Source organism: Oncorhynchus gorbuscha, linkage group LG24 (assembly GCF_021184085.1).
Source record: "Oncorhynchus gorbuscha isolate QuinsamMale2020 ecotype Even-year linkage group LG24, OgorEven_v1.0, whole genome shotgun sequence".
In the NCBI taxonomy this organism is placed as follows: Eukaryota; Metazoa; Chordata; class Actinopteri; order Salmoniformes; family Salmonidae; genus Oncorhynchus; species Oncorhynchus gorbuscha.
Window position 1 is genome coordinate 12101509 of NC_060196.1, and position 71639 is coordinate 12173147.

General features: G+C 44.1%; 3 protein-coding genes and 1 long non-coding RNA gene across 5 annotated transcripts; 3 read left to right on the top strand and 1 right to left on the bottom strand.

Moving 5' to 3' along the window:
• The first annotated feature begins 2770 nt into the window (after positions 1-2770).
• On the top strand, positions 2771-7549 carry LOC124012116. The gene is made up of 4 exons (XR_006834664.1): positions 2771-2959; positions 3124-3239; positions 5504-5650; positions 6714-7549. It is a non-coding gene; the product is annotated as an uncharacterized LOC124012116 (long non-coding RNA).
• Positions 7550-10921: 3372 nt separating this feature from the next.
• Positions 10922-26814, top strand: LOC124012073 (tudor domain-containing protein 7A-like). The gene is given in 21 exon segments (XM_046325453.1): positions 10922-10940; positions 11706-11914; positions 12248-12395; positions 12655-12892; positions 13114-13166; positions 13454-13695; positions 13901-14443; positions 14446-14664; positions 14792-14928; positions 15194-15383; positions 17126-17237; positions 17593-17798; positions 19577-19711; positions 19845-19928; positions 20116-20250; positions 20415-20519; positions 22112-22528; positions 24810-24931; positions 25180-25340; positions 25589-25710; positions 25969-26814. Coding segments are annotated over 20 exon segments (3669 nt in total). The 5' UTR covers positions 10922-10940; positions 11706-11713; the 3' UTR covers positions 26068-26814.
• A 4484-nt stretch (positions 26815-31298) lies between these two features.
• On the top strand, positions 31299-44315 carry LOC124012999 (tropomodulin-1-like). 2 transcript variants are annotated; one of them, XM_046327103.1, is made up of 10 exons: positions 31299-31481; positions 33096-33252; positions 35493-35609; positions 37383-37472; positions 37894-38024; positions 38472-38579; positions 38853-38996; positions 40720-40864; positions 42469-42593; positions 43044-44315. In XM_046327103.1, the coding sequence occupies exons 1-10, from the start codon at positions 31356-31358 to the stop codon at positions 43044-43046; spliced, it is 1146 nt and encodes a 381-aa protein (XP_046183059.1). In that variant the 5' UTR covers positions 31299-31355; the 3' UTR covers positions 43047-44315. The 2 variants fall into 2 exon arrangements, with proteins under 2 accessions (XP_046183059.1, XP_046183060.1); XM_046327104.1 differs by lacking the exon at positions 42469-42593.
• Positions 44316-45634: 1319 nt separating this feature from the next.
• On the bottom strand, positions 45635-56607 carry LOC124013383 (complexin-1-like). Its single transcript, XM_046327691.1, has 4 exons — positions 56421-56607; positions 55419-55537; positions 50924-51102; positions 45635-46864 (listed from the first exon to the last, which is right to left on the bottom strand). The coding sequence occupies exons 2-4, from the start codon at positions 55447-55449 to the stop codon at positions 46670-46672; spliced, it is 405 nt and encodes a 134-aa protein (XP_046183647.1). The 5' UTR covers positions 55450-55537; positions 56421-56607; the 3' UTR covers positions 45635-46669.
• Positions 56608-71639: the final 15032 nt, after the last annotated feature.

Consider the following 71639-nt stretch of genomic DNA (forward strand, 5'->3'; position numbering starts at 1 on the left):
GAGTAAAACTGTGCTTAACAAGTCACATAATACGTTGCATGGTCTCACTGTGTGCAACAATAGTGTTTAACATGATTTTTAAATTACTTACATTATCTTTAAACCCACACACAATTATCTATAAAGTCCCTCTGTCGAGCAGTGTATGAGGGAGGTTTTCCAATGCTTCACAAAGAAGGGTAAAAATATATATATATATATATATATATATATATATATAAATAGTACCAGTCAAAAGCTAGGACACACCTACTCATTCAAGGGTTTTTCTTTATTTTTACTATTTTCTACATTATTGAATTGAAGACATCAAAACTATGAAATAACACATATGGAATCATGTAGTAACCCCAAAAATTGTGAAACTAATCAAAATATATTTTATATTCTTCAAAGTAGCCACTTTGCCTTGATGACAGCTTTTTACACTCTTGGCATTCTCTCAACCAGCTTCACCTGGAATGCTTTTATGAGTCTTGATGGGTTCCCACATTTGCTGAGCACTTGTTGGCTGCTTTTCCTTCACTCTGCGGTCCAACTCATCCCAAACCATCTCTTTTTTTGTGTGTGTGAATTTTACCACTTTTTCTCCCCAATTTCGTGGTATCCAATTGTTGTAGTAGCTACAAGCTACTCTTGTCTCATCGCTACAACTCCCGTACGGGCTCGGGAGAGACGAAGGTTGAAAGTCATGCGTCCTCCGATACACAACCCAACCAAGTCTCACTGCTTCTTAACACAGCGCGCATCCAACCCGGAAGCAAGCCTTTCAATGTGTCGGAGGAAACACCGTGCACCTGGCAACCTTGGTTAGCGCGCACTGCGCCCGGCCCGCCACAGGAGTCGCTGGTGCGCGATGAGACAAGGACATCCCTACCAACCAAGCCCTCCCTAATCCAGAAGACGCTAGGCTAATTGTGCGTCGCCCCACGGACCGGCCGGTTACGACAGAGCCTGGGCGCAAACCCAGGGACTCTGATGGCACAGCTGACGCTGCAGTACAGCGCCCTTAATCACTGCGCCACCCGGGAAGCCTCATCCCAAATCATCTCAATTGGGTTGACGTTGAGTGACTGTGGAGGTCAGGTCATTTGATGCAGCACTACATCCCTATCCTTCTTGGTCAAATAGCCCTTACACAGCCTGGAGGTGTGTTGGGTCATTGTCCGGTTGAAAAACAAATGATAGACCCACTAAGCACAAACCAGATGGGATGGCATATCACTGCAGAATTATGTGCTAGCCATGCTGGTTAAGTGTGCCTTTAATTCCAAATAAATCACTGACAGTGTCACCAGCAAAGCACCATCACACCTCGTCCTACATGCTTCACGGTGGGAACCACACACGCGGAGATCATCCGTTCACCTACTCTGCATCTCACAAAGACATGGCGGTTGGAACCAAAAATCTAAAATTTGGACTCATCAGACCAAAGGACAGATTTCCACCAGTCATGTTTCTTGGCCCAATCAAGTCTCTTCTTATTCTTATCTTTGCAGCAATTTGACCATGAAGTCCTGATTAACGCAGTCTCATCTGAACAGTTGGAACACTTGATGTTAACAATTGATGTCTGTTACTCTGTGAAGCATTTATTTGAGCTGCAATTAATGCTAATGAGCGTATCCTCTGCAGCAGATTTAACTATTCAACTTACTTTCCTGTGGTGGTCCTCATGAGAGACAGCGCTTGCTGTTTTTTTGCAACTGCACTTGAAGAAACTTTAAAAGATCTTGACATTTTCAGCATTAACTGACCTTCATGTTTTAATGTAATGATGGACTGTCGTTTATTTTTGCTTATTTGATCTGGTCTTGGTATTTTACCTAATGGGGCTATATTCTGTATAACACCCCTACCTTGTCACAACACAACTGATTGTTCAAACATAAACCTTTAACAGGGCATACCTGTTACCTAACCCACTGTTCCTAGGCCGTCATTGAAAATAAGAATTTGTTCTTAACTGACTTGCCTAGTTAAATAAAGGTAAAATAAGTCAATAAAATGAAGCTGGTTGAGAGAATGCCAAGAGTGTGCAAAGCTGTCATCAAAGTAAAGGGTGGCTACTTTGACGAATCTCAAATCTGAAATATATTGTGATTTGTTTAACACTTTTTTGGTTACTACATGATTCCATATGTGTTATTTCATAGTTTTGACATCTTCACTATTATTCGACAATGTAGAACATAGTAAAAATAAAGAAAACCCATTGAATGAGTAGGTGTGTCCAAACTTTTGACTTGTACTGTATATTTTCTAAAAGCAGATATTGATTATCTCTTTGAGCAGGGTGAAGTTATGAATTACTCTTTGGATGGTGTATTAATACGCCCAGTCACTACAAAGATACAGGCATCCTTCCTAACTCAGTTGCCTGAGAGACTCCTCTGGTGACTTTGTAACAGTTACAAAGTTTAATGGCTGTGATAGGAGAAAACTGACGATGGATCAACAACATTGGACTTATTCCACAACGCTAACCTAAATGATGGAGTTTTTCGAATGCACTCAACCGTCAAAGCACTGCTTCCTCAAAAGAAAAAATAAAACATCTTACTGTTCCGCAAAGCACTGTTGAAAAATATCCCATACAATAATTAATTTTACAGTGAGGACAAGTGACGAGCTTGGTAATGATAAACTCACAGGAAAATAAACTATCCTTTGGAGGGAGAAAAACCTCAAGGGAATCGATCCCATTGGTTATATGTTACTGCGCTCTCTGTTGACAGTGCCATTGCACGGTAACATGTCAGTCAATAAGGGAGCACAAGGTGCCACTTGTATAGTTTGGCGTTTGGGGTCAAAGGTACGTCACATGACTGCAACTAGGAAACGGAGCTTTGAGAGCTATCAGTAGATATTTCTTAAACGCGATAACAGAAAGTACTATCTTTTATGTTACTCCCTTGCTCGTTGAAAGTGGTCCCGACACGATAAGAAGCGACATGTGAGTGCATTTCAAATTTTGGCTAACCACTGTGTCAGTTATAAAGGGATGCTAGATAATTGTAAATCTGTACATCTTACTGACTCGTTCATGGAAGAAATGTATTATTCAGTTTGAAAGTCAACTTTCCTTTTTTAATTGTTTATTTATTTGTTGTCTTGAAGGGGCTCTCCTAACCAGACCTGTGACAGTGGTGTACCCATGGACCTCTTCCTACACTATTCTCTCGTTCCGTCGGTAAGGGGTCTCTGTGTCCCCCATACAGTACGTTAACATCCAGGTAACACTGTACTTGACACCTAGCGTCATAACACGTTATGATACAGTCATAACCATGTCACAATATGTCATGACAGCTGACATAACTTGTCATAACCTGTCATAATATGATCATCACACTGTCACGACCCATATATTTACCCCTGTTGTGACATATTGCGTTATTTTGTGGCTGATTGTGAACACCTACATAAGAGCGTCAAAACCCACCTTTATTCAAATGTGTTTTTTCCCTGCAAAGAAGTTTCCTTTCGTTTGAAAGTTTGCTTCTTATCCTTTGTTGTGGTATTGAATTCCTTTAAAGTTGTGTTTTCACACTTCACGACACTGTTAAGAAGCATTACGACCATCCTGTGTCACTTTACTTGGACTAAGAAAATACACTTTATGACACTGTCAAGAAGCATTATGACCAGTATGATCAGAATCGTGTAAGCCAGATAGGTACATGGCCTTGTGCCAGTCATCAGTCAAAAAAAGAGGGTGTCTTGTCCTGCTCCTGAAATCTGCTCCTGCATTCATCCCAGTCAACAGAGCATTGGGGTAGGTGCATGTCTGACATCAATGTGTGCACAGCTACAATGATAATTCAATATGGTCCATTTCAGAAAATGTTATATTACATAGAAATACTGTTTGACAAGTAGGCTATGGTGTAATGGAATGTTTTGCCTTGGGTGGTAGGTGTTGTCGGTTTTAACACTCTTATGTAGGTGTGATAACCAGCCATAAAATAACCCAATATATGTCACATCAGGTCTACATATATGTGTCATAAAAGTGTTATGACCATATTATGACAGGTTATGACACATTAGATCAGCTGTTATGACATTATAACATGGTTATGACTGTATCATAATGTGTCATGTAAAGTGTTACCAACGTCCACTGGTGCCAGTAACACAGCATTCTTAGAAAAAAGGGTTTGGCTGTCCCCGTAGGAGAACCCTTTTTGGTTCCACGTAGAACCCTTTTGGGTCCCACGTAGAATTCTCTGTGGAAAGGGGCCTACATGGAACCCTTAAAGGGGTCATCCTGGAATCAAAAAGAGTTATTCAAAGGGTTCTCCTATGGGGACAGCTGAATAGCCCTTTTAGGTTGTAGATAGCTCCTTTAGGTTCTAGATAGTGTAGTACATCAACATACAGTAAGATATAGTATGTTTGACTGTGTTTTTGCAATAGACATGCTTATGTAATAAGACAATGCTATTTTTCTGAAAAATTATAATTTATTCAACAGTGCCTTCAGAAAGTATTCACACCCCTTGACTTTTTCCATATGTTGCTGTGTTACAGCCTGAATTTAAAATTGATTATATTGAGATTTTGTATCACTGGCCTACTGTACACACAATACCCCATAATGTCAAAGTGGAATGATGTTTGTATCATTTTTTACAAATTCATTACAAATTAAAGTGTTCAACCCTTTTGTTATGGCAAGCCTAAATAAGTTTAGGGGTAACAATGTGCTTAACAAGTCACATAATAAGTTGGATTGGCTCTGTGTGCAATAATAGTGTTTAACATGATTTTTGAATGACTACCTCATCTCTGTACCCCAAACATACAATTATCTGTAAGGTCCTTCAATCGAGCAGTGAATTTCAAACACAGATTATTTTTTCCAATGCCTTACAAAGAAGGGCACCTATTGGTAGAAAAAAATGCAGACATTGAATATCTTTTGAGCATGGGGAAGTTATTAATTACACTGTGGATGGTGTATCAATAAACCCAGTCACTACAAAGATACAGGTGTCCTTCTTAACTCAGTTGTCGGAAAGGAATGAAACCGCTCAGGGATTTCACCATGAGGCCAATGGTGACTTTAAAATAGTCACAGAGTTTAATGGCTGTGATAGGAGAAAACTGAGGATGGATAAACGTTGTACTTTGTCCACGATACTAACCTAAATGACAGAGAGAGAAGAAGAAAGCCTGATCATAACAAAAACACACAAAGACCACAAAGCAAATATAAGTTAGATTTAAATGATATATTTCCTGGTTTCCCAGAAATTTGGCTTATGATTCCGGGAATCCTTAAACCAGGATTTCGGGAAAACCAGGGAATTTATTGAAAGTTCCCGGAATTTTGCAACCCCAGACTTTGCTCTCTTTTGTGTATTCTACATAGTTCGTCATCGTCATATTTTATTTATACAGAAGGTGGCAGCATTTCACTGGATTTGAATGACAAAGATTGTGTGGCAAGTACACGTCCTATAGAATGTAACTCTTTGACTGTCTATTTCAGGTTACAGCACTTGGATCAGGATGATTTTCACATACCACTACCACAACAACCCTGTCATGTTGTGTTTCTGCCATCTTCTCCTGGAGAGACAACAGAGGACCACAGAGGCAGAATCGTACTCCACGTTCAACAACACACCTTCGCCAGGTCAGTTAACATCAAGATGTCATGAACACAGCTGCAGATCAAAAGAATGGGATTGTTGAAAGATCATTTAGTGTAGGTTGAAGTGTCTCATCATGTGAGTGTGTATTAGACTAAATAGTCCTTGAGAGATCAGAAGGTTTTGAGAGCACAAATCATACTAACCTCCAGTGGTGTAAAGTACCTAAGTAAAAATACTTTAAAGTACTACTTAAGTAGTTTTTTGGGGTGTGTGTACTTTACTATTTATATTTGAGCAATTATATTTACTTTTGATACTTAAGTATATTTAAAACCAAAAAATTTTAGACTTTTACTGGGTGACTTTCTCTTTTACTCAAGTAATTTTCTACTACGGTATCTTTACATTTACTCAAGTATTACAATGATGTACTTTTCCCACCACTACAAACCTCAGTAGCCCATCACAGACTGTTGATCAAAACAGACAAATGAGCACATCCTGAACGCCTCACAACTCATACAAGTGACATTTTAGACCTGAAATATGAATGCTAGGACACGTAATAATTATTTGTAGATCATGTCAGTCTCTCACTAAAACCATTGGGTTGTAGATTCAGCCTGTGGAAGTTCTCTCTAATACCACTGTGTTGTAGATTCAGCCTGTGGAAGTTCTCTCTATTACCACTGTGTTGTAGATTCAGCCTGTGGAAGTTCTCTCTATTACCACTGTGTTGTAGATTCAGCCTGTGGAAGTTCTCTCTATTACCACTGTGTTGTAGATTCAGCCTGTGGAAGTTCTCTCTATTACCACTGTGTTGTAGATTTCTCTATTACCACTGTGTTGTAGATTCAGCCTGTGGAAGTTCTCTCTATTACCACTGTGTTGTAGATTCAGCCTGTGGAAGTTCTCTCTAATACCACTGTGTTGCAGATTCAGCCTGTGGAAGTTCTCTCTATTACCACTGTGTTGTAGATTCAGCCTGTGGAGGTTCTCTCTAATACCACTGTGTTGCAGATTCAGCCTGTGGAAGTTCTCTCTAATACCACTGTGTTGTAGATTCAGCCTGTGGAAGTTCTCTCTAATACCACTGTGTTGTAGATTCAGCCTGTGGAAGTCGGGCCAGGCGGCGATGGATGCTCCTCTACACCCTGATGAAGAACCCACGACTGATCCTCCTGAGGAAGAACAGGACCTCCTCCAGTCCCACTCACCAGGACACTGTTGTCCAAGCCTGGCTGCTGGCCTCTCAAACCGAACAGATGGGACAGGCACCAGAGACGACAGCCACAGCCGTTACATCAGATCAGACGACGGCCAATGGGCAGGCATTAACTGACTGATTCTGCTCATGGCTTATACATGCGCAGCCTGAAATAGTGTAGTACAATAATGTGACATAACATTTAGTAGGCCTACACACATTTCGAGGACCCCTTTTTGGCTCATGGGTGCTACATTTGATACTACAGGCCAAGCTCTTACAATGCATTGTATTGTATGTGATGAATCATGGGAAATGGGGATAACAACTGAAATGTGTCTTCTGCATTTAACCCAACCCCAGAGAGGTGCCGGGGGCTGGCTTAATTGACATCTACATCTTTGGCACCCAGGGAACAGTGGGTTAACTGCCTTGCTTAGGGGCAGAACAACAGATTCTTACCTTGTCAGCTCGGGGATTCTATCCAGCAAACTTTCGGTTACTGGGCCAATGTTCTAACCATTAGGCTAATATGATTAATGCATTACAAATTTGGAAATATCTACATAATTACTCCTACTGGGAAAAATGCTAGGACAAATTGAACATAGTTATGCTTTGTACCTCATAACGGTCCATTTGTTTTTACTCGGCCACGTAGCCACAGGAAGTAGAGGTGCTGAGGGTGTTGCAGCACTCTCTGAAAAATCGGAATAAAAAATATACAATACCAGTCAAAAGTTTGGACACACCTACTCATTCAATGGTTTTTCGTAATGTTTTACTATTTTCTACATTGTAGAATAATAGTGAAGACATCAAAACTATGAAATAACACATGGAATCATGTAGTAATCAAAAAAGTCTTAATTAAACAAATCAAAATATATTTATATTTGAGATTCTTCAAATTAGCCACCCTTAGCCTTGATGACAGCTTTGCACACTCTTGGCATTCGCTCAACCAGCTTCATGTGTGACAATACAGAGGCGGATGCAAGATGCAAGCAACGATGGTTTAATGAATACAATTTACAGCAGCAACAGGACAGACAGACTGTACTCAGATGGAATCCGACCCAGGGACTAGGGCGCATCTTCCGGTGATAGCGTGCTGAGAAATCCAGGGGAGTGTGTCCGGAAGTGTAGGAAGGAGCACAGCAGATAATCCACACAAGGGCGGCGAGAGATGAGCACGGAGACACGACACAACCTCAGGGAAGTAACGACACAACCTCAGGGAAGTAACGACACAACCTCAGGGAAGTAACGACACAACCTCAGGGAAGTAACGACACAACCTCAGGGAAGTAACGACACAACCTCAGGGAAGTAACGACACAACCTCAGGGAAGTAACGACACAACCTCAGGGAAGTAACAACGATCTGACAACAAGAAACACTGGTTACAGAACATATAAAGGGAAGATAAGTGGTTCCAGCTGGCACAGACAATCAGGCCGAGATTGGGAACCACGCCCACACAAACACGGGGGAGAGAGAGAGAGAGAGAGAGAGAGAGAGAGAGAGAGAGAGAGAGAGAGAGAAAGAGGGAGGCAGTGGATTCATGAACCGTGACATCATGAGGTAGTCACCTGGAATGCGTTACAATTAACAGGTGTGCTGTGTTAAAAGTTAATTTGTGGAATTTCATTCCTTAATGCGTTTGAGCCAATCAGTTGTGTTGTGGCAAGGTAGGGTTGGTACACAGAAGATAACCCTATTTGGTAAAAGTCCAAATCCATATTATGGCAAGAACAGCTCAAATATGCAAAGAGAAATGACAGTTCATCATTACTTCAGGACATGACGGTCAGTCAATGTGGAACATTTCAAGAACAAGTTTCATCAAGTGCAGTCGCAAAAACCATCAAGCACTATGATGAAACTGGCTCTCATGAGGACCTCTACAGAAATGGAAGGCCTAGAATTACTTCTGCTGCAGAGGATAAGTTAATTGGAGTTACTAGCCTCAGAAATTGCAGCCAAAATAAATGCTTGACAGAGATCAAGTAACAGACACATCTCAACATCAACTGTTCAGAGGAGACAGCCCGAATCCGGCCTTCATGGTCAAATTGCTGCAAAGAAACCACTTCTAAAGGACATCAATAATAAGAAGAGACTTGATTAGACCGATGGAAATCTGTCCTTTGGTCTGATGAGTCCAGATTTGAGATTTTTGTTTCCAAAAGCTGTGTCCTTGTGAGATGCAGAGTAGGTGAACGGATGATCGATGCATGTGTGGTTTCCACAGTGAAGCATGGAGGAGGAGGTGTGATGGTGCTTTGCTGGTGACACTGTCTGTGATTTATTTAGAATTCAAGGCACACCTACCAGCATGGCTACCACAGTATTCTGCAGCAATACGCCATCCCATCTGGTTTGCGCATAGTGGGACTATCATTTGGTTTTCAGCAGGACAATGACCCAAAACACCTCCAGGCTGTGTAAGGGGTATTTGACCAAGGAGGAGAGTGATGGAGTGCTGCATCAGATGACCTGGCCTCCACAATCACCCGACCTCAACCCAATTGAAATGGTTTGGGATGAGTTAGACCGCAGAGTGAAGGAGTAGCAGCCAACAAGTGCTCAGCATATGTGGGAACTCCTACAAGACTGTTGGAAAAGCATTCCAGGTGAAGCTGTTTGAGAGAATGCTACGAGTGTGCAAAGCTGTCATCAAGGCAAAGGGTGGCTTCCTTGAAGAATTTAAAATATAAAATCTATTTTTATTTGTTTAACATTTTTTTAGTTTGTAAATTATTCCATATGTGTTACTTCATAGTTTTGATGTCTTAACTATTATTCTACAATGCAGAACATAGTAAAAATAAAGAAAACCCCTTGAATGAGGAGGTGTATCCAAACTTTTCACTGGTACTGCATACACGTTTTAAAGGTATTTTTTAAAATTATGTTTTCTTCTCACAAAGTAGTGCACTGGGCCTTTACTAGTATTATCAGACTAATATAGATGTCTGTAGCTCAAGCAACAACAAAAAAATGTTTCAGCACCTCTGCTTTGGCAAAAAAGCTAGTTGTATAATTATGAACAGTATCTTGCAGGATTCAATAGTCATTCTAATGGGATACAGAAAGAACAAAACCTCACATTTAAGGTGCAAAGTTATGGGCAAGGACACAAAACATCCACATCAAACGAAATATTTTTATTGATCAAATGACATGGAAAACAACCCCTTTTTATGCAGTATTAATTTACCATCCTTAAAAAACACTTAAGGTAAATGTACATTGCTGTATTGTACATAGGCTGGTCATGCAAAGTAGCGCAACGATCTAATGCACTGCATCTCAATGCTTGAGGCGTCATTACAGACACCCTGGTTCGATTCCAGGCTGTAACACAACCGGCTGTGATTGGGAGTAGAGCAGTGCACAATTGGCCTGGTTTTGGCCGGTGTCGGCTGTCATTGTAAATAAGAATTTGTTCTTAACTGACTTGCCTAGTTAAATAAACATTACATAAAAAAAATATATGGATAATAATCATCTTGGTTTGTACCTGTAGACTTTCCATCACCATGAAGAAAAACAAAGTAATTGAGTACGTTGAGACATCAAGTGGTTTGTGATAATGTGGCTCAGTTGGTAGAGCATGCCGCTGGGTTGTGGGTTTGAATCCCATGGGGAACCAGTATGACAATGTACGTTGCTCTGGATAAGAGTCTCTTCGAAAAGGAATGAATAGACCATTTCAGTTTCCACATAGTAAAAAAAAAAGAACATCACAAAAGTAGTACGCTGGGCCTTTACTAGTCATGTATTAGCAGACTGAGTTAGAAGTCCTCAGCACATGCAAGAACAAAAACAAATCTGCACCCCCAAACTACTTCCAGCAGCTAAAGTATGCCACGCGTACTGTATATCGGTTGCATCAATGATTGTAATTGAGTGTCTCTGACTTGAAAATAAATAATTACATTTGTGTAAATGTCTTACAATAAAATAAATGACATATTTACTAAAAGCTGCCGTGATTCCCGATAATTATTACATTTGACCATCTGAACTTGAGGGCACGTGGGCGCCCCGCGGGCGAACGTTCATTTGAGAACAGTTCTGGGGAGACAGTGATTGAAGCTAATAACAGTCCCAGGTAATCAGTATGGCTAACCAGCCAATATGAAATACAAGGTATTATACGTCCTTGGACTGTTAATAATAGCCATGTAGCTAACGTTAGTTTGAAGCCTGGGTAATTTCGTTACAAGAACTAGTTAACGCTAGCAGACTTTGGCTAGCTATCATGTTTTCGCCAACAACGCTAAGGCTGTATAGCATATTCGTAGACGGTATTATAGTGTAAGGACTGACATTGGATGTTTATAGGAAAAGTTACTTTGAAAAACATGTTTGACCGCCCCAAAGATCGACGGCCTCCCATGACAAGTGCCACACTAACGTTATTCATCCAGTTCAACCTACAATCAAAGCAAACTTTTGTAACCTTTCTAAACATCTCTGCTGCAATCGCTACTTTTGTTTAGTTGGCTAACAACAAACACTGGGAAGCTGTAGCCTAAGTGGGCAACCGTATAGCTAGCTAGTTATTGAGTTGGTTATTTCTAGGCAACGGTAACTTCGCTACATATCCGCAGCTCAAGTATTTAAGTTGGCTAGCACATGTCTCAGTAGTTGAGGACTTGGTAAGTGTGTATAATTGTGTGTTTGATGACTGTAGAACATAACTGTCTTGATTATCTAGCGCAATGATTGGACATTCATTCTAGTCATAATTGAAGTTGGCTCCATTTGTTTATTTGTATTTAAGAAGGAACAAAATGGCGCTGCAATACAAAGTAGTTAACGGGACTAATTTTGTGTTGACACTGACAGCGCCCTTCATTATGTTCCTGACCAGGTGTCAGGATGTCTGACGATCTGATGAAGAAGATGCTCCGGGCTGTCCTCCAGGCCAACAAGAACGGAGTGTCCATCACGCGGCTGCAGGGGGAATACAGGTCGCTGACGGGGGAGTTCATCCCTGACCGAAAGCTGGGTTACCCCTCACTGGAGTGCTTCCTCCGCAGTATCCCCTCCGTGGTCAGGATGGAGAATCGCATGGGGGAGGTAAGGCCTACCTCCCAATAAACGAGGGGGATGGTAGCCTAGTGATAAAAAGCACTGGGCCAGTAACCGAAAGGTTGCTGATTTGAATCCTGAGCCGACTACGTGTGAAATCTACCTGTGCCCCGCAGGCGCAAGTAGCATATCCCTTACACCAGCCGGTTCCTTTTCTATTGGCCACTTTCCTTTTAAATCTATGAAGGGAAGTGAAGATGTGCACATTTCAGGAGGAAGGACATATTTGGAGTTTGAGGAGAGTTGAGTTAGTCAGATTTAGGTTTTAAGCCAATATGTGTCACTTTGTATGAGCTTGTACTCTCCATATTTCTCCTGTAGATAATGTGCTTCGCTGCAGTCTGTCAAGAAACGGCCCACATCGCTCAGCTGGTTGCCCGTCAGAAGTCCAGCAAGAGGGCACCTGGCAGATCCCAGATGCTGAACTGTCGGATGAGGTCGAAATTGGCTTCAAATTTTGTGTTCTATGGTAGGTCTCGTCTGTCCGTGTCCCAGTCTCCGTCATCTGAGAATGGCTCTTTTCTGAATGTCTTTCCTTGATGGCCCAGTTTACTATTCCTTTGAGAACTTGAATTTCAACAAAAAGCTAAGTATAAGGGCGACAAAAAATGATATTCCTCTCACTCCTGATTCTTTGCACATATGAATAAAATCAGTGAGTGAAAAAGTGAAGCAAGGATGCTATCATCACTGACATCTACCTCTTCCATCTATCCCCTCGTCTCCAGAGAAGCCTCGGACGTCCCTGCGTCAGCCCGTCCGTGCTCCAGTGCACTCTGGCTGGAGCCAGCCATACTCCTCCATGGGACCCTCACGGCCACGGAGCTACAACATCTGTGGAGGCTTCAGTGCTGGGGGAGACATCAGGAAGATGTACAGCCAGCATGACGAGCGGGCCAACCCCCCTGCTCCGGCACCGCAGAGTCAGAACAGGGAGCCCATCACTCAGGTGAAACCGAGTGAGAGGTGAGTGGAAGGAACACATGCTTTAGTATGAGAGGTGTGGAGGGCATTAACACACACCAATGTGTAAGGTGTAGGTGGTTTGTGACATTATACCGTATTCAATGTAATTTTATTTAATGTTATTGACAAATGTCTTCTCTGTATTCAAATAATACCACCAGATGTTACTATCCCTCTATCTTTCTTCAGACCAGTCAAGAAATGTACCTTTTTTTTTTTAGACTGGTGAAACAAGTCAACCATCACATTTCGAATACCACCCAAAAAGCTCCTGGTAAGTCTCAAGTGGGACCCATCTTTCTCCAGTTGGAGATTTGGCTAATTGCATGACAGCAGATTCATAGTGGAGATTTTGTCTGAAATCCCAGACTAAGAATATTTCTCCTAGGAAGTGTATGCTATGTCTCCCCCTGGAGGGCATCTGGTTAGTGTCCTCTGAACACTTTAGTGGTGGTAGTGTTACTGTACAAAACTTTTGAAACCGTTTTCACCCTACTGCACATGACTGTGGCTGGTATACTATGTATTAATAACATGCCATCGTTTCATCCTATTTCCCAGCTCTCTCCAGTTTCCCAGCTCTCTCCATTACCATCAGTAACGTCCCTCGTCCGACGCCCAAAGCCCTTCAGCCGGGAGACTACAACCCCCAGGTTGTGCAGAATCGGATCTCTGAGGTGCTGAAGAAGTACTGCAGTGGTCTGTGGCTCTCCAAGCTGCCCTCTGTGTACTGGGACATGCACAAACAGGACCTACCTGGCCAAGCAGTCATAGACATGGAGAACTGGACACACATCTGCTTAGTAAGTATCTAGTGGAAAATCATATTATCTTTGTTTCCCTTCTATCAGCAACAAAAGGAAATGTTTTGAGATTATAGAATAGTTACCACTTTCTTTCTCCCCCCCACAGATTTACAGAATATTAGATAGTCACACTGTTTTACTGTAGTGTTTTATGTACTTTAAAAATACACTTTGATGCATCGATTGACACTTTGTGTTTCAGGTTGAGAAGCCTGTTAGTACCAATCGAGCAGATAGGCTGGTGTACCCCCCTCAGTCCAAACCCCCCAGCCTTGCTCTCTCACCAGTCAAACCCCCAACGGCTCCTTATACAGTAAAACCAGCCACGTCCCTCCTAGCCAAACCCATCACTACCGCTCCAGTCAAACCAGTCACTGCCAACCCAGTGAAACTGGCCCCTCTATTTTTCTCACTGAGGAACCCCTCCTTGAACCAGAGTCAGACCTTGCCCACTCCACCGGCCCCCTCGTGGAAGCACTCCCTGACCCATACCTCCACCTCTCCAACTGCCCCCTCTACCTTGTGGAATCCCTCTCCTTCCTACCTACTCCCTACGCCCACCTGTAATTTGTGGAGACCCTCCCCTACTTCCACCTCGCCCTCATCGAAGCCAACAACTACTCCCCCCCTCCCTCACCCCCACCTCCCCTACTCCTCCCTTCCTCACCTCCCCCACACGGATGGCCTCCCCTACCCCCACCACTCCAATCCCCCTCTCCCCTACAGCGGTGAGCATCCCCTGCGGAGGCGCGCCTCAGACTGAAGGAGCTGCTGTCTAAATACAGCCACGGCCTGTGGGCCCACGCCCTCCCCAAGCTCTACCAGGAGACCTTCAAGGTCCCCTTCCCAGAGGACCTCCTGTCCAACCTGTCTCTCTTACTAGACATCTGCACCGTGGAGTACCCCATGGCCGACAACAAGATGAAGGCCATCCTCTACGGCCCAACCACCGAGTACAAGGCCAAGGTAGGGCTGCCTGTTCCACTCCTGAAATGTTATTTAATTTATTCATCGTTTATTCAGGTCCAGTAGAAGAAACTGGTAGAGAACACATTGGCACAACTGTATTAAGGTGTGTTGTTTGGACATGCAGGTGAGCAGCACCCCGTCTTCTCCGTCGGGTTATAAGCTCAACAGCACCCCCATGGTTCCTCCTCTGGTGCTCCCCAAGGAGGAGTTCCCCTCAGTGCTGGTTGTGGAGGCAAGAAGCACCGACCAGGTCATCCTCAGGTAGCTTATTTCTTTGGGCATTTTACTATTTATTTTGAGAAATTTCTGGTGAAGTTTCTGGGGATATTTTTTGTCTGACACCGCAATTTTGAGGGCATTTCATTAACTTTTCAGGGCATTTTGCAGCCTAAAGCCTCTAATTTCCTGTTTAGAAGATTCTCTCCCTTGCAATATTTCCTGTTGCTTCTGGAAATCCTCCAACCTGGATTTCAGAAAAACCTGAACAATTTCAGAAAATGTTGGGAATTTTCCTCTTCTTACTCAGGTACATAGGTGAGGGCTACTCTCAGGCCCTGGAGACAATGGAGGAATCCATGAGTACAGTCTACAGCCAGCTCAGCGCTCAGAGGCTCCTCCCCTTCCCCTCAGCTGGTGACCTGGCGGCCGTCAAAGTGGAGGGGGGCGAGGAGGTCGTCAGGGCCCAGGTCTGTGAGGTCATGACCGACAAAGTCAAGGTAAGGATAGTCTTGGAGAGGCAAGCTCAATGGAGAATCTCCATTGAAAGTTCTGTTTAGTCCAGGACTAGGCTTAACCGGTATCTAGGGAATCTCCCCTATAGATTTGTGAAGCGCTGCAGGGAACTGAGCCAAAAACACGATTAGGTGGTGAAAAGTTGAACAAACATTGGCCTAGTGGTTAGAGTGTTGGACTAGTAACCGAAAGGTTGCAAGATCGAATCCCCGAGCTGACAAGGTACAAATCTGTTGTTCTGCCCCTGAACAAGGCAGTTAACCCACTGTTCCTAGGCCGTCATTGAAAATAAGAATTTGTTCTTCACTGACTTGCCTAGTTAAATAAAAGTAAAATAATACATTAAAATGCAGTAGAAAGAGAAGTGTGTGGTAATGGGTTAGAAGGGCCTCACGAGGATACTTTTCTGCCAACTCTTTAGTTGGATTTTAACCTCTCGGGTATGTGGGATGCTAGCGTTCCACCTGGCCAACATCCAGTGAGATTGCAAATCACCAAATTCAAATACAGAAATACTCATTATAAAAATTCAGAAAAGATACAACTATTAAACATAGGTTTAAAGATGAACTTCTTGTGAATCCAACCACTCTGTCAGATTTTTTAAATGCTTTACGGCGAAAGTATACCTTACAATTATTTGAGAACATAGCCCAGCAGACAAATCATTAAACGGTAACCAACCAAGTAGAAGTTACACAAGTCAGAAAGAGAAAATTAATCACTTACCTTTGATCTTCATATGTTTGCACTCAGACATTCATTTATTCAATAAATGTTCCTTTTGTTCGATAAAGTCTCTCTTTATATCCGAAAACCTCCGTTTTGCTCGCTTTTTCTTCAGTATTCCACAGGCTCAAACGCAGTCACAACAAGCAGACAAAAAATCCAAATTGTATCTGTAAAGTTCATAGAAACATGTCAAACGATGTTTATATTCAATCCTCAGGTTGTTTTTAGACTAAATAATCGATAATAATTAAACCGGACAATAATGTCGTAAACAAGAAAGGCACTCTCTCGGTCGCATGAAAAAGCTCTGTGACACGGCAGGGTCCACTCATTGAGACTGCTCTTTCTCCCACATTTTTCAGAATACAAGCCTGAAACAATTTATAAAGACTGTGGACATCTAGTGGGGAAGGCATAGGAACTGCAATTTGAGTCCTGTCAATGGATACTGTAATGGCATTGATTAGAAGAAAAAAAAATAGAAAAAAATCCTACTTCCTGAATGGATTTCTCAGGTTTTCGCCTGACAAATCAGTTCTGTTATACTCACATTATTTTAACAGTTTTGGAAACTTTAGTGTTTTCTATCCAAATATACTAATTATATGCATATCCTATCTTCTGGGCCCGAGTAGAAGGAAGTTTTCATTTGTGCATGCTTTTCATCCAAAATTCCAAATGCTGCCCCCTACCCTAGAGAAGTTAAAGTATAGTGTGAAAAATAATAATAATGGGGAGCAGGAAATAATGAGGACGTTTTATTGGCCCTTCCTATGCTAGACTTAGTTACAGGTGTCCAGTCCACATCACCTACATGGCCCTGTGTTTAACCAGATTTGTCGCCCCTCAGGTGTTTTAAGTGGACAACTTAAACATCCTGTTTTCTCAGTAACCAGCCGTGTAGGTGTACTACTAGAAGACTACCTTGAATGTTTTCAATCCACAGAAAGTTAAAGGCCCTGTTTATAACCAAACTGTTGTTGTTGCTCTACAGGTGTACTACGTGGACCATGGCTTCTCTGAGGTCCTCAGTAGAACCAAACTACTGGAGCTGCAGAAAGACTTCCTCAACCTGCCCTTCCAGGCGACTACCTGTACACTAGCTGGTAACCAAGTTCAACTCCCATTTCCCGTCTCTTCTGAGCATCGCAACTACAGTGTGTCCATGAAAATAATTAGTTTGTGTGATGGAGAGAGAATACAAGCAGTTAGCTAAATGTAATGTTTATTTACACGTCACTACAGTTAGTGGTATTCCACGTTCTGGTGTGTTTAATCTGCTTTCTTTGTCCTTTAGGGATCCTCTCAAATCTAAGTACCTCGGGGATGTAATATGGGGCAAGAGGTTCATTTTAATTGCTCTGTCTTTTTCCATCTCTTTCTCGCTCTCTTTTCTCTCTCTCTCCCTCACACTGCTGTCACCATCTTTCTCCCTCTCTGCGTCTCCCTCTCTGCGTGTAGGTCTGGAGCAGTTCAGCTCGGAGCTGTCTGTGCTGCAGATCCTGGCGTCCCTGGCTGTAGGTAAGATCCTCCTTGTGGAGCTGCTGCAGCACGACGCTGACCCGCCCCAGGTGGTGCTCTACGACACGTCGCACGATGATGAGGTCAACATCAACGTTGTCTGCCTCAAGGCTCTGCAGGACAAGGCCATGGAGAACCCTTTACAGGTTGTTATAGGTTTTCTAGAGTTTTTCCTTTCAATGCACATTTGATCAATTTGCATGGAATGGACATGCAGACAGCATGCTGGGAGCAGCACAGGGTCAGCCTTGGACTGGAGCACATTTCCAGGTTAATGGCCTTGTTCTATAGCACACATGCAATATTGTGTTCTGTCCTTCATCCATCTGAAATGCATGCGTTCCCATCCTGTTTTCTCTTACCGTGTTAAGTAATCTACCTCAATCTCACTGTAATGAGGGTTTATTCTCAGTTAGGCGTTCATGAATATGTAGTGCCATGTTATCCCTTATTTCTTAAGTATGGCGTTTGAATGTGTCTGGTTTCTCCTCCAGGTCAACAGCACCTAAACTCAGCAAAAAAAAAAAGTCCTCACTGTCAACTGTTTATTTTCAGCAAACTTAACGTGTAAATATTTGTATGAAGATAACAAGATTCAACAACTGAGACATAAACTGAACAAGTTCCACAGACATGTGACTATCAGAAATGGAACACTTTGTCCCTGAACAATGGGGGTGGGGGGGGGTCAAAATCAAAAGTAACAATCGGTATCTGATGTGGCCACCAGCTGCATTAAGTATTGCAATGCATCTCCTCATGGACTGCACCAGATTTGCCAGTTCGTTGTGAGATGTTGCAAAACTGTTCCACCAAGGCACCTGCAAGTTCCCAGACATTTCTGGGGGGGGGGGTCATAGCCCTCACCCTCCGATCCAACAGGTCCCAGATGTGCTCAATGGGATTGAGATCCGGGCTTTTCGCTGGCCATGGCAGAACACTGACATTCCTGTCTTGCAAGAAATCATGCACAGAACGAGCAGTATGGCTAGTGGCATTGCCATGCTGGAGGGTCATGTCAGGATGAGCCTGCAGGAAGGGTACCACATGAGGGAGGAGGATGTCTTCCCTGTAACGTACAGCATTGAAATTGCCTGCAATGACACACCGCCCCAGACCGTGACGGACCCTCCACCTCCAAATCGATCCTGCTCCAGAGTACAGGCCTCGGTGTAATGCTCATTCCTTTGACGATAAACGCGAATCCGACCATCACCCCTCGTGAGACAAAACCGCGACTCGTCAGAGAAGAGCACTTTTTGCCAGTCCTGTCTGGTCCAGCGACGGTGGGTTTGTGCCCATAGGTGACGTTGCCGGTGAGGTCCTGCCTTACAACAGGCCTACAAGCCCTCAGTCCAGCCTCTCCCAGCCTATTGCGGACAGTCTGAGCACTGATGGAGGGAATGTGCATTCCTGGTGTAACTCGGGCAGTTGTTGCCACCCTGTACCTGTCCTGCAGGTGTGATGTTCGAATGTACCGATCCTGTGCAGGTGTTGTTACACGTGGTCTGCCACTGCGAGGACGATCAACTGTCCGTCCTGTCTCCCAGTAGCGCTGTCTTAAACGCCCACATCTGCAGTCCTCATGCCTCCTTGCAGCATGGATAAGGCACGTTCACGCAGATGAGCAGGGACCCTGGGCTTCTTTCTTTTGGTGTTAGTAGAAAGGCCTCTTAGTGTTTGAAGTTTTTATAACTGTGACATTAATTGCCGTCTGTACCGTCTGTAAACTGTTGGTGTCTTAACGACTGTTCCACAGGTGCATGTTGTTTATGGTTCATTGAACAAGCATGGGAAATAAGCCCTTTACAGTGAAGATCTGTGAAGTTTTATGAATTATCTTTGAAAGACAAGGTCCTGGAAAAAGGGACGTTTCTTTTTTTCTTTGCTGAGTTTATATGAATGTGTCTGGTTTCTCCTCCAGGTCAACAGTACCTATATGAATGTGTCTGTGACCAACGTTTGTTCTGACGGAACCATCTTCTGCCAGCTGCCCTCCCGAGGTCGGGTCAAGCTCAATGAGATCCTGGATAAGATCGAGGCCTTCTTCATAACCCAGGTACACGAAGACAGTTGGGATAGTTACACCATTCTGTTTTCTTTTTTGGGGGGGGGGGGGCAAATTGCTGTTGGACATTTAGCCTAATAATGTTATGGGATTTACAATATGTTGTTGATCGTCTCTTTGCCAGGTGACGTCAGAGTCTCTGGTGTCCACTCCGTTCTGTGGGAAGTGCTGCCTGGCCCGGTACAAAGGAAGGTGGTCCAGAGTAGAGGTAGGAGACTAGAGAATAAACTACATGGGGAAGACTTATCCCAAAGGGATGTTCTCTGACAATACATATTTTCACCCCAAAATAAATGAATAGTGAAATCTAATGCGTTACAAACCAATTCTCTGCTCTGTTATATTTTGCGCTGTGCTTGCTTTAACCAAACAGCATGTCTGCGTATCCCTGTCAGATCACCAACCTCCATGGTAGCAGAGTGCTAGATATCAAATTTGTGGACCTGGGAGTCCCGGCCTCTGTAGAGGTCATAGAGCTGAGAGAGATCCCTCCTTCGTTCCTGCACGAGCTCATGGTCATCCCACCACAGGTTGGACGGAAAGACCCCTGGCTTTATTGATGATTGATCCCTTGTGTTCTCTCCTGTTGTCTGATGTACAGTTTGCAATAGGTTATCTGTACACCATGCGTTCCTTTACATTGTCGCAAGTAAATGTCCCTATGGGATATTAAAGTATACTACTTTCTTCCTAGGCGATCAAGTGTTGTCTGGTAGAGCTGGAGGTGGGGGTCTGGACTCCTGAGGCTGTTCTCTGGCTTAGAGGTGCTGTACTCAACTCTATGGACTGTAGCATGAAGGTACGTCAATCACACACACAGATCCAATTAAAGTATATATGAGGCTGTTCTCTGGCTTAGAGGTGCTGTACTCAACTCTATGGACTGTAGCGTGAAGGTACGTCAATCACACACACAGATCCAATGAAAGTATTCAGATCCCTTGACTTTGTCCACATTTTGTTACATTACAGCCTTATTCAAAAATTGATGAAATTGTTTTTTCCCCTCATCAATCTACACACACTTTCCCATAATGATAAAGTGAAAACAGTTTGTTATTTTGCGTGCAAATTGATAAAAAAAAATACTTACCTTATTTACATAAGTATTCAGACCCTTTGCTGCTATAAGACTTGAAATTGAGTTCAGGTGCATCCCATTTCCATTGATCATCCTTGACATGTTTCTACAACTTGATTGGAGTCCACCTGTGGTAAATTCAATTGATTGGACATGATTGGTAAAGGCACACACCTGTCTATATAAGGTCCCACAGTTGACTGTGCATAACAACAATAACGAAGCATGAGGTTGAAGGAATTGTCCGTAGCGCTCCGAGACGGGATTGTGCTGAGGCATTGAAGGTCCCCAAGAACACAGTGGCCTCCATCATCCTTAAATGGAAGAAGTTTGGAACCACCTAGACTCTTCCTAGATCTGTCCGCCCAGCCAAACTGAGCAGTTGGGGGAGAAGGGCCTTGGTCAGGGAGGTGACCAAGAATCAGATGGTCACTCTAACAGAGCTCTAGAGTTTCTCTGTGGAGATTGGAGAACCAGAAGGACAACCATCTCTGCAGTACTCCATCAATCAGGCCTTTTTCGTAAAGTGGCCAGACAGAAGCCACTCTTCTATTCTATTTCTAAAAACCTGTTTTTGATTTGTCATTATGGGGTATTGTGTGTAGATTGAGGGAAAAACCGTTACTATTTAATCCATTTTAGAATAAGGCTGTAATGTAACAAAATGTGGAGAAAGTGAAGCGGTCTGAATACTTCCCGAGTGCTCTGTATCAACCGTTTTTGTACTGCAGGTGTGGTAACAGCTAACTGAACAGAATGTTCAGAATGTATTTTGAGAGGAAACTGCAGTCGGCACATTTTTAGACAAAGAACTATTGAATTTGCCTCGAGCAGCAATATATAATGCTTGAAAAAAGTGACGCATAGACAGACAAGAGTTGATTAGACATTAGAAGCAGGTGTGATCCACAGCTGGCGCAATGGAAGAATTGGGCCACAGAGTTGTCCTCATTAGCATAGCTTTCATCAGCTTTCAGAAGCCACAAACTGAAAGTAGGCACACTGGAATGTCGAACTTGTGAATCATACTTTTTTTTTTTTTTTACATGAAAGCCTCTAACTTGGACTGATTTTTAACCCTCTCTTCACATATATATATATATATATATATATATATATATATATATAAGCAGTTTGTAAAGGAAAAAGCTTCATAAAATGAAGGATTGATTTTCCTTCTGTACTGTTAGATCTTCAAGCTTTCTAACTCTCCTTTGCACTGTAGCTCTCCAAGCTGAACTTTAGAATGGAATGTTATTGATTCTCCTATGTCATGTCCAAGCAATTTTCAACCCTCTCCTTTTCTATAGATCTCAAAGCTGGACGAGGACAAGCTGGTGCACATCTACCTGTTTACCTCTAAGGGCTCCCAGGATGTCACCAACAGTGTTAACCACCAGATGGCCACCTCTGACCTATGGAAGCAACCCGGACCCCAGAAGGACGGCCTACCTACCCTCAGTTTCCTCGACACCGTGGTCGCCAACATGGTGGATCCGCTTACCCTCGACAGCCCAGCCTGCAGCCTTATCCCTGTCTCCACCAACACCCCCAGCCCTCTGGATGGTGCCGGGGACATGTCAAACCCCACTTTGGTCACCTCCGCTTGGGGACAGAAGCAGCTGGTGCTGCCCCCTCTCTTGGAGCTTCCCCAGGCGGGCCAGAACATGGACGTCTACGTGTCTGTGGCCTGTCACCCGGGACACTTTGTGCTGCAGCCTTGGCAGGTAACCAGTTCAAGAGAGCTGTCAAGGGCTTGTGCATCCCAAATGGCACCCTATTCCCTACATGGTGCACTACATTTGCACAAAAGTAGCACACTATGTAAGGAAAAGGGTGCCATTTGGGACTCTACAGAGAAATTGTTAACTTCTTATGGGCAGGTGGGACGGTAGCGTCCCACCTGGCCAACATCCGGTGAAATTGCAGAGTGCGAAATTAAAACTACAGAATTATAAATATTTAACTTTCATAAACTCACAAGTGTAATACATCAAAATAAAGCTTAACTTCTTGTTAATCCAGCCACTGTGTCAGATTTCAAAAAGGCTTTACAGCGAAAGCACACCATGGGATTATCTGAGGACAGCGCCCCGCATACAAAAAGCATGAAAAACATATTTCAACCAGGCAGGTGCGCACTCTCTTCCACGTGCTTGGAAACACTACAGCCAAAATGGAAGCCACCTAGAAAAACTACAGTTTCTGGCTCATTTTTCCAAAAGTCAGCATGAAACTCTTTCTTAAGACTGACATCTATTGGAAGTCCTAGGAACTGCAATCTGGGAGGATTTCACCTTCTAATAACAGTGACAGCCATTGAAAACAGTGGTAAGCTGATTTTTTTGGGGGGGGTTCGCCTGCCATATCAGTTCTGTTATACTCAGACATAATTTTAACAGTTTTAAAAATGTTAGTGTTTTCTATCCAAATCTACCAATAATATGCATATCCTAGCTTCTGGGCCTGAATAACAGGCAGTTTACTTTGGACACGCTTTTCATCCGGATGTGAAAATACTGCCCCCTACACGAAGAGGTTAATGGAGTAGCTTAGTCTTGAGACATTGATTTTGTTTGCTCTTGGAGATCGTGTGTTGGTATATTTTAGTCTGTATTGTTGACCTCGCGTGACAGGGATTTCTCTGCCAATGAAATCCTCGGGAGGGCCGCCCGAAGTCCAAACTGTAAAAAAAAGTATTGCTTTCAGTGTGAAGTAAGACGACTAAAACCACGAAGTATGTAGAAAACATAATGATGCTATATCTTTTTGGGGGATATAATCTTTGAGTACTGACAATCCCCTAAATAAAAGCTAAACGGGGAGAATTGAAAGTTAAAACGACAATGAATATAGCAGTATATATTTTATTTTGTTTGTCCAAATGAACACCATATTAGCCATTAAAAAAATGTAGAATTACAGGTAATTAGCTTTAAAACAGAAAAAAATATATAGTTTAGCTCCATGGCAGAATATGTATAATTGCATGAAATTTGCAGTGAACTGCAATATTTATCTCAGCTGCATGGCAAAATGTATAGAATTGCAGGAAATTTGCTTTAAAACTGCAAAAATGTCTCCACTCCATGGACAAATGTTAGAAAATGTCAGCCAGGCTGAAAACGCCCCCCCTGCCACGCTCAACACCTAAGACACTTTTTTGATCCAGAAAAATCCTGCATGGCTGAGGCAACTATGTACACTGAACAAAAATATATATGCAACATGTAAAGTGTTGGTCCCATGTTTCATGAGCTGAAATAAGATCCTAGAAATGTTGCATACGTAAAAAAAAAAAAGCTTCTCAAATTTTGTGCACAAATTTGTTTACATCCCTGTTAGTGAGCGTTTCTCCTTTGCCATGATAGTCCACCTGACAGAGGTGGCATATCGAGAAGCTGATTTAAACAGCATGATCATTACACAGATCCAACTTGTTCAGGGGGACAATGAAAGGCCGCTCTGCTCTAAAAGGTGCAGTTTTGTCACAACACAATGCCACAGAAGTGTCATGTTTTGAGGGAGCGTGCAATTGGCACACCGACTGCAGGAATGTCTGTTACCAGAGAATTTAATTTTAGTTTCTCTACCATAAGCTGATTCAAATGTCGTTTTAGAGAATTTGGCAGTACGTCCACCCGGCCTCACAACCGCAGAACACGTGTATGGCATAGTGTGGGGGCGAGCGGTTTGCTGATAACGTTGTGAACAGAGTACCCATGGTGGGGTTATAGTATGGGCAGGCAGAAGCTAAGGACAACGAACACAATTGCATTTTATCCATGGACATTTGAATGCACAAAATACTGTGATCCCTGAGATCCCTTTTTTTTAAGGCATCTGTGACCAATCAATGCATATCTGTATTCCTAGTCATGCGAAATCCATAGATTAGTGCCTAATGAATTTATTTAAATTGACTGATTTTTCTCATATGAACTGTAACTCTTGCATGTTGTTTTTAAATTTGTGTTCAGTATATTTGAAATGTCAAATCAAACTCAGGACCTGTACAAGCTGGTGGTGCTGATGGGAGAGATGGTCCTTTACTACAACCAAAGGGAGGAGACGCCGGGGCCCGGAGATATACAGAAAGGAGAGGTCTACGCCGCCAAGGTGGACCATAAGTGAGTGGACAGATTAGGTTTTGGAGGCCTCCACAGTTTTGGTTTCATACCAATGTTGACTTCATCGTGTTTTTAGTCCTAGATGATTTATGGGTTTTGTGTTGTTTTCACATGGCTGAGGCAACTATATCAACTTCAAATGAATGTTTCGTTCACCCTTTTCCCTCGTAGTTGACGCTGTTGGTCAAGGGTGTTCTCTCCAACCGCCTGGGGTCTGTATGACCTCTGACCTCTCCCTGTGCCCACAGTTGGCACCGTGTGCTGGTGAATAGGGTTCTGTCCAGCGGCCTGGTGTCTGTGTACGAGCTGGACTATGGTAAACACGAGCTGGTTAGCTGCACCCTGCTTCAGCCCCTCATTGAGTCATTCAGACAGCTGCCCTTCCAGGGAATCACCGCACAACTGGCTGGTGAGTACTGGAAAATGGGTAATACTGTGCATATAATGAATTTGTGTCAGACATGCAATTCTCTGTTGGAATAGAATAGTCTGACTGGTGACTTGTAGTTTATCAACAGTGGATTTCTATCATGTTGACCTCTAACCTCTGCTGCTATCTTGAACACTTCTTGCAAAAGACACACAAAAAAAGACAATCAGACAAACCTGGATAAATAAAGATTTAATAAAATCGAATAAACCCTCTTCCCTCTCCAGGCATGGAGCAGTGTGTGTGGTCAGAGGCGGCGTCCATTGTGTTCCGGAACCACGTGGAGAAGAAGCCCCTGGTGGCCCAGGTGGAGTGTGTGGTGGAGGCTGAGCTTCCCTGGGACAGGAAGGTGATTGATTTATTGCATTTATTTGAGAATGACAAAAATACATATAGCCAGTAGCAACACAATTTCAAAAAAGGATAGCACAGTCACTGGTTGTCTCTGAAATGGCACCCTATTCCTTACATAGTGCACTGCTTTTGACCAGGGTCTGTTTCAGACAACCAGAGCCCCCATGGGCCCTGGTCAAAAGCAGTGCACTACAATAGGGAATCGTGTGCCATTTTGGATGTAAACACGGACTTATTTCCGTTATGCTCCAAGATGATAGTGTACCTGGTGGACACTTCTCGGGAGGAGACAGACATCTGGGTCCACAACATCATGGCTGACTTTCCAGAGGAGCAGAGTACCGCCGCGTAGAACCGGACTGGACAGACGGACCACATAAGAATGTTGGTCAACTCTGCCAGAGTATATCACATATGCTGAAATGATGCACACCACTGGCTGTAGCATATAACTGTTGGTATCCCGTTCACTTATTCCACAGGTTGCAAAGATCTGCCAGTGTCCCAGGTCATTGGGGAGCCTGAATTTATGCAGGAGCTCAGTCTATCAGCTTAGCACTGTGTGAAGCATAGAACTGTGATTTTTCTTATCGTATGGGGGGTGAATTTATATGTGTGTGTGTGTGTGTGTAAATAGAGAAAGGTATTCAACAACAGTAACCACCCCATTGATCTCCTTAGCAGGGTATGTCGTTCAAGTGTAATGTAAAAAAGTGTCCTTTATTGTTCAGTTTCAATCTACTGTCAAATACTTTGCGTAGAAAGTTCTTTACTGATTTAGTTATTATTCATCTGCAACTTTTGGTTTTGCAGTTGATCTCTTTTAAGTTGTTTGTCCTAACTTGTGATTTTTCTTTTTTTTGCATTTTACTCAAATTATTATTTTAGTTTAAATATATTTAAGTCAATTGCATGTAATTTGTTGTTCAATACCTTGACTTTTGAAATGCGTGAAATGTATTTGACTTTGACACTTATTTTGCTGTTTGTGCGTGATATCCCACAGTACTAACTTTACTTTTGAAGGAAGTGGCTCAAATGGATGAATGTAGACTTGGCTGAATAAATTGTTCATTAAAAAGCACAACTTTGTTATGCACAACTTTGTTATACCTTGTAATATTCATTACCAATAACAGCTACTAAGCTGTTTATACCGTGAGTAGAATATGAAAGGAGAGTTGTGTTATGAAGACGAAGGTTTTTATTCTTTACGATAAACGCACTATTGTTTTTGCTGCTGTTCTGATGCACAGGTAATGTCTACTACTGGTAACGTAAATGGCGCTTGTATCATTTGATGGCCATGTAGCGCACTTGCCTGGAGAACAAGTGTGTGACATCACTTGACTGGCAGCGCCGGGTGAGGAGGAGTAGCGGTCGGAGAGTTCACTTTGCCTTTGTGGGAGTGTTGTACTACATTACGCGAACCACTGAAAGACAAGTTGTAAGCAAAGTTAAGGATTTCAATTCGGCTGCCGTTGACAACATTCGAGGATATCCGTGCGGATATCAAACTTTTTTTCCGCTTGGTTGCGCGGTACTTTACTTTCCTTGTATGAAGCGACTCTAGTGTGACTCGACTGGCCCTAAAAGAATCCATATCTGGTCAAAGTATTCAACTGTCACAAAGCGGGACCCGTTCGCTATAAATAGCCCGGATAAGCAGTGGAGGAGGTACGTGCATACGAAATAACTTCTTGTTCTAGCAGAAAAGTCCTTAAATACATCATTTAACGAATACGTTTAATATAAAGATATTTTGTCATATCCCATGATTTAACCCAGACTGAAGCTTCAAAGTAACTGGTGTTCACTCGAAGTGTGGGAAAAACTAAAGTATTGTTTTACTTTGAAAGAACAATGTATTAATTTTAGTATTAATAATGCAAAGTTATGCGTTCTATGCATTTTCACCGGTCATCGAATCTGCCTATGAATGACAGCTGTATAAATTCCCCACCTATCTTGTTAACCTAGGGCTTGTTAAATAACAATCGAAGTGTAATTAATTTTAAAATAATACTAACGTATTGCAGGCCTACTACCCAATAACAAAAACCTTCGCATTATTTTGCTGCCTGGCCTGCTTTATATCAACTCCAGAAATAGATAAGTTCATGTTTAGAACGCTTGTAATTGTCCTTATCTCCCAACTCCTCTTCTTTCTTTCCAAATATAGTATAACATTGTTTGCAGTTAACATAAGTATTATAGTATTCGATCAACTGGGAACTCCTAAATAACTTTGAAAAGATTGTCAATTGTTCGATAGATTTAGGTTTTAGGCCTAGGTCAACAAGTGTAGAGCTCTTGAATGTCACTTGTATTAGCCAAATGTATTACAATTTGTGCTGTATGTGTAAGTAGTACTTATTGTATGTGGTTGACTTACCTAGATACCTTAAAATGAGTGCACTAAGTTGCTTTGGTTAAGAACCTCTGCTAAATGATTACATATACAGTTGAAGTCAGATGTCTACATACACCTTAGCCAAATACATTTAAACTCAGTTTTTCACAATTCCTGACATTTAATCCTAGTAAAAAATTCCCTGTCTTAGGTCAGTTAGTATCACCACTATATTTTAAGAATGTGAAATGTCAGAATAGAGTGATTTATTTCGGCTTTTATTTCTATCATCACATTCCCAGTGGGTCAGAAGTTTACATACACTCAATTAGTATTTGGTAGCATTGCCTTTTAAATTGTTTAACTTGGGTCAAATGTTTCGGTAGCGTTCCACAAGCTTCCCACAATAAGTTGGGTTAATTTTGGCCCATTCCTCCTGACAGAGCTGGTTTGTAGGCCTCCTTGCTTGCACACACTTTTTCAGTTCTGCCCACAAATGCCATAGGCTTGAGGTCAGGGTTTTGTGATTGCCACTCCAATACCTTGACTTTGTTGTCCTTAAGCCATTTTGCCACAACTTTGGAAGTATGCTTGGGTTCATTGTCCATTTAGAAGACCCATTTGCGATCAAGCTTTAACTTCCTGACTGATGTCTTGGGATGTTGCTTCAATTTATCTACATAATTTCCCCTATCTCATGATGCCATCTATTTTGTGAAGTGCACCAGTACCTTCTGCAGCAAAGAACCCCAACAACATAATGCTGCCATCCCTGTGCTTCACGGTTGGTATTGTGTTCTTCGGCTTGCAAGTGTAACAGTATAACTTTAGTCCGTCGTCCCGGGCGCGAAGCAGGGACGCTCTGCACACGTCAACAGTAACCCTCAAAGCATCGTTACCCATCGCTCCACAAAAGCGGCAGCCCTTGCAGAGCAAGGGGAACAACTACTTCAAGGTCTCAGAGCGAGGGATGTCACCGATTGAAACGCTATTAGCGCGCACCACCGCTAACTAGCTAGCCATTTCACATCGGTTACACTCACCCCCCCTTTTGACCTCCTCCTTTTCCGCAGCAACCAGTGATCCGGGTCAACAGCATCAATGTAACAACTTTAATCCGTCCCCTCGCCCATACCCGGGCTCAAACCAGGGACCCCCCCCCCCCCCCCTCTGCACACAACAGTCACCCACGAAGCATCGTTACCCATCGCTCCACAAAAGCTGCAGCCCTTGCAGAGCAAGGGGAAGGACTACAAGATCTCAGAGTGAGGGATGTCACCGATTGAAACGCTATTAGCGCACACCACCGCTAACTAGCTTGCCATTTCACATCGGTTACACAAGCCTTTCCCTTTTTCCTCCAAACATAACGATGGTCATTATGGCCAAACAGTTCTATTTTTGTTTCATCAGATCAGAGGACATTTCTCCAAAAAGTACGATCTTTGTCCCCATGTGCAGTTGCAAACTGTAGTCTGGCTTTTTTTTATGGCGGTTTTGGAGAAGTGGCTTCTTCCTTGTTGAGCAGCCTTTCAGGTTATGTTGATATAGGACTCGTTTTACTGTGAATATAGAAACTTTTGTACCTGTTTCCTCCATCTTCACAAGGTCCTTTGCTGTTGTTGTGGGATTGATTTGCACATTTCGCACCAAAGTACTTTCATCTATAGGACACAGAACACATCTCCTTCCTGAACAGTATGACTGCTGCATGGTCCATTGGTGTTTATACTTGCGTACTATTGTTTGTACAGATGAACGTGGTACTTTCAGCCATTTGGAAATTGCTCCCAAGGATGAACCAGACTAGTGGAGGTCTACAATTTTTTTCTGAGGTGTTGGCTGATTTCTTTTGATTTTCCCATGATGTCAAGCAAAGAGGCACTGAGTTTGAAGTTAGACCTTGAAATACATCCACAGGTACACCTCCAGATGCCTCAAATGATGTCAATTAGCCTATCAGAAGCTACTAAAACCATGACATTTTCAGGAATTTTCCAAGCTGTTTAAAGGCACAGTTAACTTAGTGTATGTAAACTTCTGACCCACTGGAATTGTGATACAGTGAATGATAAGTGAAATAATCTGTAAACAAATGTTGGAGTAATTACTTCTGTCATGCACAAAGTAGATGTCCTAACCGACTTGCGAAACTATAGTTTGTTAACAAGAAATTTGTGGAGTGGTTGAAAAACAAGTTTTAATGACTCCAACCTAAGTGTATGTAAACTTCCGACTTCAACTGTATATTAAATGTAGTACGATAACCATGAGCTAGGAAACTATGAGACACCATCATTGTGTTCATAATCATGCATTGTTACAGCAGAAACCAGGCATCTCTATAAATATGTTCCTGTTTGCCAGCAGACTGGGAGTGACAGGGGAGCTGTTTTTATCAGCTGTTCCCCATCAGGGTTTAGGAGGCAGGCCAGGCTTCATTACTCCAATTCTGTTGCAAAGCGTTTTGTAACACAAACCGTTTACTTCAAATGGAAAACGTTTTGCAACGAAAATGAATTTCTAATGGACAAATTCAAGTAGGTCCTTCCCCGTTTTTGTCCTGTTTGCTTAAACGGTTTCCGTTTATTAATACACCCTTGTTGAAAGAAAAGTACTGTAGGCCTATCTTCTTAAAGCAGTGGTTTCAAAATGTTTTTTTTGGGGGGGGGGGTCATGATACATGTCGTGATCCTCACCGAAGGTTAGTTGTTGTTTCATGTTGTAAAGCCAAGTAGACTATATTGATTAAACTGATCTGCAGACATTGGAGGGAGGGATGTTAGCCATGCTCTGGGCTTGGGACACAAACAAGTAAGGACCCCACCCAGGGGTTCTCAAAGGTATTTCAAATGTCTATTTTTGACCCAAATGAAGATTGTGGATGTACAGTAGGTCTGACTGGATTGTATACAGTAGGTCTGCCTTATGACTCAGTAGGTCTGACTGGATTGTATACAGTAGGTCTGCCTTATGACTCAGTAGGTCTAACTGGATGTACATTAGGTCTGCCTTATGACTCAGTAGGTCTAACTGGATGTACAGTAGGTCTAAGTTAGGATCCAGCTGGTTGACCAATCAAATCATGTTGACTAAACCTTGTCTCTGACTGGATTGTTTTTGTCAGTAGGTCTAACACGTTCTTATGACTCAGTAGACTTCTAAGTTAGGATCCAGCTTTGACCAACAAATCATGTTGATCGTCTCGTTTGGGCACTTGCAGACTTCCTTTTGTTGCCTTTTTCTTTACGTTATTTCGGGAGTTGCTGGGATTCTATCGCGCCGCCATGTCCACCTCCTATAAGAAGGAAGTAGTGAACTACAGGGACGTGGACGAGGATGAACTACTGAAGAAACTCTCAGAGGAAGAGCTACAGAGGCTGGAGGATGAGCTGGAGGAGTTAGACCCCGACGTAAGTCTTAAATGCTGATCATCTTGGTGTGTGTGTGTGTCTTGGTTATCTGGAGCTCGATCCCAACGCAATCTGGAACATGTATCTTTTAACGAGCTCAACAGAGATGAGAGGTCGGTAGCAGGATAGTGCATTAAATTACGCGATCACGTAAAAAAATCTAGGACTACAAAAGGATCCTTAAATCAAACATGCAACCCTCTATGCAGTAGATCATGGTATAATGCTCAGATATTAAGGTTTACAGGTGTACCAGAGCCCTGGTTTAAAGTAGCTCACTATATAAGCATTAGGGTGACATCTGAGAGACGTGGAGAATCTCAATTGCGTCCTCTCGCCTCACCTCCTCAAAACCCATTGGAGGAGATGGTCTGAGGGGCGGGACCTCTGGCTTTCTCATCCAATGGGTTTTAAGATGGAAGCGAGGATGTGAGGAATTTGCTATTGAGATTCTCCCACAGACTAAGGCTGACAAATGACACTCAAACCAACTTGGTCAGGAGGAGATCTCAGGTGGAAGCGTTGTTGGATGACGACGTTGCTCAAGTCGGCCAGATTGATTTCAGATTTCATTACTGACATTTTTTTCCTTGAACCTTTTGACATTCTTATAGGGCACGAACATATTAACCTGTCATATCACGTTGATAGCATAAATTAGCCTATATATCATATCCCTGTATATTCAATTCAAATATGCAGTTCTTGGTCTAAACAATACAGTGATCCTCAAACCAACTTCCAAAGCCAACTTCCCAGGGAAAGTTTAGACGTTATCTGTATGTTAAGTTATGCTTATCATATATTTATAATACTGTGTGATGCGGCGGTGCTTGACTTCATCTTTATTCATAAGTAGCTCTTCCGTCGAGGTGTTGACGACACAAGCTGTAATAGGGTTATGATGAATGGTCGACGGCTCACATCAAGTCTGGATGCTTACAATACCAGGAGAGCCAGCCCAGGCTTAGAGGTGTGTGTGTGTGTGTGTGTGTGTGTGTGTGTGTGTGTGTGTGTGTGTGTGTGTGTGTGTGTGTGTGTGTGTGTGTGTGTGTGTGTGTGTGTGTGTGTGTGTGTGTGTGTGTGTGTGTGTGTGTGTGTGTGTGTGTGTGGTGCTTGTCGTCTTTCCTTGACTTTTGACGATAGCATCCAGATCTCCCACAGAGCCACGTTAAAGAGTTAAACTGATATGTCAGGTATAAATACTACAGGTATAAATACTACAGGTATAAATACTACGCTGTCTGTAAGTGGCCAGTGCACTAATAGGTGCTGAAAGCTAAGACAAGATATCGGTCTATCGCTATAATATGGACCTGGTTTAGCGTGCTGCGGTCTAAGAATAGCTATCTGGGTCTGGGAACTGCCTTTGTTATTTCTATTAGTGTTATTTTAACACAGTTAGTGATGGTGTGTGTGTCCTTTCACTGTTACATTCGGCTATCCCACGAGAGTGGATGAAAAATGTAGTGTATAAACAAGTGCAATCCCACCCATTGCTATAATTATTGGCCAATGACAATCCTTCCCTGTGATTAGAATACCCTCTTACCTAGTGTAAGTACAACCCGTTGTTAACATTATCGGCCAATGATAAATCCTTCCTGTCTTTAGAATGCCCTGTTGCCGGCCGGGATGAGGCAGAAGGATCAGACCAAGAAGGCGCCGACCGGAACCTTCCAGAGAGAGAACCTGGTAGCCCACCTGGAGAAGCAGGCTAAGGAACACCCTGACAAGGAGGACCTGGTTCCGTTCACTGGAGAGAAGAGAGGTATGACAGCAGTTCCCAGCATTATAGAATATCACTATAGGCCTGTGCTTCACTGGAGAGAAGAGAGGTATGACCCTGTTAGATCTGATCTGAGCACTGGCGTAACGCTGTGCCGTGCCGACCCCCAACCAGGGTTGGGGTCAGTTCTATTTCAATTCAGTCAAGGAAGTAATCTAAAATGTAATCTAAAATTCCATGTTTCCTCATTTAGAAGTGTGGTAGGAGCCCAGTTTCATTTTGGTTTATACTCCAGATAGGTTTTTACCAATATGGCATAATCTCCACTTGTCCATCCCACTACTGGCTTGCTTCTGACGATAAGCAGGGTTGGTCCCTAGACGGGAGACCAGATGCTGCTGGAAGTGGTGTTGGAGGGCCAGTAGGAGACAATCTTTCCTTTCCTGGTCTAAAAAAAAGATCCAAATGCCCCAGGGCAGTGATTGGGTACATTGCCTTGTCTGGGGTGCTGTCTTTCGGATGGGACGTTAAACCGGTGTCCTTGCGCTCTGTGGTCACTAAAGATCCCATTGCACTTAACGTAAGAGTAGGGGTCCTGGCTAAATTCCAAATCTAGCCCTCATACCATCACGGTCACCTAATCATCCCCAGCTTACAACTGGCTCACTCATCCCCCCCCCCTCTTCTCCCCTGTAACTATTTCCCAGGTTGTTGCTGTAAATGAGAATGTGTTCTCAGTCAACTTACCTGGTAAAATAAGGGTTACATATTGTTTACATGAAATCCTGTCAGATCTATGAAGAGAAGGGAGAGGGGATAGGATCTAGCTTGGCTAGGAGAAGTGGCTGGAGGCCAACATGGACCGTGGCCAGGGACATGCAAGCTGTGATAATAACCTTGTGAGGTGAACCCTCCTGTCAGCGTGCCGAGATACTAATACTTTCTGAACATTACAGCCATGTAACTAAAGGCCTAAAGTCCTACATCCATCAGGACCAATCAGTGGTCTCAGACAATAGCTCGTTCCAGGAAACTGGACCCAGTCGCAACCCAGTCTGTATGCTGGTTCATCTGTTCTTGCATCTGTCTGGACATATCCAGCTACGAAACTGCCTGAGCTGAGTCTGCCTACCTATCGGACCAATTATGATCGCAGACAGTCTGGTTCTGGGAAACTGGGCCAGCCGCAACAGAGTCCTCTAGTTCGTCCTTCCTTATACCTGGACGTATCCAGGTAGAAAGCAGGGCCTGGTGCCGATCTATGATCGGTTTAGCAGTTTAGATCCAAATGAATATGATTACATGGACAGGGAAGAACCTGATCCTACATCAGATACATATGGCCCCTGATCTAACGGTGGACTGTGGCCACGTCCCAACTCTCTTATCCCAAAGTCTGCACTTGCACACTTCCCGTTATGGAGCAACTCTCATCCAGCCAACGATTCCTTCCATGACAGGGAGTGTGCAAGACAAGTGCACAGTCTGCAAACTTTGGGAGAACGGTCGATAATTGGACCACACACACAGCCTGTCACTGCAGCCTTCCTCCCCTCAGTGTTCATTCACATAATCCTGTTCCGGTGTTCTGAGGCTTGGCCGGGGCAGCTTGGCCGGGGCAGCGTGATGCGGGGCGCTACATGTCAGACGTGGCTGGGTAGAACTCGAGAAGGTCTTCGCAGGCTGCCTGGCTTTTGACAGCTCACTCTGAGTGACGATATGAAAAGCGCCCAGTGACGTAATGTGATACCAGCCTTGTATTTGCCGTTGTCGGTCGGTGTGACGTAGATGGAAAACAAAATGGAAGATTTCCTCACAGAGCGTACGGTCATGTTCACTGTGTAATGGTAGTTGGCTACTATTGGGTAATGATCAGTCGATTTCACTATCGGGGTATTGATGTTTCTGCTTTCCCGCAGTCATATGACCAATTAAAAAATGGAATTAGAAACGAGCTGGTATAGTAGTGGGATGGTAGTCGTCGTACTAGTACGAATAGTAGTAGTGATACATGTATCAAATCAATCAAATGTATTTTATGAAGCCCTTATTACATGAACAGTTGTCATCAAGTGCTTTACAGACCCGGACCAAAACCCCAAACGGCAAGCAATGCAGATGTAGAAGCACGGTGGCTAGGGAAAACTCCCTAGAAAGGCAGGAACCAGGAAGAAACCTAGAGCGGAACCAGGCTCTGAGATGTGTCCAGTCCTCTTCTGGCTGTCCCGGGTTGAGATGAATAGTGGCATGTACTGTGTTAACGATTGTCCTCTATCTTCCAGGTAAAGTCTTTATACCTAAGAAGGTGGTGGACCCCATCATGGAGAACGTAACTCTGGAGCCAGAGCTGGAGGAGGCACTGGCCAACGCCAGCGACGCTGAGATCTGCGACATTGCCGGTAGAAAGACACGCACCTTCACGTGCGCACACCCATTTACAGACATCGTTTCTGTTATCACCGTTCCTGTTTTATTTCCAGTCGATTCACCTTCTTCAGCGAATAAGTTTGAGTCCACACTCACCAAACAGTCACTTGAGAACGATCCCGCACACGGAATCAGCTTCGCGGTTCACTCCTCCGTCAGTAACGTCCTCCTTTCCTCTCTAACTCTCCTCTATCCCGTCTAGTGATCCCACCCTTCTTCTCCTCCTTCTCCCTGTTCCCCCTCCATATCCTGTCATCGTCATCACCCCTTCCATTGCTGCTCCTCACTGCTGTTTGGACACCATGGTTGCCCTCTCTTTGTGACAAGCAGCCGCGGTATTTGCCAGCCCACACACTAGCTAGGGCCGGGACGATAGCAGTAGTCGTTGGCATCGTGGGCAAGGGAAACAGAAACACGAAGCAAATGTAACTTCTTTAGGAAGAAAGAGCTAATGTTGGAAACAAACCTCATTATATTGTCATCCAGAGTCTTATTTATTTATTTATTTTCCAAGCTACAGCACATGAAATGTTATATACAACAGGTTTTTAAAGGACCAAAGAGTTTGGAAAGCTTCGTGTTTTCATTTTTGCCTCGGTGCTCCTGGTTCATATATTGCAATCGTCCCGGCCCACTAGCTGCACGTTATATGGCCTGTATTTCTCTCCGCTTCACTAAGTGTTAGTGTTAATTAGTGACAAGTGGTTTGCTTGCCAGCGTTTGTTGTGGTCCTTCCAGACATATCCAATGGTTTGTAATTAATCCACAGCCTGCTCATGATGAGTTACCAACTAACTCTTCACGGCTGCTTAAAGTGGACCGCTCGTTCTCCGTTGTTTATCTCAAAGATAACTTAACTGTTCTCACACTCTCTGTCATTCTGACAGATGAAATTAATACACTTGCTTCTTTTTCGTTGCTTTTCTGCTGAACTGCTCTCTTTTCACTCTCATTTTGTTCATTTGTACATTTGCTCCTTGTCATCTACGGTGGTCCAGAAAGCACATTTATATTTGAGTTTTCCCATCAAACTGGACACAAGACAAAACTACTGCTACTACTGATAATCCATTTGATTTAAAGCACTTTTCAAAAACACAAGGACTCTGTACAGCAAAAGAGAGGGGGGGGGGGGATATAAGCAAAGATAAAGCAGTTAAAACTAAGATTAAAATGAAAGCTAAAACGGGGATCTTTGCGATAATCAAGAACGTGTCGACTAGTCAAGCATGTTCCTGCGATTCATAGAAGCCCGTTCTAACTGTGGCAGCGGAGCAGAGGCCATCCAAAGACGGGGAGAATAATGTTTGCATCGCGTGACGTCTGCAACAGTGACACGTGCTCTTTAAACAATGTATTTAATAATGACTTGCAGACGCTGGCAATCGACGCACGTGTTGTGCTTTCGTATGCCTGACAGGGACGACTAGCTATTGCTGTGTGTGAGATGTTTTGCGAGCCGCTAGTTTGGCTTGGATGTTTGCGAGTTTGAACAAGGCAGCTCTCAAGGCCCACTTGTGGGTGTCCTGTCTGCTATCTTAGCCAAGTAAACACAATGTGCTGAACTAAGGAGAGCGTTGGCACTCACACCCACGTCAACTCTTCGGTGTTTATCCTTCAGTGTTCACGTCATTTGACACAATGTATACTCTCTCTCCCTGTCTCTGTTCTCTCTCTCTCTCGCTCTCTCGCTCCTTTATTTTTCTCTCCTTTTGTACGTCTCTCCATCTCTTCTCTCCCTCCAGCCATTTTGGGAATGCACACTCTGATGAGTAACCAGCAGTACTACGAGGCTTTGGCCAGCAGCAATATAGTCAACAAACAAGGCCTTAACAGTAAGTGTACCGTGTGTGTGTGTATCCCTCCTGTAAGTGCCAAAGTTTTCAGGCAACGTTTAAAACGATGATTCATCTGTTTATCCTACCATGTATTGTACTTATTAGGGTTTTTGTTTTTCAAGTGGATTTAAGAAAGAGTGGCACCAAAGCGCGTCTCAGACAGTTTCAGGGAAGTTAAAAATCAAACATGAACAGAACCAACGTCAAAGGCTCAAAGAGAACTGGCCAAAAACGTTCCCGTTTCCTGACTTTTACAGTCCTCCGTTGCCACCTTTCTGACATTAAATAATGTAATGTGAAGACTTGCTGGTTCAGCCGAACAAACTAAGTGCTTGCAAATAATGTTTTTTTTTTCTTTCAACATTGCTATTACTGATTTACATGATATAGGTATTGTTACGAACATACTTTCCTGCAGGCGTTATCCAGTGTACTCAGTATAAGCCTGTGCCTGATGAGCAGCCCAACTCTACTGACGTGGAGGAGACGCTGCTGAGGATGCAGAGGAACGACCCCGACCTGCTGGAGGTCAACCTTAACAACATCAAGGTGCTACATTATATTGATTCACATGCACAAGTCAGTATAATTGATTTATATGATGTCAATATGTCCTCCTACCATAAACATTTGTACATTTTTTTTTGTTTGTTGTTTTTAGTCATTTAGCAGATGCTCTTATCTGATTTACAGTAGTTAGTGCATATATTTTCCAATTTTTTGTTGTACTGGTCCCCCCCGTGGGAATCAAACTCACAACCCTGGCATTGCAAGTGCCATGCTCTACCAACTGAGCCACACGGAACCACCATAGGAGACACACATGTACCACACTATTCTCAGTCTGACTTCAAGAGGTCAGGGCAAACCTCTACCCTGGAGTCAACATTTGATGTAGGTTATTCTCCAGTCTTTTCAAATGCATTTGTCGTCAGTCCGATTTAAACAGTGGCGCGTGTGTGGGGCTTTATTGATTTGAAGCCTCTTGTGTTCCAGAACATTCCAGTGAAGACGCTGAAGGCCTATGCAGACGCCCTGACGGAGAACACTGCAGTGGAACGCTTCAGCCTCGTGGGAACCAGGAGTAATGATCCCGTAGCCTTTGTGAGTATTGCTGTTGTGCCTGGAGCAAATCCCCTACACGCATACTGTAACAGTCACATCAGACGGTGTGAATGTACACGTCTCCAAGTCTTCATTCGAAGTCGTCTCCATCTGGAAATTCAGTTTTTTTTTAAACAAAATGGCCTCCCGTGGCCTTGATACCTGGGCCTGTGGCCTGGTCAAATATATAGATGGGGGGAAGAAGATGCCATTTCAGATATGGGTTTAATTATAGCCCGTATAAATATACTGTCCCCATTTGCTGTGTCTCAGGCTCTGGCAGAGATGCTGAAGGGGAACACCACACTGAAGAGTCTGAACATAGAATCCAACTTCATCACAGGGACGGGTATCATGGCTCTCATCGCCTCACTGCAGTTCAACACAACCCTGCAGGAACTCAAGATCGACAACCAGGTACAATAAAATACAGCACAATCATTATTGGTCCATTCTACTGACAGACAGTGTAAAGGAGGCCTGGGTCCATTCTACTGACAGACAGTGTAAAGGAGGCCTGGGTCCATTCTACTGACGGACAATATAAAGGAAGCCTGGGTCCATTCTACTGACAGACAATATAAAGGAGGCCTGGATCCATTCTACTGACAGACAATATAAAGGAAGCCTGGGTCCATTCTACTGACAGACAATATAAAGGAAGCCTGGGTCCATTCTACTGACAGACAATATAAAGGAAGCCTGGGTCCATTCTACTGACAGACAATATAAAGGAAGCCTGGGTCCATTCTACTGACAGACAATATAAAGGAGGCCTGGGTCCATTCTACTGACAGACAATATAAAGGAAGCCTGGGTCCATTCTACTGACAGACAATATAAAGGAAGCCTGGGTCCATTCTACTGACAGACAATATAAAGGAAGCCTGGGTCCATTCTACTGACAGACAGTGTAAAGGAAGCCTGGGTCCATTCTACTGACAGACAGTGTAAAGGAGGCCTGGGTGCATTCTACTGACAGACAGTGTAAAGGAGGCCTGGGTCCATTCTACTGACAGACAGTGTAAAGGAGGCCTGGGTCCATTCTACTGACAGACAGTGTAAAGGAGGCCTGGGTCCATTCTACTGACAGACAGTGTAAAGGAGGCCTGGGTCCATTCTACTGACAGACAGTGTAAAGGAGGCCTGGGTCCATTCTACTGACAGACAGTGTAAAGGAGGCCTGGGTCCATTCTACTGACAGACAGTGTAAAGGAGGCCTGGGTAATGCCAAAATTTCACAAATATTACAACTTCTACAAACGATTTCTCAATAACGCTTTAAGATACAAATGTCAAATATATGTCGACAATCCTTCCTCCAAAGGACCTTTCTATGGAAAACATTTCGTGAAAATCCCAATGAAATCACAGTATTTATTTTGTCCTGGTTTCATGAGGAATCACCCTATTTTTGCTGTCACAGTGCCCAGCCCAGACAGTTACAATTAGACATCACAAGGACCACTTGAGTCTACTGTTTCAACAGGGTCAGATTGTACAAAGCTAATCACTCGATTGATTCATTGTGGTGTGATATTGGTGCTAGTGCGAACACTTAGTAGCCGTTATTCCTTCCCAGTGGGCAAAACTGGTTGAAAGGACATCCTTGCAACCTGATTAATCAGATTGCAGCCAAAACTGGTTGAAATCTGGTTGTTGCAATGACCTCATTTCAACCAGTTTTGCCCACGCTGGGCTACCTCTTGCCAGTGAATCATTTTTTCCTAACATAAACTGTGCTGAATCTCTTTGATTCCGTAAGGTTTTATATTTAGACACATGACTAACAACTTCGCCTTCATTTATTAATTGTGCTGAGTCATGGACATGCTGGTTGAAATGACTCCATTTTACAACCAGAAAAGGCTGCATTGTAACCAGTTATTTCAAACAGGACATTGGGAAATCACCTAGGTTCACTGGTTTACATGACGTAATGTCTGGTTGTAAATTGGTTTGTAATGGCGTCATTTCAACCAGTTTTACCCGATGGGTGATTCCTTCTATGTCCAGTTTTTACCCCAATTATTTAAGCTGCCCATCTGACAGAGCAGACAGGCTCAATCAAATGCTCCATTTGTAAGGAAACAAATACTATTTGAATCCAGGTCTGATTCCCCCTCTCCCCTTACTCCAGAGCCAGCCGCTGGGTAACAAGGTGGAGATGGAGATAGCCAGCATGCTGGAGAAGAACACCACGTTGTTGAAGTTTGGCTACCACTTTACCCAGCAGGGACCCAGGCTGAGGGGCTCCAACGCCATGATGAACAACAACGACCTGGGTGAGATGATGGTTCTGCTAATGCTAATGCTAACAACCTGGCTGAGATGGAAGTTCTGCTAGCCCTAATGCTAACAACCTGGCTGAGATGGAGGTTTTGCTCGAGCTGAAGCAAACAACCTGACTGAGATGGAAGTTCTGCTAGCCCTAATGCTAACAACCCGCCTGAGATGGAGGTTCTGCTAGCCCTAATGCTAACAACCTGACTGAGATGGAAGTTCTGCTAGCCCTAATGCTAACAACCCGCCTGAGATGGAGGTTCTGCTAGCCCTAATGCTAACAACCTGACTGAGATGGAAGTTCTGCTAGCCCTAATGCTAACAACCTGCCTGAGATTGAGGTTCAAAGACTAACTCACTCACTCACAATAGATTATAATCGCTCTGTTATACTCACTGTTTCTCTCCCATCGACACTCACGATCTTAGAGATGTTTACTCACTCACTCACTCATTCACTCCATTTTCCAAAACAACGTTGAACTAATAAAACCTGCAAGAAAAGGTGCAGAGCATGCGTCAGATGTAATTCCAGACCCAGTAGTAATCCATCTTAATTCACCATCACTGTTTAACGTAACTAAATAATGGGAGGAGCCAAGCCAATCACAATGCTCGGCTGTTTGGATCCCTTCCTGGAAGATGACATCACTAGAACTAAAGTGGTGCTCCAGTGAAAAGCTCCCAGACTTCCCAGTGTGATCCCTCACAACAGCTGAGACACCACCAGAGACATGGGCTGTGTCCCAAGTGGCACCCTATTCCCTTTTTATGGGCACCCTATTCCATTTATAGTTCACTAACCTGTACAGTTGGGCTCTGGTGAAGAGTAGTGCACTATATAGGGAACAGGATGCCATTTGGGATGTGCACTCAAATGGGTCTATTCAGGGACTTGTGTTGTTGCCTGGCTACCCAGACTCCTTACTCTGGCCAAACGCTGTGCCGCTCCACGCTGTAGGACGTTCCTTATTTCTCCTCAATGAGTCTGGATCTGAGTAGTTCCCCGACCCATCACTGAATGCAAACACATTCGGGCCCGTCTGATTGGTCCAGAAATCCATGGGTTGGGCCAGAGCCAGGACACAGTTGGGGGGTAAAGTGGCGGTTTGAAAATTCATCATTGGTTTGGATAATCTGATTGGTTAGAGATGATCCAATCGGTGATGACTTTGTTTAGTGCAACGCCCATCATCACCGCAAACGACTTCAGTGACGGCAGTCTCGGACTAAAGTCTATAGCGGACGACAGAGCAGCGGGAGAACTTAGTGTGAGTCATCGGGCTACATGCTTTGGGGTCCAGAACACATGATCAAAGACATGTCAGGTCTTGTACAAAGGCTGTAAAAAATAAGAGATGGTCTTGTACTAATCTCTTGGAACGAAATGATTGACCTAGTTTGCGCAACGACATCAGTGTGTCATCGGGTTGTTTTGCATCATGATGACATTTCTCTTGAACACAGCATGGTACCAGTTCTATCTACTCGGTGACTCTTCCACCAAAGATGTGCATGAGCCGCTCTCGTCTTGGTCACTCATAGTGCTTGTGTGTGTGTGTGTGTGTGTTTGTTTGTTTATGTGTTTACCACTGTTGTTTTGCAGCTCGGGTAATCCGATCCGATCATCACTCGGACGGTTCCTTTACTCTCACTCTGTCCGTGCCGGAACTGGAGAGGGCATTTGGTAAAAAGTTCAAGCCGAAACTCACCAAGTCCAAGACCAAGAAAGTAAAGACAGCCGTTGTGTCCTCATCCTACCTCTTCAGCCTTCTCTTGCTTCTTTTCCTTGAGTTCTACCCACAACTCCCTGCGTTGTGCCTTCCATTCCTCCTCATCATCACTCGTCATCTCTTCTCTTCCCAACAGTGGCAGATCTGGCAATCTTTCTCCAGTAGCTCTTGAGTTCTTAAGTGGGTCTTCACTGTAGGACTGATTGCTTAAGGGCTTTTTGCAGTTAGAGCTATTTTATTCTAAACTGCCTCTTACAAACCTTTGGAACAGGTTTTTTTCTGCTTTCTTTCAAGCTGCTTTTCTTACTTCAAACTCTTCCTTCGTTGCCATTCCTTTGAGTCAAGTATTTGTTGTGTTTGAATAAAACGTGATTTTACCGAAGACACAGAAGGTACTGATATGTTTTAATAGTTGGTCTAATTTCTATTTTTTCTTCTCTGACAACAGTAAGAAAGAGAAGGCTTGAAGGCGGTCCCATCTTCCCCAAGTGTCGGACAAGCGTGTAGCGCCGTCAGGCGCTGCCCGGCCCCGCCCAGCCCCGTATTCAGCCAGACGCCCTCCAACAGATATCCCATCAACCCCTGCTTTCCCCAACCCTAACCTCGACACCTCCGCGATGACCGAAATCGTTCCAATTCGAATGTCAGGGCCGTTGGCAAACCTTGTTCCTACTGTGGCATGGAGTTGATCTACTATTGTACTATTGTTTCTCTCACAGTTTTCTACTGATATTGGTTTAGATATCTTCGGTAATTATATTATCTGGTAATTGTGACATAGAGAAGCCGCCCACCTATTCAGAAAGTATTTATTTTGTTGTTAGTTTGTTTACTGGAGATGAACTTGTGGTGGTGGAAGATTAAATGGTGTTACAACCATAAGGTGTATTGTACCACGTGCCATGGGCAACAGGTAGCCTAGTGGTTGAGAGCGTTGGGCCAGTAACCGAAAGGTCACTGGTTAAAATCCCCGAGCCGACTAGGTGGGGGGAAAATCTGCCAATTTGCCCTTGAGCAAGGCACTTCACCCTAATTGCTCCAGTAAGTCACTCTGGATAAGAGCGTCTTCTAAATGACTCAAATGTAAATGACTTAACTTGGTTATGACGTTAGTACCACATGATGTATTTCAGCATTTCGCAACCACTTAACGTAATGTTTTTCAGTGTGATGTTCATATAAGATACGTTTTTAGTCTGCAACTCACACTGTCTGTAAGCAAAGGCACATAACGGTTACATAGAAGCTATGTTCAGAGGAATTGTTGCAGATTTAAAAACACTTTGGGGTGTAAGTTGTTTGTTTGTCCAAGTTTACCCCATGGAGACAGCCACTAGAAGCTGGTCCTAGATCAGTTTGTCCGCTATTGTGTAAATTCTGTAGTATTACTGATCTCAAGTCAGTTTAAGTCTTCTCAGTCAAACCTTACACAGAGAGAGGTTACTACTAAAAGCGTTGGTTCTAGATCAGTTTTGTGACGAAGTCGATATCTGCTACGATCCTTTATTGATGTCACTTGTTAAAATCCACTTCAGATCAGTGTAGATGAAGGGGTGGAGACAGGTTAAGTAAGGATTTTGAAGCCTTGAGGCAATTGAGACGTGGATTGTGTATGTGTACCATTCAGAGGGTGAATGGGCAAGACAAAAGATTTAAGTGCCTTTGAACGGGGTATGGTAGTAGGTGCCAAGTGCACCGGTTTGAGTGTGTCAAGAACTGCAACGCTGCTGGGGTTTTCACGCTCAACGGTTTCCCTTGTGTACCACCCAAAGGATATCAAGCCAACTTGACACAACTGTGGGAAATATTGGAGTCAACATGGGCCAGCATCCCTGGTGGAACGCTTTCGACACCTTGTAGAGTCCGTGCCCTGACCGATTGAGGCTGTTCTGAGGGCCAAAGGGGGTCAAACTCATAAGGAAGGTTTTCCTAATATTTTGTACACTCAGTGTATATTAGAAGTTTGTTCACAAGTGTATTGGTCACTGATGGACAAACTGATCTAGGACCATCTCTTAGTGGCTGTCTCTATGATGGTGGGTTGACTGAATCAGTACTTACACCCGGCAGATGTGATGACTTGTCATCATGGCAAGTTATGATCGATTATGTTAAATTATCACTTGAGTTACATAGTAAAGGGAGTTGCAGCATTCCCCCCTCCCCATTTTTCAGTTACACTGGTAGAAATGCTCTTAGTTGAATGTGTCTGCACACTTTTTGGGTTGCAAACTAAGAATTCACTGTCATCACTGTAGCCTATCAAAGCCCCCCAAAAAAGCATGAAGACAAACGACTTTTCCTGCCTGTTGTAAGGTCCTATGAGATTATTCCTTAATGAACACTCCTTCGGGTATTGTTGCTATGTGGCCGGGTGTCAGGGGAGCACTGATGACTAAATTCAATATCCTATCATTAAATCCATGTAAAATAAACAATATATATTATATTGGATGAAGGATGGATGAGGGGGATTACGTGCCCCCTCAGAATCAAAGAGCATGATGCCACTGATTAGGTATATTACTGTATGGTCAAAAGGGACAACTATGGTGTGTACAACAACCCATCCCCGTATGAACTACTGCTGAATATGACTGTGTTCTCCTTGTCCTAGCCTGGCTGTTGTTTCTTCTCTACAGTATTTGCTTGAGTATTGAGTATGTTTTTGTTAGATAGTTCACATTATTGTTGTTTTTTTGTTCATGGATAAATCGGGTTTGAAAGTATTGTGTACTGTGATATATGTACTGTTTTTACGCTTCTGGGCCTATGCACCAAACCACGTATAACACCGCCCTCTAGGGGAAGGTTGAGAGAACTACATAATTCCAGTCTGCCAGACCCCCAATGAGACTTTGGATTGGTGGCGGACTTGATATTTCCTGCTAAGAATACCCAAATATTGATAACTTTTTTAGTTGCATCCTATGTTAATATTTATTGTAAAATAACCTATCCCTCTCAAATAATGTGTTTAATTTCTCTAAAGAACAAGACATACCACCCAAAGCATTGGGAGAAAAAAAAAACCCATTGTGTCTGTGAACCAGTTTTATTCATTCTCAAGCAGAACATACATGATGGTCCTTTATTGCTGATAGCATTCCATTCTGATTACCAACATAACATTCTTACAACCAACCCACAACCAATTACAACAGAATTATCAAGCATTATATTACCCTCCTCATTCTTTAACAGTTCTTCGCAAATTCCCGACTTTGACCAACCTTCTGGCAGTCCAGTGGGAAAACAGCAGATTTCCCTTTTTATTCAGGTGATGGAAAAGCTAGCCCTCCAGTCGTCACAGATTTTGTAATAGCTTTTGAAATCATGGTTAAAAAGAAATAAATGTTATAGCAAATCCTGATAGCATTGTTGTTTAATTCCGGTTTAATGTCGAAGCATAACGTTTTAAGTGGCACTGCTACACCATGGTTATCCTCCCCGTCCAAAAACTGTAAATGAAATTCCTGAATGCATTTTTATAACCATTATTACATCATACCTTATGATAATTTAACCACATTCAAAATCAAGAGTTATTGCCATATATTTTTGCGTGACTAGGAGAGGAAAAAAAGGATATTGTACATATTCACAACTTGACTTGACAAAATGGCATGCAAAGACATAAGGTACACATAATTTGAATATAAAATTGAGTTTAGACCTACGCCATGACCATATGGCTACACCGGGCAAGACATGACGACACAGTATGTGGACATATATACGTACTTACGTGTGTGCAAACATTTTCACATAAACCTCATAGACAAAACCAAACATTACCCTAACATCATGATATGATTCTTCAAACGTCCTATAAAGATAAAATATGGCTTATAGTGTTATTCTCTGATGTTTTTAGACAGACGCACGGTACGATTATTTTTCATGTATCATTTTTTCCAACCAACCTAAAACAGGTGAAGCGAGGAATGTTTTTATTTATTTTAATTTCCGGTGCTAACTCTCCGCTGCAGGGGGGCAGAAAAGTAATCTAAAACTCTCACCTAGAAGATACCGTAACAACCTAATGTAACTCCCAACAACGTTGTTGCTCGGCTACTTCTTCAACATGTCTTGGAGAGGACCAGGGAGGTATTTCATGACCGTGTCCATGATGCTTTCCTCTTCGTCATCATCGTCTCCGCAGCCCTTGGGCACGGACGATTTGGGACGGGTCAGACTGCCCTCTGCAGACTGCTCCATAGCAGCCTGGGCCTCGGCCTCAGCCTCCTCCCTCTTCTTAATGCCGTACTGGAAAAACAACATGATACTAGCATTATGGTAACGTTAATATTATTGTGTCAGACTGCCCTCGGGAGAAAACGGAGTGCAACGTTATAATAACATTAACCCCCGAAAATACACTTCTTATGAACGCCACGTGGTTAGGAGGGAGGTGGGGAGTGATACAGGAATTGTCTTCCTCTTTTAATGACTGTCTAAGTATGTGTATTCCATGTATCTGATACTGTCTGGACCAAAAGAGTATAACATGTTGTCTTTGTAGAAGTTGATTGATTGATGCCAGCAAGCATTTGGCCACCCTTGATCAAACAATTATAAAATAATTAGCAAATCAGCTTTGAGCTGAGCTCAACTGTGAGTTATCCTAGTGCAGCGAAACACCCTGCAAGGGAGGCCAGTGTGGATTTGGCTTCAGACCAATCAAAAAACACAATTTTCAGATAAACGTGTCTGTTTCTGGTCTGCTTGTGTTGATGTGCTGCAGTTGCTAGCTTGCTAAATTGGCCCTTTCCTAAGCCATGGATGGAGATGGGGATTTTGACTTGTGGTTTTGACTTAATTCGCTGCACAGGCCAATAATTATGAAGGCGATTAAAATCTAACCATAAATTAACGTTGTACCACTGGCTTGAGATGATTGAAGTTCAATATGAGTCTAAATGTAGCCTAGTAGTCTAACTAGCTAGCTAACTTAGCTGGTTCATTGTTGCTCATGCGAGGAAGTCAGGCTAGCAAGCATTTTAGCTATGTAGCCCATGACAACAAAAACTGAAAGCGTGCTGTAGGACAAAGCCATAGACCGTTTTGCCAACATGAAAGAGAGGATGATGGCATTGGTGTTCAACTAGTCTACAAGAAGGGTGAGTAATCATTTTAAAAAGGGTTTTACTTGTGCACGCACACACAGACACACACACACAGAAATCAGTACTATGGACAGCCACATGATGTTGTTTAAGTTGAAATGGTGCTGGAATAGCTGAGTTCCTGTTGTCTTTGTGCTGACTTGCTGTAACTCTGTGGTTCTAAATCAGTAGTTGTTTAGTAAACTGTCAAACATGAACTTGCTTGACCATGCTGCAGGAGATAACTGTGTGTGTGCAGGAGATAAACAGCGGGAGATAACTGTGTGTATGTAATATTTGCTTTGTGGGCTTCTTCACTGGACAGATTTTGTTGATGAAACAAGCGTATTTGTGTAGTTGAATTTATTCCGCCACTGTGTGACTTGTCTTTTTGTTGTCACGACCTGATTGCATATCCCGGTGGCGTATGATCCCGGTGGCGTATGATCCCGGTGGCGTATGATCCCGGTGGCGTATTATCGAATGGGTTAGAGAGCAAACAACTCAATTATCACATCTGTTGTAATATGTTTTTTTTTACTGCCTTGGCTCATGTAGTTTTTTATGAAGTCACCTTCTCACCAACTGCACCACGCGGCCATCACCTGCATTGTGGGAGGCACTATTTGTCAACCAATCACTAGGGTGTTTTTGTTTTTACCCGCGTGAACGTGGCCCAGAATTTGACTGAAACAGGAACACACTTTGCCAGGATTTCTAAAGCTACATGGGATACAAATGAAAGTGATATTTGAGACCGCTCTCTAACCAATTCATTGTGCAGACATTATGTTTTCAGTGTGCGTGTGTGTGATATGGGGGTATATTATTTTGACATTTATACCGATAAAAAAAAACAATAGCAACAATGTTGACACTGCAATGTTGATATTTGCCTTGCAGTTGGATAACCACCACAGTTGTCCGACTCTCGGGCTATCTCAGATGCCCCCCCCCCCCCCCCCCCCGACATGACTCTCCGACTTTTGTCTACAGCCGCCTTCGTTAGGCTTACCGCACGAACACACCCATTCTGTTCTAATGCTGTAATGCTACTACTCACGTTACTGGGGTCTGTGACCTCGATGCTGATTGCATGTTAGCTGTAATTCAATCAAAGTCACTGACTGGAACGGGCCTCGGGGGTTAGACCAAAATAACAGTCATTGTGCACTCGCTGTGCTAGGAGAATGCGTGGCATGTCATCTTGTGCACCAAAAAGAAACTCAAAAAGGGAAAAGCTGTATTAAAACTCGCTCTCTTTACTGCGCGAGCAGAATGTTTTGATTTTGGATCATCTTCTGCCAATCCGCCGAAGGTTTTTGAACGAACTACTGGGAGGGAAGTGTAGGCTTTCGTTCCAACCCTGCAGTAACACACCCGATTCAGCTAGGCAAGGTCCAGACTGAAGACCTCGATTATTTGATTTAGGTGTATTACTGCACCAAACTGCACACCCTGAGGGACCCTGGATAGGGGCTACTCCAGGGCTATATATCACAGGACATTGAGGATAGGATTCAATACCAAATGTGGTTTGAGCCATTGTTGTACGGTAGACCTACGTAATAACATGTCACAAGAATCTATTTTTGAACTTGAATAACAGAAACTTGGAGATGTGATGTCACACACTCTGTTGGGTGTAAGAGAGAGTTTTGTGCGTGTGTGTGGTGTGTGTGACAGAGAGGGTGAAAACACAAATCTGTGCTAATTAATGCATCTCTCAGAACAGAAACCCAACTCTCTTTCCTCTGACATATTGTGCACAGCTGTTACTAGCGCCCTTGTGCTTTTTGGGTTATTTTTAGGATCTGTCAAAAAAAGATGCATTTTTCCAAAAACAGAGCTGTTACAACTCTCCTCCTCTGCCTCTCCCAGTCTCTTACCAATATGTCTTTATTTGTGTTTTACTACACTCATAGAAACAAAAGGTGCCATCTAGGTTCTTTGGCTGTCCCCATAGGAGAACACCTTAAAAAACACTTCTTGGTTTCAGGTAGAACCCTTTAGGTTCTAGGTAGAACCCTTTTGAGAACCCAAAAAAGTTCTACGTGGAACCAAAAAGGGTTCTCCTATCGGGACAACCAAAGAACCCTTTTGGAGCCCTTTTTCGAAGAGTGTAGGGCAGTGCTACCAAGCAGACATCAACCTTGATATTATAGTCCATTGAGAGAATTCAGGAGAGAGCACGACCTTGAGGATGAGGAGAGGAGAGAGAGGTGAGATGGGGAAGGATGGAGGATAGGGGGGAGGGGGCTGGAAGGCTGAGGTCATCCTGTCTTTGGCTGCCTCTGCCGTTCTGCTTTTCAGAGTCTCTATTCCCTAGCTGTTACCTTCCTGCACTGTGGTGGCTAGTGGTTTCATAGCAACCTCCGCTAGCAACCATGCAGCAGCAGTCCATTAGGCAGCTGAAGAGGAGCATCGCTTTAAATACGTTGCATCGTGGGAAATGTAGTCCTTCCGGTGGCCTGATATGAGTAAACATGATTTTACAATAGTTTCTCTTTTCTTTCATTAAAAAATGAGCTTCAATTTTTGCTGAGCGCCTCGAGCGAGCCACGTCGTGTATGAAACGTTTTTAAAAGTGAAAACAATCTGTGCTCAACTTCCCAAAAAATGGGGGGGGGGGGGGGGGGGTTGGGCCATGAAAAGGGAAAATGGTTTCGTTGGAGGGCAGCCAAAAAACAAGGTCTTAGAAGAACGCATCCTCCAGTGTCCTCCCGATGCTGTCAAGCGAGTGAACAGTGGCCTCGACTGCAGCTCCATTAGCTGACCCCTGCTCTCACTGGGGCCTCTGCCAGTGTGGGAACAGGATAGCTAGCAGCTCTATACCGACAGGCCAAACGTCAGGCCAAATTCACTTTCACTTCCCTTACAGTAATTCCAATGTTTTTTTTTCATTGTGTATTTAGGCTGTTTGAGAAGGTTTGACTCCTAATCAACCTGCCCACAAGTGCAATAAGCCAACAAAGCTACTTTACTAGGTCAAAGCTGTGTGTTGTAACATCTTGATAAGAGTATGGGTGAAATAGGCCTTGTGAATTTACTTTATTTTTTCATCATTCTTATTTTTCAATAAGAACTAGGGCCCGGGGGTTGTTCCAGCTCAGGTCAAGAGGTGAAGAAAAATCTCCGGGCCCAACATGAACTAAAGTTGCCAGTTGATAGAAAAGTAGTGTGTATAACTGTTCAACGTCACATTTATTATTTCATTTACCTTGTCTCTGATGCCTTGTCGCATTGACTCCCTTTCCACCTCCATCTTTGCATATTTGTCTTTCCTCTCCTCCTCCTGCTGCCTCAGAGCCTCTTGTCTTTCTTCCTCTTTCTTCTCTGCATCGGGGTCGGGCTCCTCTTTGTCTCCTCCCATCATCTTGCCCACATCAGGTGGCCCCCCTGGGTGACACAGAGACAAAGGGCTTGTTCGACATTGCAGCCGACAGTGCGGCCGACCGCAGACTGACTGACAAATCACCTTGCGTCATAAACAACTACCCATGATTATTTTGTAGATCAGTCAGTCGCCATTTACCCACAATGCATCATGGTTCGACGCTCTCGGACACGGCCATTGACAACTGTCAGACAAGCCTGCTTACTTACTTTTAACGTAGACTGTCATATTGTAGGGTAGGCCAAAACAGACCACATTTGCACACATTTTAGTCACAGACACATTATCCAGAGCAACTTTCAATCGACTTACAATCAGTGATGTTGTCACTTTCGAGTTATTTATTTTTTTGATTACCGGGACACGGACAAGAACATGGTCCCAGGACTAAAGGAGGTAGCACTCGTGTCATTTTTCCCCCCCAGCACAGAATATGTAACTGTTTCGGTGTTCCTCATATAATGAGAAACTATGTCGTGTTCTCCTGTGGATCCATCCATTCGTAACACAAGATTCGTTTTTTTCCAACGCAGAGGAATGCTGAATGTCAGGGGAAGAAAATGTTACGTCACAGTCGCAAGCGTTCCGCCAAATGAGCAGAACCGTTACAGTCCGAGGTATTGCCCGGCTGTGCCTCACGACTGCATGCTTGGTCATGCGAGAGAAGAGGGAGGGGGAGAGAGAAAGAGAAAGAGAGAGAGAGCTAGAAAGAGGGAATTCCAGGAGACTGCTGTGTCCCTGGAGCGAGCTGCTAGTCTGGTTTTTTCCTTCTCTTGCTCATCAGCATAAAAAAGAACTGCAGCAAAACGGAGAGAGAGAGAGAGAGAGAGAGAGAGAGAGAGAGAGGTAGAGAGAGAGAGAGGGGTAGAGAGAGAGAGAGAGAGGTAGAGAGAGAGGTAGAGAGAGGTAGAGAGAGAGGTAGAGAGAGGGGTAGAGAGAGAGAGAGAGAGGTAGAGAGAGAGAGAGAGAGGTAGAGAGAGAAAGAGAGGGGTAGAGAGAGAGAGAGAGAGAGAGGTAGAGAGAGAGGTAGAGAGAGAGAGGTAGAGAGAGAGAGAGAGAGAGAGAGAGAGAGAGAGGGGTAGAGAGAGAGAGAGTAGAGAGAGAGAGAGAGAGAGAGAGAGAGAGAGAGAGAGAGAGAGAGAGAGAGAGAGAGAGAGAGAGAGAGAGAGAGAGAGAGAGAGAGAGAGAGAGAGAGAGAGAGAGAGAGAGAGAGAGAGAGAGAGAGAGAGAGAGAGAGAGAGAGAGAGAGGAAAGGGAGAAAGGGGAGACTGCTGCTCCTGTAGTCAGTCGATCAGGGCTTATTGAGCTGACTGTCAATCTACATTCTCTGATCAGATAGAATCCAGGTTATATAGCCTGGTTAAACCATACTGAACACCATACACTCACTGGAGAGCACACTCGGCAGAGTGTTCCATCTGGTTTAACCAGGCTATATCCATTCCAGGTTAGTATCAGCAGTGCTAAAAAAGCTGTGCTTAGTAATAGGCAGCATCAACACCCCCCCCCCCCTCTCTCTTCTCTCTCTCTCTCTCTCGCTCTCTCTGTCTTTCTCTCTCTGTCTGTCTCTCTCTGTGTGTCTCTCTGTCTGTCTCTCTCTCTGTCTCTCTATCTGTGTGTCTCTGTCTCACTGTCAGTCTCTCTCTCTCTCTCTCTCTCTCTCTCTCTCTCTCTCTCTCTCTCTCTCTCTCTCTCTCCCTGTGTCTCTCTCTCTCCCTGTGTCTCTATCTCTCTGTGTCTCTCTGTGTCTCTCTCTGAGATGTATTGTGAGTTGATATGAGCAGTAGTTATAAATAGCCAGCTCTGGGTCTTGGTGGCGTGTTCTGATGATGACTGCATTGTGTGTTTTCTGTTTCATTGCACATCATGTGCTTTGAAGAGGAAGACGTGTTTTATGTGGTCGGGCACATTAGATTAAGGATTAAAGAGGGCCCTTTTTATGAAACTGTAACTGTGCGTCGTCTCATAAACCATCTTGCTCTCCCTTCTCCCCCTCCTCTCGGTCCTCCTCCTCTTCGTCCTCCCCCGTCATCCCACTCCTCGGCTTTTACAGTTCTACTGTCTCTACCGTTTTGACATTGCTGGGGTAGAATCCATTATTTATAGATTCTGGGCTGTGCACTGGAGGAACTCAAGGTCACACACTCACGGAGGGAAATGATTTGCTTTGCAGTACAGAGGGAGGGAGTCGGGGAGATACAGGAAGCAGTGAGGGCACCCTCTCCCTGACAATCTCATCTAAGTGTTTTCAAATAATGAGATTAGCTTTGATTTTCAGTCAATTATCGAGCTAGAAGAGCATCTGAAGATGCCTCCGTTCTATTTTCTGTTGAGGAAAGGGAAATAGGCTTCCGCTGCGTTGTTCGTTGCCCCTCGGCAGTACAGTACCCTTCACAAGCAGGACAGATTCCCTACAGGCTCAATAAAACGGTAGGTTTTCTTGGAGGTGAGAAATATGGCTGATTCTCCCCAAGGCTCAATGGAAGTCTGAAGCCCCACCGTTATACTGGATCTTACAACTATCAGAGCTGGTCCCTTCCGATCGGCAGACCCCAAAAGGGAAATAGGCTGGCTAGAGGAAAAAAGAGGTTGTTTTCAGATTGGCTGTTAGTCTTTCATAATCTTGTGTGTTTCAATGTTCCTTATTTCCTCTCCATTCCAATGTTTCCCATTGAGCTCCACTATGTGGTTGAGTGTTTTTGGGGTTAATGTGAAGGACTAGGTCTCGGTCTGAGACTGGTCTTGCTCAAGTTCAGATCCTCCTCAGATGAATCTTGAGTTGCTGCCTCGGTCACGATGACACGCCGGGTCTCGGTCTGATCAGGTTTGTGCCAAGTCAGCAATGAGACACACCTTGGCCTAGATTCCGTTGAGTGTATGTGTGCTATCGTAAAATAGCGTGCGCTCTATCCAACTCATACAGTTTCGGCATCCACGGCCCCGTATTCACAAAATGTCCCAGAGTGCTGATCGATGATCACATCCCGTCATGGATTTTACAACGGTGGAAACTCTCTCCAGCCAAAATCCGAATGCAGCACGTCTATCCATGATGGGAACGGTGCAGGTGCACACCGCCCAGCGGCGGCAGAATGTCTGAAATGGCAGCCTATTACCATATGGTCCTGCTCAAAAGCAGTGTGCTATACGTAGGGAATAGGGTGCCATTTGGGAAACACACTGGGTGATGGAGTCAGTGTGGTGGATTCTGACAGGCGTCTGTCACCAGCTACCTGCAGCTTGATTCTCAGTGTGAAATTGCTTTTTGTTCTGTCAGGTGACGTAGACATCGTGCAGGGACGTAACAAGAGTTCAGACATATGGAAATCAAGAGATGAGATTTGTGGATAAATGCCATGTATATATATTTCAAACACAATAATAATTAGTTGTTGATTACGTTGTGATTCTTTGAAATGATTATTTATTGACTGGTGTATTTAATTCATTGATGTGTCTGTTGAGAAGATTAAGTTCACCCCTTTGTGCTTTACTGTCGTGACTGTTCCTCTGCATTCAGGCTCTGTTGTTCAAGTGGTCTAAAGGGTGCAGATTAGTGCAAGTTGTTTGTTTAAACGTATTGGCTGACCAGCCACATTATATTTGTGACAGGCATCTCAAAGTGAACTGTAAGAAAAATGAATTTAGTCACGTCTGAATGAGTTAAATTAATACAAAAAAAGACTAGGTTGATATTCCAATAGATAACAGGCCAGATTATATGAGTGTAAAGCAGAATAGCTGTGTGCATCTACAGTCAAACACTTTAATGTTGGTATGTGAAAAGGGGCAATGCTAACTGTTTGTTTAAGGATTCGCATCATGGAGACTGGAGAGGGCGCGGGGCGATGCAGAAGTTGGTGGTTGGTCCTGCATTTCAATGAGAAATGTCAGCTACCTCGCGCAATCTCGACTCCCACACACCATTTCTATAGGCTGCTCAGCCAGTGCAGCAGAAGCCCCTAACAATGCAGAAGACCCCAGCAAATATGATGAAAAAGTACCACAGATGTACAGTATTATATGTCTCTACACTAGGTGTTCACGTATCACGTTTGACCTTAACATGTTTTATAATATAGTCCACAGCAGTTTTGTCCATACCCATATAATGATAAAGGGACAATATAAGTCTAAATAATATGGATATAGCTTATAGTTTATAACTATATACCTATTCATTAACTTAGAAATAATGAATAGAATTGAAAGAATGTCACACGTAATGTCCTTTCGCATCCCGTGTACTGTATATGGTGCATTGCCTTTGAGTGTCCGACACGACTATGGTAATGGTGCAACGCATTAATCAACTTACCTCCCATAGCTGCCTTCATTACAAAATTCATGATGATGCTTTTAAGTCTTGCCTCCCCTCAGATTCACAGTTTCACGTCAGACAGGACAGATGCTGCCCAGGTGCCAGGAGAAAGAAACCTTCGAAATGAAGACAGTAGAGGTTGAGTGGTTATATTGACCCATAACTAACTTTCTCTGTCAATCGCAGTGTTGGATGCTCCCTCCTTTTAGTTTGCAAATTGAATGGTGTTGTGATTTACAAACAAGATGCGTTGTTGGCTACACCTCCTCCGGGTAATGCTAACCTCAAATGTATAAACCACTGTATTTTAGGAATTTATTCTGACGGGGTGGATTCGACGGAGGGAGCTCCGTGAAGGTCAGAAAAAGGTCAATTTATAGCGGTTTTCTTGTGACATATTTTGTGAAAAGGCTATATATTGACGGCACAGGTGTCGTAAATAACCGGCCCAACGTTGGTAACCTGCAATAGCGTAGCCTAGTACGTTTCATGGGGCCAATTAGCTTTCCTATACGGTACTTCAAATGGGAAGAAGCAGCCTCGTGTAAGCATTGGCTACCAGACAAGATATAGCACACCAATGCCGATAACAGGGTTCATTTGATCAGGGGAAATATATAAGGCGAATCAATTCCACGAGCCCATAATCCGCGTTCAATGTCAAACTTTCAATTGTCCGGATTCAGTCATATGGTTCAAAACCCAAATGCACCGCGAGTTGTAGCCTACGACGTCCCAAGTAGGCTAATCATAATCCCAACCCTGGCTAATTTGAAATGAATAGGGCCTGCCATCACGTTTTTTTTTACAGATATATATTTTTAAATTCCCGACACATAACCTTGTCTGAACCCACACACAGAGCTACAAGAGCAACAGCAAAAAATCACTTCCTTTCTCGAGCGCGGAGCGATTTCAGCACCATTTTTGGGGGACAGCTCCCAATTCGTCCCACAACATCAACATCTCTTGTGTCTTGCGATCGGGACATGCGATTACCTTTCCGAGCGCCTTGGATCTCTCGAAATGGCAACGTTATCCTGGCAAAATATGGAAGTTGTCGCGAAATGAAGAGGGTGTGGAGATCCTTTAGATGCTCACTCTGAGCATCCCTGCTGTATTTCCCACCGTCTTCCTGGCTTCTGCACAACGACTGCACGCGCGTCAGAGGAGGGAACTGCAGTTGCTGTCTGATGATGAGGAGAGGAGGGTAATCACATGGGAGTTCGACCAACCTTCTCCCAAAAACGTCCCACGCCTTCACTGACAAAAACCTACTGCAAAACGTCTGCTGCCCCTATTACACAAGATTAGGCTACTAGGTTACACTATTTGGCAAACTTCCACTTAGATACCCCAGATTAGATATATATATATATATATATATATATATATATATATATATATATATGAGAGAGATTTATCAGAGAGTTTATGTTTATATATATATATATCTCTTCAAAAGTCTGACCTAAATGTTTTCGCAAGTAGGGTGAATGCACACTTCAGCTTACGCAGGCTTCTGTAGGTAACTCACGTCATGCACCATTTCAGTAGCTCGTTAATTCATTGGAGTGGATATGTCACAGCGCTTTACATAGTTGGGGGAAACACCTCATCCACCATCAATGTGTGGCACCCACCTGGGTGATGCACGGCGACCATTTTTGTGCCAGAACGCTCACCGCACATCAGCTAGAGAGGTGAGGAGTGATATATGACAATTAGGAATGAGGGGGATGATTAAGTGGCCATGATGGAATGGGGCCAGGTTGGTAATTTAGCCATGACACCGGGGTTATCACCCCTACTCTTACAATAAGTGCCATGGGATTTTGAATGACCACAGAGAGTCAGGAGTCTTGTTTAATGTCCCACCTAAAAGACGGCTCCCTACGCAGGACAAATTCCCCCTTCCCTGTGGCATTGAGATCTCCTTAGACCAGAGGGAAGTCTGGCCCTTCAACACCACTTCCCGCAGCATCTGGTCGCCCATCCAGGGGCGACCAGGACCGATACTGTTTAGCTTCAGAGGCAAGCCAGCATTGAAATGCAGGGTGAAATGCTGCTGCATACGCGGTTTTCATGGCACGCTGAAAATCCGAAATGTATATATATATATATATATTTTTTTTATCAACAAAAAAGGCGTAGATTGTTCTTCATTCACCACTGATTCGGGAATATAAAATTTTCATAGTCATGGCATGCTTGGTTCTATAGTTATTGTCGAGATTTAAAAAAAACGAATTTCCACCGAATATCCAATATAAAACGAATTATAAAACAAGGTCATGTTCTTGTCAAGCATCCAATTACCCCGACATTTAATAGTAATGGTAATTTCCCTGTATTTTCCTCCAGTCAATGTGACTGTGACAACCGGCATGAAAACAACACTATATGAGACCAGTATGAATTTGGCTAATGCTTAAAAGCCACCGTCAAATATAGCGAATGGATGGAAGACACTTCAGCGAATGTTTGACACAACCCTTTTCATTTGCTTTCCCCACCAGGCTCCAAAGCTGTCCAGAAAACTATTTAAAATGTCATGAACCATTTCTTCACCTTACCTTTATCCTACTCTTATCTGAAATGGAATAAGTGTGTCTTCTTTGTGTTGATACATGGGGTTTGGTTAGGTACATTAATTCCACATTTCGAAAAGGATACACACGGGGTCAACAAGCGTGTTTTTAATTTCTATTGTCTGCGGTCAGTTATTTGAAACCATTCCCTTTATAAGTCAAAATGAGCGTCAAAATAAAATGCATGACAATTCATGTTGATGCATTGGTGCATCTAATTTCAATTACGCTAATTGAGCGTAAGACAACCAGACAAGGTTACTAAACGTTTTATTTTACCTTTATTTTACCAAGCTATCCCATTTTTCAAGGGAGAACATGGGACAGAAAAATCTAACAGAAAATAAGAAAAATATACAAAAAAGCTAAATAACCCTATAGAGAGGAGAAACAGGTCTCCTAAATAACCCTATAGAGAGGAGAAACAGGTCTCCTAAATAACCCTATAGAGAGGAGAAACAGGTCTCCTAAATAACCCTATAGAGAGGAGAAACAGGTCTCCTAAATAACCCTATAGAGAGGAGAAACAGGTCTCCTAAATAACCCTATAGAGAGGAGAAACAGGTCTCCTAAATAACCCTATAGAGAGGAGAAACAGGTCTCCTAAATAACCCTATAGAGAGGAGAAACAGGTCTCCTAAATAACCCTATAGAGAGGAGAAACAGGTCTCCTAAATAACCCTATAGAGAGGAGAAACAGGTCTCCTAAATAACCCTATAGAGAGGAGAAACAGGTCTCCTAAATAACCCTATAGAGAGGAGAAACAGGTCTCCTAAATAACCCTATAGAGAAGAGAAACAGGTCTCCTAAATAACCCTATAGAGAGGAGAAACAGGTCTCCTAAATAACCCTATAGAGAAGAGAAACAGGTCTCCTAAATAACCCTATAGAGAGTAGAAGCAGGTCTCCTAAATAACCCTATAGAGAGGAGAAACAGGTCTCCTAAATAACCCTATAGAGAGGAGAAACAGGTCTCCTAAATAACCCTATAGAGAGGAGAAACAGGTCTCCTAAATAACCCTATAGAGAGGAGAAACAGGTCTCCTAAATAACCCTATAGAGAGGAGAAACAGGTCTCCTAAATAACCCTATAGAGATGAGAAACAGGTCTCCTAAATAACCCTATAGAGAGGAGAAACAGGTCTCCTAAATAACCCTATAGAGAGGAGAAACAGGTCTCCTAAATAACCCTATAGAGAGGAGAAACAGGTCTCCTAAATAACCCTATAGAGAGGAGAAACAGGTCTCCTAAATAACCCTATAGAGAGGAGAAACAGGTCTCCTAAATAGAGAGGAGAAACCCTAAATAACCCTATAGAGAGGAGAAACAGGTCTCCTAAATAACCCTATAGAGAGGAGAAACAGGTCTCCTAAATATAGAGAGGAGAAAAGGTCTCCTAAATAATAGAGAGGAGAAACAGGTCTCCTAAATAACCCTATAGAGAGGAGAAACAGGTCTCCTAAATAACCCTATAGAGAGGAGAAACAGGTCTCCTAAATAACCCTATAGAGAGGAGAAACAGGTCTCCTAAATAACCCTATAGAGAGAGGAGAAACAGGTCTCCTAAATAACCCTATAGAGAGGAGAAACAGGTCTCCTAAATAACCCTATAGAGAGGAGAAACAGGTCTCCTAAATAACCCTATAGAGATGAGAAACAGGTCTCCTAAATAACCCTATAGAGAGGAGAAACAGGTCTCCTAAATAACCCTATAGAGAGGAGAAACAGGTCTCCTAAATAACCCTATAGAGAGGAGAAACAGGTCTCCTAAATAACCCTATAGAGAGGAGAAACAGGTCTCCTAAATAACCCTATAGAGAGGAGAAACAGGTCTCCTAAATCCTAGAGAGGAGAAAATAAAACCCTATAGAGAGGAGAAACAGGTCTCCTAAATAACCCTATAGAGAGGAGAGAGGAGAAACAGGTCTCCTAAATAACCCTATAGAGAGGAGAAACAGGTCTCCTAAATAACCCTATAGAGAGGAGAAACAGGTCTCCTAAATAACCCTATAGAGAGGAGAAACAGGTCTCCTAAATAACCCTATAGAGAGAGAAACAGGTCTCCTAAATAACCCTATAGAGAGGAGAAACAGGTCTCTAACCCTAAATAACCCTAAATATAGAGAGGAGAAACAGGTCTCCTAAATAACCCTATAGAGAGGAGAAACAGGTCTCCTAAATAACCCTATAGAGAGGAGAAACAGGTCTCCTAAATAACCCTATAGAGAGGAGAAACAGGTCTCCTAAATAACCCTATAGAGATGAGAAACAGGTCTCCTAAATAACCCTATAGAGAGGAGAAACAGGTCTCCTAAATAACCCTATAGAGAGGAGAAACAGGTCTCCTAAATAACCCTATAGAGAGGAGAAACAGGTCTCCTAAATAACCCTATAGAGAGCAGAAACAGGTCTCCTAAATAACCCTATAGAGAGGAGAAACAGGTCTCCTAAATAACCCTATAGAGAGGAGAAACAGGTCTCCTAAATAACCCTATAGAGAGGAGAAACAGGTCTCCTAAATAACCCTATAGAGAGGAGAAACAGGTCTCCTAAATAACCCTATAGAGAGGAGAAACAGGTCTCCTAAATAACCCTATAGAGAGGAGAAACAGGTCTCCTAAATAACCCTATAGAGAGGAGAAACAGGTCTCCTAAATAACCCTATAGAGAGGAGAAACAGGTCTCCTAAATAACCCTATAGAGAGGAGAAACAGGTCTCCTAAATAACCCTATAGAGAGGAGAAACAGGTCCTAAATAACCCTAAATAACCCTATAGAGAGGAGAAACAGGTCTCCTAAATAACCCTATATAGAGAGGAGAAACAGGTCTCCTAAATAACCCTATAGAGAGGAGAAACAGGTCTCCTAAATAACCCTATAGAGAGGAGAAACAGGTCTCCTAAATAACCCTATAGAGAGGAGAAACAGGTCTCCTAAATAACCCTATAGAGAGGAGAAACAGGTCTCCTAAATAACCCTATAGAGAGGAGAAACAGGTCTCCTAAATAACCCTATAGAGAGGAGAAACAGGTCTCCTAAATAACCCTATAGAGAGGAGAAACAGGTCTCCTAAATAACCCTATAGAGAGGAGAAACAGGTCTCCTAAATAACCCTATAGAGAGGAGAAACAGGTCTCCTAAATAACCCTATAGAGAGGAGAAACAGGTCTTCTAAATAACCCTATAGAGAGTAGAAACAGGTCTCCTAAATAACCCTATAGAGAGGAGAAACAGGTCTCCTAAATAACTCTATAGAGAGTAGAAACAGGTCTCCTAAATAACCCTATAGAGAGGAGAAACAGGTCTTCTAAATAACCCTATAGAGAGTAGAAACAGGTCTCCTAAATAACCCTATAGAGAGGAGAAACAGGTCTCCTAAATAACTCTATAGAGAGTAGAAACAGGTCTCCTAAATAACCCTATAGAGAGGAGAAACAGGTCTCCTAAAACACTGCACATGCCCAGAAGCTGCTGTATGAATTAACTATTAATCTCCTATCTGCTCCTATCTGCTCTCTCAATCTCTGCTCACTCTCTCTTCCTCTCTCTCCCCCTCTTTCTCTCTCTTTTTATTTTTATATCTATCCTTTCAATCTCTCTCTCACACTCACTTATCTCAGCCACACTTATCTCAGCCTCTCCCCCTTCTACCCCCCCCCATGCCCCCTCCCTCTCTCTGTCTCTCTTTCACTCTCATTCTCGCCCCATCACTCGGTCTCTCCCCCTTTCTCCTTCAATCTCTTCAATCTCCCCCTCTTCACTTCTCCCCCCTCCATCTCTCTCTGAAACAACATTTGCATTATTTAACAGCCCCTGCAAGGGTGACTTCGTCTTTGCGTGCTTGACATGCTGCCTGCGCCCCACTGCCTAGTGCTAGTGCCTATATACCAAGCCCCACTGTGAGTCTTTGGAGCCAGGCAGCTATACTAATAACTGACTTTAGTAGAGGGTTAGAAGAAGGGCTGTCAAAGAATCCATTCATTCATCAAGGCACTGGGACTGTGTCTGGTAGAAGCACACTGACACAAACATCCATCATTCTCTATATAGAACCCTCGTGTGCTGTAAAAATGACATCCCTCCGTTACGGAACTCACACCAGAGAGGAGGGTTCGAGGAGTTCCGTTGAGCTGTATTGTAGAATGTTGGAGGAGAGGAAGAGGTTGAACCATGTCACTAATTGACTGCTAACACAGAGGTTGGCTATGTGAGAAATGTTGCTTTTAGTCCTGTGTAAAAAAGCTCCGATTATCAGTAAAGGATATTTGACATTGTGGGAAAATGTTGTGGGAGCCTGTAGTGTTTTCAGTATCGTTGCACTCTGAGAAATATGAATCAATTGTACATTTCACAAATACATTTGAGTCATTTTGCAGATGCTCTTATCCATAGCAGCTTACAGTAGTGCACGCATTCATTTTCGTACTATCACACTCCCTATGATATTCTTAGGTCAATTCCCCTCATCTGTGCAGAGCTGAAGGACACCTCTCTCTCTGACTCTATGTGCTTTTCCTGAAGTAGAGCAGAGCCGAGGAGGAGGGCACGTTGGCTTTGATATTAGTGTCAATCAACTGCACTTTGTGGTCTCAGGAGTAGGTGTGACTGCCTGCCTGTCTGCCTAGCTGGGCTTCCACTGCAATGCGTAAAGGGTTCACTCCCCAGCGAGGGCGGGTCCAGCTCGGCCGGACGTCCTGCAGCTATTGTGATGAGAGAGACATTTAAACGTGTTAACCCTCGCAAGGCTGCCGGCCCAGACGGCATCCCTAGCTGAGTCCTCAGAGCATGCACAGACCAGCTGGCTGGTGTGTTTATGGACATATTCAATCTCTCCCTATCCCAGTCTGCTGTCCCCACATGCTTTAAGATGGCCATCAATCAATCAAATGTATTTAAAAAGCCCTTCTTACATACGCTGATGTCACAAAGTGCTGTACAGAAACCCAGCCTAAAACCCCAAACAGCAAGCAATACAGGTGTAGAAGCACGGTGGCTAGGAAAAACTCCCTAGAAAGGCCAGAACCTAGGAAGAAACCTAGAGAGGAACCAGGCTATGAGGGGTGGCCAGTCCTCTTCTGGCTGTGCCGGGTGGAGATTATAACAGAACATGGCCAAGATGATCAAATGTTCAGAGATGACCAGCAGGGTCAAATAATAATAATCACAGTGGTTGTCGAGGGTGTAACAGGTCAGCACCTCAGGAGTAAATGTCAGTTGGCTTTTAATAGCCGATCATTCAGAGTATCTCTACCGCTCCTGCTGTCTCTAGAGAATTGAAAACAGCAGGTCTGGGACAGGTAGCGCGTCCGGTGAACAGGTCAGGGTTCCATAACCGCATGCAGAACAGTTGAAACTGGAGCAGCAGCACGACCAGGTGGATGGGGGACAGCAAGGAGTCATCAGGCCAGGTAGTCCTGAGGCATGGTCCTAGGGCTCAGGTCTTCCGAGAGAGAGAAAGAATGAAAGAAAAAAAGAGAGGATTAGAGAGAGCATACTTAAATTCACACAAGACACCGGATAAGAAAGGATAAATACTCCAGATACAACAGACTGACCCTAGCCCACCGACACATAAACTACTGCAGCATAAATACTGGAGGCTGAGACAGGAGGGGTTGGGAGACACTGTGGCCCCGTCCGACGATACCCCCAGGCAGGATATAACCCCACCCACTTTGCCAAAGCACAGCCCCCACACCACCAAATTACCATCCTGAGACAATGTCGAGTATAGCCCACGAAGATCTCCCCCATGGCACAACCCAAGGGGGGGCGCCAACCCGGACAGGAAAATCACGTCAGTGACTCAACCCACTCAAGTGACGCACCCCTCCTAGGGACGGCATGGAAGAGCACCAGTAAGCCAGTGACTCAGCCCCTGTAACAGGGTTAGAGGCAGAGAATCCCAGTGGAGAGAGGGGAACCGACCAGGAAGAGACAGCAAGTGCAGTTCGTTGCTCCAGTACCTTTCCGTTCACCATTGTTCCTGTACCCAAGAAGGCAAAGATAACTGAACTAAATGACTATCACCCCGTAGCACTCACTTCTGTCGTCATGAAGTGCTTTGAAAGACTAGTCAAGGATCATATCACCCCCACCTTACCTGCCACCCTAGACCCACTTCAATTTGCATACTGCCCCAATAGGACCACAGACGATGCAATCGCCATCACACTGCACACTGCCCTAACCCATCTGGACAAGATAAAAACGTATATAAGAATACTGTTAATTGACTACAGCTCAGCATTCAACACCATAGTACCCTCCAAGCTCATCATTAAGCTTGAGACCCTGTGTCTCAACCACACCCTATGCAATTGGGTCCTGGACTTTCTGACCGGCCGCCCCCAGGTGGTGAAGGTAGGAAACAATATCTCCACTTTGCTGATCTTCGACAACGGGGCCCCACAAGGGTGCATGCTGAAGGCCAAAAAGATCATCAAGGACAACAACCACCCGAGCCACTGCCTGTTCACCCTGCTACCATCCAGAAGGCGAGGTCAGTACAGGTGCATCAAAGCTGGGACCGATAGAAGCTGTTTTTCACTCTATCTCAAGGCCATCAGACTGTTAAACAGCCATCACTAACACAGAGAGGCTGCTGCCTACATACAGACTCAAAATCATTGGCCACTTCAATAAATGGATCACTAGTCACTTTAAATAATGCCACTTAAATAATGTTTACATATCTTACATACTCATTTCATATGTATATATACTGTATTTTATACCATCTATTGCATCTTGCCTATGCTGCTCGGTCATGGTCCACCCATATATTTATATGAACATATTCTTATTCCATCCCTTTAGATTTGTGTGTATTAGGTAGTTGTTGTGGAATTGTTGTATTACTTGTTAGATATTATAGGAGACCACCAAAAAGTCTGAAATTTTCATCCCTAACTACAACATTTTCAGACAAGATAGAATGGCCAAATGGGGCGGTGTTGCAATCTACTGCAAAGATAGCCTGCAGAGTTCTGTCCTACTATCCAGGTCTGCACCCAAACAATTTGAACTTCTACTTTTAAAAATCCACCTCTCTAAAAACAAGTCTCTCAACGTTGTCGCCTACTATAGACCACCCTCTGCCCCAAGCTGTGCTCTGGACACCATATGTGAACTGATTGCCCCCCATCTATCTTCAGAGCTCGTGCTGCTAGGCGACCTAAACTGGAACATGCTTAACACCCCAGCCAACATACAATCTAAGCTTGATGCCCTCAATCTCACACAAATTATCAATGAACCTACCAGGTACCACCCCAAAGCCGTAAACACGGGCACCCTCATAGATATCATCCTTGTCATGTTTTGTCTTATATTGTCTTGTCATTATGCTTTCCCTTCTGTTCGTTTCCCCCTGCTGGTCTTATTAGGTTCGTTCCCTTTTTCTATCCCTCTCTCTCTCCCTCCCTCTCTCTCCTCTCTCTATCGTTCTGTTCCTGCTCCCAGCTGTTCCTCATTCTCCTACTCACTCATTTAGTCTTTCCACACCTGTTCCCTATCTTGTCCTCTGATTAGAGTCCCTATTTCTCCCCTTGTTTTCCGTTTCTGTCCTGTCGGATCCTTGTATATTGTTCGCCGTGCTGTGTCTTTGTCTCGCCCTGTCGTGTCTTGTTTCCCTCAGATGCTGCGTGTGAGCAGGTGTCTGAGTCTGCTACGGTCGGTGCCTTCCCGAGGCAACCTACAGTTTATGGTCGAGTCTCCAGTCTGTCCTCGTCACTACGAGTGGAATTAGTTTTTTATGTTTTGTTTTCTGCTCCGATTTGTCTAGGAGTATTGCCTATTTCCTTTACTGGAATAAAGACTCTGTTTTCGCCAAGTCGCTTTTGGGTCCTCATTCACCTGCATAACAGAAGGATCCGACCAAAGAATGGACCCAGCGACTACAGATGCTCGTAACACTGCCGTCGAGATCCAAGGAGCCATGCTCGGCAGACACGAGCAGGAATTGTCTGCTGCTCGTCATGCCGTGGAGAACCTGGCCGCTCAGGTTTCCGACCTCTCTGGACAGTTCCAGAGTCTTCGTCTCGTGCCACCTGTTACTTCCTGGTCTGCCGAGCCTCCGGAACCTAGGGTTAATAACCCACCTTGTTACTCCGGGCAGCCCACGGAGTGCCGCTCCTTTCTCACCCAGTGTGATATTGTGTTCTCTCTCCAACCCAACACATACTCTAGAGAGAGAGCTCGGGTTGCTTACGTCATATCACTCCTTACTGGCCGGGCTCGAGAGTGGGGCACAGCTATCTGGGAGGCAAGGGCTGATTGTTCTAACAATTACCAGAACTTTAAAGAAGAGATGATTCGGGTTTTTGATCGTTCAGTTTTTGGTAGGGAGGCTTCTAGGGCCCTGGCTTCCCTATGTCAAGGTGATCGATCCATAACGGATTACTCTATAGAGTTTCGCACTCTTGCTGCCTCTAGTGACTGGAACGAGCCGGCGCTGCTCGCTCGTTTTCTGGAGGGACTCCACGCAGAGGTTAAAGATGAGATTCTCTCCCGGGAGGTTCCTTCCAGTGTGGACTCTTTGATTGCTCTCGCCATCCGCATAGAACGACGGGTAGATCTTCGTCACCAAGCTCGTGGAAGAGAGCTCGCGTTAACGGTGTTTCCCGCTCCGCATCGCAACCATCTCCCTCCTCTGGCTCAGAGACTGAGCCCATGCAGCTGGGAGGTATTTGCATCTCGACTAAGGAGAGGGAACGGAGGATCACCAACCGCCTGTGCCTCTATTGCGGACTTGCTGGACATTTTGTCAATTCATGTCCAGTAAAAGCCAGAGCTCATCAGTAAGCGGAGGGCTACTGGTGAGCGCTACTACTCAGGTCTCTCCATCAAGATCCTGTACTACTATGTCGGTCCATCTACGCTGGACCGGTTCGGGTGCTACATGCAGTGCCTTGATAGACTCTGGGGCTGAGGGTTGTTTTATGGACGAAGTATGGGCTCGGAAACATGACATTCCTTTCAGACAGTTAGAGAAGCCTATGCCCATGTTCGCCTTAGATGGTAGTCATCTCCCCAGTATCAGATATGAGACACTACCTTTAACCCTCATAGTATCTGGTAACCACAGTGAGACTATTTCCTTTTTGATTTTTCGTTCACCTTTTACACCTGTTGTTTTGGGTCATCCCTGGCTAGTATGTCATAATCCTTCTATTAATTGGTCTAGTAATTCTATCCTATCCTGGAACGTTTCTTGTCATGTGAAGTGTTTAATGTCTGCTATCCCTCCCGTTTCTTCTGTCCCCACTTCTCAGGAGGAACCTGGCGATTTGACAGGAGTGCCGGAGGAATATCATGATCTGCGCACTGTCTTCAGTCGGTCCAGAGCCAACTCCCTTCCTCCTCACCGGTCGTATGATTGTAGTATTGATCTCCTTCCGGGGACCACTCCTCCTCGGGGTAGACTATACTCTCTGTCGGCTCCCGAACGTAAGGCTCTCGAGGATTATTTGTCTGTGTCTCTTGACGCCGGCACCGTAGTGCCTTCTTCCTCCCCTGCCGGGGCGGGGGTTTTTTTTGTTAAGAAGAAGGACGGTACTCTGCGCCCCTGCGTGGATTATCGAGGGCTGAATGACATAACGGTTAAGAATCGTTATCCGCTTCCCCTTATGTCATCAGCCTTCGAGATTCTGCAGGGAGCCAGGTTCTTTACTAAGTTGGACCTTCGTAACGCTTACCATCTCGTGCGCATCAGAGAGGGGGACGAGTGGAAAACGGCGTTTAACACTCCGTTAGGGCATTTTGAGTACCGGGTTCTGCCGTTTGGTCTCGCCAATGCGCCAGCTGTTTTTCAGGCATTAGTTAATGATGTTCTGAGAGACATGCTGAACATCTTTGTTTTTGTCTACCTTGACGATATCCTGATTTTTTCACCGTCACTCGAGATTCATGTTCAGCACGTTCGACGTGTACTCCAGCGCCTTTTAGAGAATTGTCTCTACGTGAAGGCTGAGAAGTGCTCTTTTCATGTCTCCTCCGTCACTTTTCTCGGTTCTGTTATTTCCGCTGAAGGCATTCAGATAGATCCCGCTAAGGTCCAAGCTGTCAGTGAGTGGCCCGTTCCAAGGTCACGTGTCGAGTTGCAGCGCTTTCTAGGTTTCGCTAATTTCTATCGGCGTTTCATTCGTAATTTCGGTCAAGTTGCTGCCCCTCACAGCTCTTACTTCTGTCAAGACGTGTTTTAAGTGGTCCGGTTCCGCCCAGGGAGCTTTTGATCTTCTCAAAGAACGTTTTACGTCCGCTCCTATCCTCGTTACTCCTGACGTCACTAAACAATTCATTGTCGAGGTTGACGCTTCAGAGGTAGGCGTGGGAGCCATTCTATCCCAGCGCTTCCAGTCTGATGATAAGGTTCATCCTTGCGCTTATTTTTCTCATCGCCTGTCGCCATCGGAACGCAACTATGATGTGGGTAACCGCGAACTGCTCGCCATCCGCTTAGCCCTAGGCGAATGGCGACAGTGGTTGGAGGGGGCGACCGTTCCTTTTGTCGTTTGGACAGACCATAAGAACCTTGAGTACATCCGTTCTGCCAAACGACTTAATGCACGTCAAGCTCGTTGGGCGTTGTTTTTCGCTCGTTTCGAGTTTGTGATTTCTTACCGTCCGGGTAGTAAGAACACCAAGCCTGATGCCTTATCCCGTCTCTTTAGTTCTTCTGTGGCTTCTACTGATCCCGAGGGGATTCTTCCTTATGGGCGTGTTGTCGGGTTGACAGTCTGGGGAATTGAAAGACAGGTTAAGCAAGCACTCACGCACACTGCGTCGCCGCGCGCTTGTCCTAGTAACCTTCTTTTCGTTCCTGTTTCTACTCGTCTGGCTGTTCTTCAGTGGGCTCACTCTGCCAAGTTAGCTGGTCATCCCGGCGTTCGAGGTACTCTTGCTTCTATTCGCCAGCGCTTTTGGTGGCCTACTCAGGAGCGTGACACGCGCCGTTTCGTGGCTGCTTGTTCGGACTGCGCGCAGACTAAGTCAGGTAACTCTCCTCCTGCCGGTCGTCTCAGACCGCTTCCCATTCCTTCTCGACCATGGTCTCACATCGCCTTAGACTTCATTACCGGTCTGCCTTTGTCTGCGGGGAAGACTGTGATTCTTACGGTTGTCGATAGGTTCTCTAAGGCGGCACATTTCATTCCCCTCGCTAAGCTTCCTTCCGCTAAGGAGACGGCACAAATCATCATCGAGAATGTGTTCAGAATTCATGGCCTTCCGTTAGACGCCGTTTCAGACAGAGGTCCGCAATTCACGTCACAGTTTTGGAGGGAGTTCTGTTGTTTGATTGGTGCGTCCGTCAGTCTCTCTTCCGGGTTTCATCCCCAGTCTAACGGTCAAGCAGAAAGGGCCAATCAGACGATTGGTCGCATACTACGCAGCCTTTCTTTTAGAAACCCTGCGTCTTGGGCAGAACAGCTCCCCTGGGCAGAATACGCTCACAACTCGCTTCCTTCGTCTGCTACCGGGTTATCTCCGTTTCAGAGTAGTCTGGGTTACCAGCCTCCTCTGTTCTCATCCCAGCTTGCCGAGTCCAGCGTTCCCTCCGCTCAAGCGTTTGTCCAACGTTGTGAGCGCACCTGGAGGAGGGTGAGGTCTGCACTTTGCCGTTACAGGGCACAGACTGTGAGAGCCGCCAATAAACGTAGGATTAAGAGTCCTAGGTATTGTTGCGGCCAGAGAGTGTGGCTTTCCACTCGTAACCTTCCCCTTACGACAGCTTCTCGTAAGTTGACTCCGCGGTTCATTGGTCCGTTCCGTGTCTCCCAGGTCGTCAATCCTGTCGCTGTGCGACTGCTTCTTCCGCGACATCTTCGTCGCGTCCATCCTGTCTTCCATGTCTCCTGTGTCAAGCCCTTTCTTCGCACCCCCGTTCGTCTTCCCCCCGTCCTTGTCGAGAGCGCACCTATTTACAAGGTACGTAGGATCATGGACATGCGTTCTCGGGGACGGGGTCACCAATACTTAGTGGATTGGGAGGGTTACGGTCCTGAGGAGAGGAGTTGGGTTCCGTCTCGGGACGTGCTGGACCGTTCGCTGATTGATGATTTCCTCCGTTGCCGCCAGGAGGCGCTCGGTGAGTGGGGGGGTACTGTCATGTTTTGTCTTATATTGTCTTGTCATTATGCTTTCCCTTCTGTTCGTTTCCCCCTGCTGGTCTTATTAGGTTGTTCCCTTTTTCTATCCCTCTCTCTCTCCCTCCCTCTCTCTCCTCTCTCTATCGTTCCGTTCCTGCTCCCAGCTGTTCCTCATTCTCCTACTCACTCATTTAGTCTTTCCACACCTGTTCCCTATCTTGTCCTCTGATTAGAGTCCCTATTTCTCCCCTTGTTTTCCGTTTCTGTCCTGTCGGATCCTTGTATATTGTTCGCCGTGCTGTGTCTTTGTCTCGCCCTGTCGTGTCTTGTTTCCCTCAGATGCTGCGTGTGAGCAGGTGTCTGAGTCTGCTACGGTCGGTGCCTTCCCGAGGCAACCTACAGTTTATGGTCGAGTCTCCAGTCTGTCTTCGTCACTACGAGTGGAATTAGTTTTTTATGTTTTGTTTTCTGCTCCGATTTGTCTAGGAGTATTGCCTATTTCCTTTACTGGAATAAAGACTGTTTTCGCCAAGTCGCTTTTGGGTCCTCATTCACCTGCATAACAATCCTAACCAACTTGCCCTCTAAATACACCTCTGCTGTTTTCAACCAAGATCTTAGCGATCACTGCCTTATTGCCTGCATCCGTAATGGGTCAGCGGTCAAACGACCTCCACTCATCACTGTCAAACGCTCCCTGAAACACTTCAGCGAGCAGGCCTTTCTAATCGACCTGGCCGGGGTATCCTGGAAGGATATGGATCTCATCCCGTCAGTGGAGGATGCCTGGTTATTAAAAAAAAAGCCTTCCTCACCATCTTAAATAAGCGTGCCCCATTCAAGAAATTTAGAACCAGGAACAGATATAGCCCTTGGTTCTCTCCAGACCTGACTGCCCTTAACCAACACAAAAACATCCTATGGCGTTCTGCATTAGCATCGGATAGCCCCCGTGATATGCAACTTTTCAGGGAAGCTAGAAACCAATATACACAGGCAGTTAGAAAAGCCAAGGCTAGCTTTTTCAAGCAGAAATTTGAAGTCCATGGAGAATAAGAACACCTCCCAGCTGCCCACTGCACTGAAGATAGGAAACACTGTCACCACCGATAGATCCACTATAATTGAGAATTTCAATAAGCATTTTTCTATGGCTGGCCATGCTTTCCATCTGGCTACCCCTACCCCGGTCAACAGCACTGCACCCCCCACAGCAACTCGCACAAGCCTTCCCCATTTCTCCTTCTCCCAAATCCAGTCAGCTGATGTTCTGAAAGAGCTGCAAAATCTGGACCCCTACAAATCAGCCGGGCTAGACAATCTGGACCCTTTCTTTCTAAAATTATCTGCCAAAATTGTTGCCACCCCTATTATTAGCCTGTTCAACCTCTCTTTCGTGTCGTCTGAGATTCCCAAAGATTGGAAAGCAGCTGCGGTCATTCCCCTCTTCAAATGGGGGGACACTCTTGACCCAAACTGCTACAGACCTATATCCATCCTACTCTGCCTATCTAAGGTCTTCGAAAGCCAAGTCAA

Coding starts and splice junctions, on each gene's coding strand:
- LOC124013383 (XM_046327691.1), bottom strand. CDS start 55,449: ATGAATTTTGTAATGAAGGCAGCTATGGGAG. Junction 51,103..55,418: donor AATGAAGGCAGCTATGGGAG/GTAAGTTGATTA, acceptor TGTGTCACCCAG/GGGGGCCACCTGATGTGGGC. Junction 46,865..50,923: donor GACAAGGCATCAGAGACAAG/GTAAATGAAATA, acceptor TTGTTTTTCCAG/TACGGCATTAAGAAGAGGGA.
- LOC124012999 (XM_046327103.1), top strand. CDS start 31,356: ATGTCCACCTCCTATAAGAAGGAAGTAGTGAACTACAGGGACGTGGAC. Junction 35,610..37,382: donor TGAGATCTGCGACATTGCCG/GTAGAAAGACAC, acceptor CTCTCCCTCCAG/CCATTTTGGGAATGCACACT. Junction 37,473..37,893: donor CAACAAACAAGGCCTTAACA/GTAAGTGTACCG, acceptor ACTTTCCTGCAG/GCGTTATCCAGTGTACTCAG.